Below are 72,089 nucleotides of genomic sequence, written 5' to 3' on the forward strand. Positions count from 1 at the left end.
ATCACCATCCCATTTACCTTGGCATGCACATGCATTGTTGCATGTGGTCCATCCCAATCCTTCCAAAATTGAATTCTTATAAAAGCTACTAATCATCAAATATACCTTGGGAACTATCTTCATCATAGGCTTGGTCTCAACCAAAGTGGTGGAGATTATTCTCATGGCACATGTCACCTTCATACTCCTTTCTATCTATATGTATCTACTCCTATTTTTATCATCATCAAAGTCAGTCTTTGACATTTTCTCCTCAATATCATGCACATATCTATTCACATGGATGTTGTGCCTCTCCCTCACATTGTTCACTTGTATTTGGCAAGAATGGAGCCGGCCAATTGTGTTGGCATGGCAATTTCGGCCAGCCACTTTCCTCCTCACTTTCTTCTCTTGCAAGACTTGCCTCTCAACTACCCCAACAATTAATTGGGCAGCCACCCATCCTAGCCAATCAAAAAGGAGGCAGCCAACCCCCTCTCCCTCTATAAATGGCCCTTGGCCGGCCACCTCCACTCTTCTTGCTCTCATTTTTCTTCTCTCCACTCCCTCCTCCACCTTATCTACTCCCTCACACTCTTCTCCTACTCTCCCCCATGAAAATGCAGCTCCACCTAGCTCCCATGTCCGGCCATGGCCATGGAAAGAACTCCAAGATGAAGCTCCCTCCTCCCTCAAGCTCCTCCTCACCATGAGAGCCTCCCTCTCCTTCTTCTCCCCAACCCTAGATGGTTTTCTCTCCTCTTCCTCTTCCTCCATTGCTAAGATTGGATCTTGATGCAGGTGCATGTTGGTCCAAGCATGGAGAAGCTTGAGCTATCCTCAGATCTGAAGTTCTTGAGCAAAGTTCGTCCAAATCCCTCCAGTAATTTCTGCTATCTTGCTGTTTCAGATTCTGGTACGAACTTGTAAAATCCACCAAATCTCGTGTGCAGATCCAAATCGAGTGATTCAAAGTTCCGCGGATAGATATTCAAAATATCTACAACTTGGCGTTGGTCTCATCCTCAAATTTGTTACAGATTCTCCCTGGTAAATAAAGTTCTGGAAACATGCAGATTCACCGTTTGTTAGATTTGTTCCGTTTTACAAAACCTTTTTGAGCAAACTCAACTGCGGGTGAAAGCCCTCTTCAATACCTTGATTTTGGCGGTGGTTTCACTTCGATTGACCTCCTGAAACTGAAATGGTTCACAGATCAAGATCTGGACAGATCTAGCTTTGTCGAATTAAACCAGGAGCTTGGGAAAGAATTTTTGAATGAAACAAATTGGGTAAGAACCATATTTTCAATACCTTTCCGATGCAGCTGACCTCATATTTTTATGAGTCGTGTACGATTTGTGGTGAATTAAACTTATTCTGTGTGTTCTGCAGACATGGCTGTTAGCTTTTAAATCACCAAAAATCGATTTTTGAACCTAATTGAGTGATTCCAGTTCTGTAGGACTACGGAATGTTTTCTTAATCTTCTCAAACAAGTTTCAAACCTTTATCTCGTTCTCGTAACTCAAGAGGTAAAGCAAATGGTATAGACATGCAAGTAATCTTGTCAATCCATTTGTGAGAGTTTCGAAACAATTTTAACCCAAATCCAATTGTGTATGCCTCTCTGTTTAAATACCTTTCAAATGCCAGTGGTCCCATATTTATAGAATTTTTCTACGATTTATGGCTTACGGATCTTGTTTTCTCGTACAGTCGATTCAAACAAATTCCTAAATTTGTAGGTTTAATATTTTTGAGTGAATCCAATTGAGTTAGTCTTGTATTAGTACTGGCCATCTAGAAAAAATAGTGTTAGTCTCTGTTCATGCATTTTTGTTACTGTTAGTAATGTGTATGTGTGACATGGGTTGTTGTAGCAAAACTTTTTGGTTTATTTGGAAACCTTAACCACCTCTTTGCATTAAAAATTGGTTTATGCCATGGTGATAACCGAGAGAGGCAATTGCTAAGCATGGTACTCTCATACCTTTATTAGGTAAATAAAATGGCGTTTCTTCTAGATGCTTTGTAGTATCTATATGTCCTTAATATGTTAGCCTTAGTAGAGTGGTTAGTTTTTGATTGATGCTTGTTGCTTATTGTTTTGTTGGTGCAATGTGTTTGATTGTGTTCCTTTTATATTTTCCGACGATAGATGCGAACGATTCCGGAGAAGAAGAAGTGGATCGGACAAGGATTTTATTTATATTGTTGGTATTCTTATATTGATGAAGTTGAAGAAGTCCAGGGACAAATAAGCCAAGGCAAGCCATTTACTTTGACTCCTTGATTATCCATGTTTTTGGTTGAGATCCTTCTATCCTTGGTCTCTTGATTTCTTGTGTTTCCTTGGGTTTGCTTAATTTGATTCTTTACATACTTGCTACCAAGTGTGTAATGTCCCCTCTCGATATTTTGCGTACTTACTCTAAGTATGTGAATCACATTTCACCGCCTTTTGACATCCTAATTCTAGTAAACACTTGGGATAATATCATTAAAACTGCCCTACTTTTTTGATTATCTCCATTCATGCTCAACTAGAGTATGGATGCCTTTGACACCCTTCATGTTGATGGCAATCATTATGCTATTACATTTTAGTTCACGCATAAACTTTAGGTTGGGAAAACCCTCAAGGTTTTACCTTGTTGTAAAAGTTTTTGTTAAAACCTTGGGTGTAATGTTATGCCCGAGTGAGAATTGAGAAAGGAAAGGATTTGGTAAAAATGATGGGGATGAGAAAGTGGTTGGGATATTACGAAAACTTTGGCGCCTAAGTACTCACCCATGACAACAAACTAGCGCAACCACATTACTCCAACATGGGCACGGGGCTTAGCTCGACGTTCGTTCTCTTTAGCATGAGGCACCGCACAACTATACAAGGGTACGGTTACCCCCGAGTCCGGGTTGTCGAAGTTGGGACAATAGTATAACGGGAGGCCTTCGGGGCTGACCCGTCCGGAAGACACTATGGGTCTCCTGGCTTGGCGGTGGAGCCACGCTCAAAAGGAGGTGAGCTGCCACGGTGCCGGGGAGGTACATACTCCGTAGGGTAGGACCTCTTGCTAATTAGAATGGGCGAAAGGCTTCGACTGGTTATCCGATACCCACATACTTTCGTATGATGGCCCGGGGATGATCCCGGCGGATTTATCGGATCTTGTGGGGAAAGTGTGCAAACTCTGCAGAGTGAAATCTATTCGAATAGCCGTGTCCGCGGTCATGGACGGTTGGATTGGCTGTTGCTTAGCCTGATGTGTTTTGTTTATGAAAATGTTTGACAAAGGAAAGAAACGGGATTTGTGTTGGAGTACGTGGAGTACTGGAAAAATGGTTGTTGACCACAATGAGGTGGTCGGAAAAGGATTGATAAAAATTGGGTCTACCCTTCCTAAGTGTTTATGTCGTGAAAGATCCTTCTAAATGAAGTCAAGTAGTGATGTCTTAGATATATTCTCTCATCTCCTTCACCCATGAAGTTGAGATGCTAACTCCACTAAACCACTTCTTCTCTTCTACATAACATATTCTTGTTATATAAGTGGTCATTCCCTCTTGATCTCCTAGTTAGTCCTCGGTACCTTGTTCTCCTTGTTATGTTACTTTGTAAATGGTTTGCGAGTACAATTCAAATGTACTCACGGCTTTGTCCCTGGCTATTTACTTGGCCAGACCTGGAGGACTTCGACGGATGAAGAAGGTGTTGGCGACGTCTATGCGAGCTAGGAACGTCTTCCCGGCCGGTTGCTCGTAGGGTTATGGCAGATGACTTGGGTACTGCGCTCGTTGAAGTGATGATGCTACTCCGATGTTTAGTTAGGCCCTTCGAGGCTATTATGTAAGTATTGGTCATGTGACAATGTTGTAATTTTCTTATTCCGCTTTGTAATGGATGGTGTAATTTGATATCAGTTCGGTTATGTGTTCACGGCACACTGATCATGGGAACGTGAACGGTATACATAACAGGGTATTTCGGACAGCTAGTCCGGGGTCCCCACAGAGCTGGTATCAGAGCTATCCTGACTATAGGAGACCTTAGTTAGCATGGACGTTAGTTAGGAAACAAGTACTTGGGAAAAACTATTTGCGAAACAAATTCTTTCTTTAGTCGGAAGCATAGCTTCTACTCCTCTTAATTCTTCAAGACTTCTAAATTCTTGTTTCTCCGCTTGATTAAAATGTTTGAAGATTTTTTTTACTCTATTGTCTCATCCACTTCAAACCTACATATTGGACGATGTCCCCAACTCAGACCGGAGACTCTAAGTCGAAGATGGATCAACCTTTTATGAAGTCTCACGTATCTCCAATGACAGCTAGAAGATTGGAGGCCGACTTAGTGTGCCCACAAAAGGATAATTAGATCATGTCTTTGGTTGTCACCAAAGTCTGTCAGAGAGCTGACCTTGTTCCTCCGTGGACTTGCACTTCTTGCAGTCGTCATGGATCAAGTCCTCAGTTTCTTGACTAGTAATTTTTAGGCTAGCCACGAGAAGATATCGACTTCGGGAGCACCTCAACAGCTACCTCTTCGAAGACCTCATGTTTCCGGGATGTCGAGACAAGAAGTTCTACACAGTTTTCTCCTCCGCCTCAATATCAATGACTCAACACCCGGCCCCTTCACTACCAACTGCTACAAGGATCCAAGTTGAAGCTGATGCTGACGATATGAAGACGTCGACATATGTGACCAGCCCCCAAACCTATAGGATGGATAGGACAAACTCAATCGCTTTGATTGAGCTACCACCCGCGCATTAGGAATTTCTGGGTACTTAGAGTACCATGTCTGGTTTGATGATTGCTTGTAGTTCCCTAATGTGCTGACGTGAGTGTTTGTATCTGTTTGCTATGTGCATGTATATCTTGCTATTTAGACGTTCCCGCCCTTTTTAATTGTTTGAAATATTTAAAACAGAAATTAAAAACGGAAATCTGCCAGTATACTGTTTTGCTAATAAAAATAGTTTGGTAGCTCCGATGGATGTGATTCCAATTGCACTAGAACCAGTATGAAATTATCTTTCAGATGCCACTGACCTTGTATTTTTAGGATTTTTGTACGATTTTTAATAAATAAAACTTGATCACTGTTTCTGGTTAGTATTTTGAGTCTCAAAAATTGAAAAATAAATATTTTTGAATGATTCCAATTGTGTTGATCTTGTTTTGTTACTGTGCATATAGGAAAAATACCAGTAGCCTCTGTTAGTGGTATTTTGTTTCTGGTTATGGTTGTATGGGTGTCACATGCTATGACAGGATTAAAGTTTGCCTCGCCGATGTATTGCTAACTGCTAGTTAGTTGGATAGATTAACGAATTACTCTAACTCTAAACCCGTTAGCAGTTGTTTTTCAACCGTCAGTGAAACTAACTCAGACCCCTATCTACGCCGACTAGTTTCAAGGTCATCTGAAGCATCTCCACTTCATCAAGAAAGCAGAAGCCCCTACCTTCAAGAGTGACTGCACCTCTACCAGAAGACTTACTAACTTGGTCTAATCTTGGTATATAATCACGCTAACCTCAAGGATATCTTCTTGAAAACTACCCTCGAACACACCGTCTAACAAGTTGAGAGAACAGTAGCGTCAAAGCCGAGCTACATCACATGGTTCATCTGGTCCTCATCAAAAGAAGCTTCTGAAGGTACTCCAAGACTCAAGACTTTAGGCGTAGTTTACCCGCTAACTTCTTAGTTGTTACTGAAATCAGCACTGACCCTCAAGCTGAAGATTGTCTTCGACGACCCCTGTTGCTGCTTCATATGGGTACCAACCAGGCGTTTCTTCAACTTTCTAACTCGCCGCGCGTCCCATACGGTTCAGTTAACACCGTGAGTGCCTCTTGAAGTGGTGGTCTGCACGTCGCCCCCGAAGATTCTTCAGCTGAACAAGGAAGACCGATGACTTCTTCCGAAGCCCCAGACAGAACTACAAGGCGAAGCTCCGAGTTTTTCCGAGAACCCGATGAAAAATCTTAAGGGTGGAAGACTTCGTCTTCCACTAAAATCAAGCTAACTCTAAAAAGGTTTTCAGCCCTGCTCAAGCACCGTTGGGTGCACTAACCCTCCCACGAGTCTTGAACCTCCGCCAGGATCGTGAAGAAGCTACGGATCCAACACCCGCATGGAGTAGTCAACCTCTTCATGAAGCTCGCCATCGGCCGAAATCCAACATGTCTCCCGTAAGATGAAGCAAACGACTTTCTCTACAACGGCACGTCTACGGAAGAATGGAGTCCGACTTTGGTTAAACTTTATAACCCCTCTAGTTCTACACTCAGTAATCTCGGGACGAGATTATTTTAAGGGTGGAAGATCCGTAACACCCCAACTTTTTCAACCTTGATTAGTTGTCCTTATTTCAAAAATCGGGGGAACAAAAACTTTTTCTATAGACTAATTAAGGTGAATTTCCTTGATCTGTTTGCTATGATGAATTGCCTTGATCTGTTGGTAGATGAATTGTCTTGATTTGCTTGTTGAATTTTGTCTTGAGCTACCTCATAGAACGACACCCTTAGTGGTTAAACAAGCAACTCACCAAATAAAACACATGTGTGGCTTAGGAAGAATTGTTTTCCTTCTTACTACATCAAACCTCTCTCCTGATGACAACATGGGTGTGCCATCTTGATTTTTCTCTTTGTGGTACAAGATAGCTCAATCATCCTTAATTCACAACTTGGTGATCTCAATGCATGGATCTCATATGTGCATCTCCCTCTACAATTTCCACATCCTGCATGTCTCATTCTACCCTTGCATCACATATATTCAACTTGATCTTATACCCTATCCAATGATTCAACTCTAGATCACTTCCTTCACTTTTGCCTCTTGTTTTTATTCAAGTTTAATCTTCACAAAACCAAGAGTGGGAATGATGGATACATTTTGTAGCCACCATCTACCCTTGAGAACACTCCTCCCTAAATTAGTTTCCCTCCTCAAAAATCCTACACTTCTCCTTCTCTAGTTTTGATCACAAAACTACTTCTAGTTTTATTAAAACTTTCCAAGATTTCTCTTCAAAGAAAACAAGGAACTAAATGGGTTTTGTTTTTCATCCCATTTCTACCAAGTATTGATTTATAAAACATTATTTCTATTTTGCTTTGTTTTAACAAAAAGCTTGTTTATGGTACCTATACCATTTCTTGTTTCCCTCTTGATTATTTTACATTTGAGAAAAACTCTACCTAACTTGAGAAAGCAAGTAGAATATTTTGAAATCCTATGTTCCAACTAGTTTTCTCTCAACCTTTTCAAATTCCATTTCCACTTGGGTTCTTTCCCAATTGTCTCTAGACAATTGAGGTGTGTCCCATACCTTTCAATTAAACTGTTTTTCAAATAGCAACTCTTGCACATCTTATGCACATCTCTGATCCACCACATTGTATCCCCTCCATCCTCCAATTTTTGATCAAATGGATGATCATTTGATATTTTCAAATCACTCACAATTTACCTCTTATTTGAAGAACAAGTTATATCTCATCATACCCATCTCAATCCTCTATTCTTTTCCATCATCACCTCGACCTCATGAATTGGTGATTTCTGCCACCATATTCATCCTTGTGAGTACATGGTTACTTCACTCACCATGTCTCTTAGTCTTGCTCTATAATTGTCTAAACCACCATCACTATCCCATTTACCTTGGCATGCACATGCATTGTTGCATGTGGTCCATCCCAATCCTTCCAAAACTGAATTCTTATAAAAGCTACTAATCATCAAATATACCTTGGGAACTATCTTCATCATAAGTTGGTCTCAACCAAAGTGGTGGAGATTATTCTCATGGCACATGTCACCTTCATACTCCTTTTTATCTATATGTATCTACTCCTATTTTTATCATCATCAAAGTCAGTCTTTGACATTTTCTCCTCAATATCATGCACATATCTATTCACATGGATGTTGTGCCTCTCCCTCACATTGTTCACTTGTATTTGGCAAGAATGGAGCCGGCCAATTGTGTTGGCATGGCAATTTCGGCAACCACTTTCCTCCTCACTTTCTTCTCTTGCAAGACTTGCCTCTCAACTACCCCAACAATTAAATGGGCAGCCACCCATCCTAGCCAATCAAAAAGGAGGCAGCCAACCCCCTCTCCCTCTATAAATGGCCCTTGGCCGGCCACCTCCACTCCTCTTGCTCTCATTTTTCTTCTCTCCACTCCCTCCTCCACCTTATCTACTCCCTCACACTCTTCTCCTACTCTCCCCCACGAAAATGCAGCTCCACCTAGCTCCCATGGCCGGCCATGGCCATGGAAAGAACTCCAAGATGAAGCTCCCTCCTCCCTCAAGCTCCTCCTCACCATGAGAGCCTCCCTCTCCTTCTTCTCCCCAACCCTAGATGGTTTTCTCTCCTCTTCCTCTTCCTCCATTGCTAAGATTGGATCTGGATACAGGTGCATGTTGGTCCAAGCATGGAGAAGCTTGAGCTATCCTCAGATCTGAAGTTCTTGAGCAAAGTTCGTCCAAATCCCTGCAGTAATTTCTGCTATCTTGCTGTTTTAGATTCTGGTACGAACTTGTAAAATCCACCAAATCTCGTGTGCAGATCCAAATCGAGTGATTCAAAGTTCCGCGGATAGATATTCAAAATATCTACAACTTTGCGTTGGTCTCATCCTCAAATTCGTTACAGATTCTCCCTGGTAAATAAAGTTCTGGAAACATGCAGATTCACTGTTTGTTAGATTTGTTCCGTTTACAAAACCTTTTTGAGCAAACTCAACTGCGGGTGAAAGCCCTCTTCAATACCTTGATTTTGGCGGTGGTTTCACTTCGATTGACCTCCTGAAACTGAAATGGCTCACAGATCAAGATCTGGACAGATCTAGCTTTGTCGAATTAAACCAGGAGCTTGGGAACGAGTTTTTGAATGAAACAAATTGGGTAAGAACCAGCTTTTCAATACCTTTCCGATGCAGCTGACCTCATTTTTTATGAGTCGTGTACGATTTGTGGTGAATTAAACTTGTTCTGTGTGTTCTGCAGACATGGCTGTTAGCTTTTAAATCACCAAAAATCCATTTTTGAACCTAATTGAGTGATTCCAGTTCTGTAGGACTAAGGAATGTTTTCTTAATCTTCTCAAACAAGTTTCAAACCTTTATCTGTTCTGTAACTCTAGAGGTAAAGCAAATGGTATAGACATGCAGTAATCTTGTCAATCCATTTGTGAGAGTTTCAGAATTTTTTTTAACCCAAATCCAATTGTGTATGCCTCTCTGTTTAAATATCTTTCAAATGCCAGTGGTCCCATATTTTTAGGATTTTTCTACGATTTATGGCTTACAGATCTTGTTTTCTGTACAGTCAGATTCAAACAAAGTCCTAAATTTGTAGGTTCAATATTTTTGAGTGAATCCAATTGGGTTAGTCTTGTATTAGTACTTGCCATCTAGGAAAAATAGTGTTAGTCTCTGTTCATGCATTTTTGTTATTGTTAGTAATGTGTATGTGTGACATGGGTTGTTGTAGCAAAACTTTTTGGTTTATTTGGAAACCTTAACCATCTCTTTGCATTAAAAATTGGTCAACCAATGTTTTATTCTTGCAAAACAAAACCTCTGCAACTTAACCTTAGTTCTATTGTTGGCTTAAGTTTTCCAATGATGTGGAATATTGTTTACTTCCTATTCTTGTGTAGTGTTATGTAAGCTTTATAAAATAGAGAGAATGATTTCCCGCTTTTCCAAAAATGTTTCAAATTATAATATGAACGTTTGTGATGCCAAACTAATGCACTTGTACTATTTATGATGTTATCTACCAGGGAATATTTGGTTTATGCCATGGTGATAACCGAGAGAGGCAATTGCTAAGCATGGTACTCTCATACCTTTATTAGGTAAATAAAATGGCGTTTCTTCTAGATGCTTTGTAGTATCTATATGTCCTTAATATGTTAGCCTTAGTAGAGTGGTTAGTTTTTGATTGATGCTTGTTGCTTATTGTTTTGTTGGTGCAATGTGTTTGATTGTGTTCCTTTTATATTTTCCGACGATAGATGCGAACGATTCCGGAGAAGAAGAAGTGGATCGGACAAGGATTTTATTTATATTGTTGGTATTCTTATATTGATGAAGTTGAAGAAGTCCAGGGACAAATAAGCCAAGGCAAGCCATTTACTTTGACTCCTTGATTATCCATGTTTTTGGTTGAGATCCTTCTATCCTTGGTCTCTTGATTTCTTGTGTTTCCTTGGGTTTGCTTAATTTGATTCTTTTACATACTTGCTACCAAGTGTGTAATGTCCCCTCTCGATATTTTGCGTACTTACTCTAAGTATGTGAATCACATTTGACCGCCTTTTGACATCCTAGATCTAGTAAACACTTGGGATAATATCATTAAAACTGCCCTACTTTTTGATTATCTCCATTCATGCTCAACTGGAGTATGGATGCCTTTGACACCCTTCATGTTGATGGCAATCATTATGCTATTACATTTTAGTTCATGCATAAACTTTAGGTTGGGAAAACCCTCAAGGTTTTACCTTGTTGTAAAAGTTTTTGTTAAAACCTTGGGTGTAATGTTATGCCCGAGTGAGAATTGAGAAAGGAAAGGATTTGGTAAAAATGATGGGGATGAGAAAGTGGTTGGGATATTACGAAAACTTTGGCGCCTAAGTACTCACCCATGACAACAAACTAGCGCAACCACATTACTCCAACATGGGCACGGGGCTTAGCTCGACGTTCGTTCTCTTTAGCATGAGGCACCGCACAACTATACAAGGGTACGGTTACCCCGAGTCCGGGTTGTCGAAGTTGGGACAATAGTATAACGGGAGGCCTTCGGGGCTGACCCGTCCGGAAGACACTATGGGTCTCCTGGCTTGGCGGTGGAGCCACGCTCAAAAGGAGGTGAGCTGCCACGGTGTCGGGGAGGTACATACTCCATAGGGTAGGACCTCTTGCTAATTAGAATGGGCGAAAGGCTTCGACTGGTTATTCGATACCCACATACTTTCGTATGATGGCCCGGGGATGATCCCGGCGGATTTATCAGATCTTGTGGGGAAAGTGTGCAAACTCTGCAGAGTGAAATCTATTCGAATAGCCGTATCCGCGGTCATGGACGGTTGGATTGGCTGTTGCTTAGCCTGATGTGTTTTGTTTATGAAAATGTTTGACAAAGGAAAGAAACGGGATTTGTGTTGGAGTACGTGGAGTACTCGGAAAAATGGTTGTTGACCACAATGAGGTGGTCGGAAAAGGATTGATAAAAATTGGGTCTACCCTTCCTAAGTGTTTATGTCGTGAAAGATCCTTCTAAATGAAGTCAAGTAGTGATGTCTTAGATATATTCTCTCATCTCCTTCACCCATGAAGTTGATATGCTAACTCCACTAAACCACTTCTTCTCTTCTACATAACATATTCTTGTTATATAAGTGGTCATTCCCTCTTGATCTCCTAGTTAGTCCTCGGTACCTTGTTCTCCTTGTTATGTTACTTTGTAAATGGTTTGCGAGTACAATTCAAATGTACTCACGGCTTTGTCCCCGGCTATTTACTTGGCCGGACACTGGAGGACTTCGATAGATGAAGAAGGAGTTGACGACGTCTATGCGAGCTAGGAACGTCTTCCCGGTCGGTTACTCGTAGGGTTATGGCAGATGACTTGGGTACTCGTGCTGTTGAAGTGATGATGCTACTCGATGTTTAGTTAGGCCCTTCGAGGCTATTATGTAAGTATTGGTCATGTGACCATGTTGTAATTTTCTTATTCCGCTTTGTAATGGATGGTGTAATTTGATATCAGTTCGGTTATGTGTTCACGGCACACTGATCATGGGAACGTGAACGGTATACATAACAGGGTATTTCGGACAGCTAGTCCGGGGTCCCCACACGATGCTTCCATCCGGATGTGACGTGTTACGAACGTATCCTTTAATGACCCCGTTCATTCTTTCAAACGACATCATGTTGTGTAAGAATGCCGGCCCTAGACTGACGATATCATCCATGATATGGACCAACAGATGGACCATCACGTCAAAGAATGCAGGCGGGAAGTACATCTCAAGCTCACATAGGATCACCACGATCTCTTCCTGGAGCCTTGCGAGTTTCTTCACGCTTATCGACTTCCGAGTTATGACGTCGAAGAAGTTACGAGCCCGATCAGCGTTGCACGGACATGGTCATCCATTATACCTCCGATTGCAACCGGAAGAATCTCGCGTCATCATCACGTGACAGTCATGAGACTTCATGCCGCTGAAGTTTCGTTTCTTGGGGTCCATGTATCTGCTTATTAGCCCGGAGTAACCGAAGGGCACTCTGACTCCTAGAAGGCAATTGAAAAATTGATCGACCTCGGCCGGACTAAAAGTGAAGCAGGAGGGGGACAGTAATAGTCTGGCTGCTTAATCCTTTTGCGCTTCTGACCGCCGTCCGCCTCCTCCTCCGAATGTCCCTCTTGGGCCGCCGGGATCCGAAGCTCTTCCCTGATGCCCAAAACTTTCAGGTCATGTCTTGCTTTCGGCCCATCTTTGGTCCGGTCCGGCATGTTGAGAAGAGTGCCAAGCAAGCTCTCGCACACGTTCTTTGTAATATGCATGACATCAAGGCAGTGAGGTGTATCGAGAATTTTCCAATGACGGCAAGTCCCAAAACACGGACCTCCTTTTCCATACACCAATGAGCGGCGTCGTTTCCTTTTTCTTCTTCTCTCCGGGCTTTTGACGAATCTTTCCCTACGCAGGGCACTCCTTCCAACCTTTCAGTAATGTATCGATCTCTTCGCCGCTCTTCTTACGTGGAGGTCCTCGGGGTTCATTTGTACCATCGAACGGATCTCCACGCTTTCTCCACGGTTCGGTCTTCGTAGCCACCTTCGATGCCCCATGTAAACTGTTTTCGAAGAGCCGGGATCCTTACCAAGCTGCAAAAACATCGTCTCTTCCATGCACCTGACACATGCCTTGTGTCCATGGCACACCTGGCACGAAATGTAACCGTATCCGAGGTAGTCCTGCACCATCGTGATCAACGCGGCTCTCAAAGGGAAATATTCTTCCGCGACGGCGTCCCATGTATCTACCCCTTCCTCCGCCCACAACGTTTCAAGCTCCTCCTTTAATAGTTCGAGATACATGTTGATATCGTTTCCTCGGCTGTGTCGGCCCTTGAATTAGCATACTCATCCGTATGTACTTCCTCTTCATGCACAGCCAGGGCGGGAGGTTGTAGATCCATACAAACACGGGCCATGTGCTATGTGTGCTGCTCTCGGTTTCCGAACGGATTGAATCCGTCTGTGCTCGCACCCAACCTGATGTTTCTGGGATCCGCCCCAAAACTTCCGAATTCATTGTCTAATGCTTTCCACTGGCTTGCATCCGAAGGGTGCGTCAACACTGGGTGCTCAATCCGCTCTTCATCATTCAACACTGCCTCCTTTCTTTCTGCGTGCCAGCGCATGAGCTTTGCTTCCTTGCGGTCCGCGTAGAACCGTTGAAGCCGGGGGGCGAGCGGGACGTACCACACAACTTTCCGAGGAGCTTTCTTCTTCCCTTTCTTGTACCGTTCAGCTTCACACACAGGACATTTGGTCTTGTCCATGTGCTCCTTGTGATACATGATACGATCGTTGATGCGGGCGTGATACTTTTCGTGGGGTAAGTCGAGAGGGCACGTGATTCTCTTGGCCTCGGCTAGACTACCGGGACACGTGTTCTCGGCGAGGAAGGAGATCTTTCACGTATTCCGGGATGTCGTCGACGCTTGTGTCCGTCCATCCGTGTTTCGCCTTCATCTGCAGCACATCGAGAGCTACTCTCAAGCGAGACTCCCCCAACCCACGACCTGAGTCATACAACGGAGTATTCGAGTCTATCTCGAGTTGCTCAATCTTTGATTTCCGCTTGGCGCCTTTCGTCTTTTCGAGAAGCAGATCTTGAACATGAGGGTCCCGCACGACTGAAGCTAGCGGCACCTCTTCGTCGTCGTCAAGGTTATTGTCGTCGTCAAGGTTATCGTCCTGTGCGACAAACTCTTCATCGTCATCAATATCATGATGCCCTCCTTCTTGCCGGCCATTTTTACCACCTGCCGCCGTTGCCCCATTGACCTCCGCGCCATCATCACTCATCCATTGAGTGTGTCCATGCATGAAACCATTAGTGAGCAGGTGCCCTTGCAATTTGCCTGAATACGGGTCAAACCATTTCCCTCGTTTGCATCTCCGGCACGGACACAATACCTCCGTGCGGTTATTTTCATACATGTCGATGATCGCGTGTTTCAGATATCTCATCACGATGCTTTCACTCATCTCGATAACCATTATCGCATGCATGGTAAGATTACATAATTGATTAGAACCATGCATCCGTCGGTAGTTTTCACGGAAAATTTCGGCATGACCTTCCTACACGGTAGGACATAGGAGCGCCAGAAATGTGCCGAAACGGAAACTTAAAGAATCAACATTTCGGCGCAACGTTGGCAACTCATTTTCAACGCCAACACACACAAGCACAAGCACAACATATATATATGCCACACACGAGAGCTTTGCTTCAAATGTCCAACATACGTCGATTTCATTCCTCAATTTGTTCATTAATCACCTATTTGTTTGATATATTCGTCAACGAGATCGAGACGTCGCGCCGCTACCACGGCGTATGGAAGCCGACTTTCTAGATCTAGATCTAGATTGAGCGGTCAATGCGGGATAGTAGATCTAGATCTACATATGGAGATGTGGGAGATGCATGTAGGAAGGGAAGATTTGCTCAAAAAATATGATTTTGTTTGGTCAAATTGGTGAAATTGGGGAAAGAAATGGGCAAAAATGAGCTGGGTTGGGAGAAGGCTCGGGTTTGTGTGGAGGAGTGGAGTGGTAGTAGTGGGGGGAGTGGTTGTTGAGCAGAAATAACTACCCAGGTTACTGCCGGCGCACCAGGGCATGGGTGCGCCGGCAGCACATAGCCCTTTCGGCTATATCACCCCCGGGCCAGGCCCAAGAATCATTGCCGACGCACCACCCCAGGGGTGCGCCGGCAATAGCGCATTTTCCGCCGGCGCACCCCTGGGCTGGTGCGCCGGCAATGATTCTTGCGCCTGGCCCGAATCGGCCGCGGCCATGCCAGGATTTTTCCCCGGCGCGTCTTTTCGGGAGGTGCGCCGGCAGTAGTCCTGCATCGCCGGCGCGGCTGCAAAGTGGTGCGCCGGCAACTGTTTCCACCGGCGCACGTCCAAGGTGGTGCGCCGGCACCACTTGCCTCCACCTATAGGCTTTTCCCTAGTAGTGTTAATATCAAGAGCACTCATATCCACCAAAGAAGTTTTTCTCAATAACTCTTCACACTCCAAAAATAATGTAAGTTCATCATGCTGATTAGGAGTGATTTCATCATCACAATACAAATTTGCAGCACTCATGAGGTTCGAATTATCATTGGAGGAGCATTGAAAATTAAAATGACCCACTCTATGGCAAAGTTCACAAATAAAAGGATAGAGGGCACAAACTTTTTCACAAAGATCATCTAGAGCCCTAGACCACTTTCTAGTTTTTTCATTCTTGTGATGGATACAATATTCTTCTTCAATTTTATTCTTTTCACAAGGTCTATGAACTCCACAAAAATTAACATGCTTATAGGAAATAGCATTCTCAGAAGTTTGAGCATGTTCATTGCAATCATTAACAACAATTTCATTTTCCATGCAAGTGTCTTTAAAAGGTTCATGATACATGTACCAATTTGCTTTAGGAACATTAATATGAGAAGCAAAGGCTCTATAATAATCGACCATAATTTGAGGATCAAGACCATATTTAGCACTAAGCTCTTGAAAATCAGCAGTTTCAGTGAAAGACTTAATGCATTCATATTCATAATCCATACCTGATTCTTTACCTTTGTTGTTCTCCCAATCTTCGGTATTCTCCTGAATCCGATCAAGAAGGTCCCATTTAAACTCTTCTTTGTTGCGCGTGAATGATCCGGAACAAGTAGCATCCAGCAAGGTTTTATCTTGAAAAGAAAGTCTTGCATAGAAATTATCAATGATGATATTACGAGGAAGCTCATGAATGGGGCATTTGAGCATTAAAGACTTCAATCTCCCCCATGCTTGGGCAATACTTTCTCCATCATGAGGCCAGAAATTATATATGATGTTTCGGTCTTTGTGAATTTCACTTGGAGGATAGAATTTAGAATAAAATAGAGGCATAAGATCCTTCCAATCAAGAGAATGCCCATTCTTCAGCAATTTATACCAATGCGCCGCTTTACCAGACAGCAACATAGAGAATAGTTTCTTCCTAACTTCATCCATTGAAATACCTGCACACTTGAATAACCCGCATAATTCATATAAAAACAATAAATGATCTCCAGGATGGACAGTTCCATCCCCTTCATAGCGGTTATCCACAACACGTTCAATAATTTTCATAGGTATTTTATATGGAATACTTTCAACAGGTGGATTTAAAATATCGCATATGGAAGATAAAGTATTATCACAGCAAATTTTCTCCCCTAAAGATGGGAAGCTAAAAAGATCATAAGAACTAGCTTCCCCAAGCTTAGACTTTTCCATAGCATTAGCAGTAATTGCATTCATACTAATAACATTGCTACTATCATGCAGATAAGGTTCCATAGGTTTTTAAATTTTCGCATCAAACAATTCATGTCTTAACTCAGGAAATAGATTAAAAAGGTCATTGTTGTTTTCCATTATGCCTAACTAGTGAAAAATAAAAACAAGAAACAAAAAGATGCAATTGCAGGATCTAAAGGAAATAGCTTCGAGCACTCACACACCGGCAACAGTGCTAGAAAATAGCTTAGTAGTCGGAGGATGTGAATACCTTTTACCTTACCTCCTCGGCAACGGTGCCAGAAAATAGCTTGATGTCTACGCACGCTTCTATTCCTGTAGACAGTGTTGGGCCTCCAAGAGTAGAGGTTTGTAGAACAGCAGCGAGTTTCCCTTAAGTGAATCACCCAAGGTTTATCGAACTCATGGAGGTAGAGGTCAAAGATATCCCTCTCAAGCAACCCTACAATTACGATACAAGAAGTCTCTTGTGTCCCCAACACACCTAATACACTTGTCAGATGTATAGGTGCACTAGTTCGACGAAGAGATAGTAAGATGCAAGTGATATGGATGAATATGAGTGGTAATAACAATCTGAAATAAATATGGCAGCAAGTAAACATGCGGTAGAACGAGTAAATAAACGGTGATTCGATATTTGGAAACAAGGCCTAGGGATCATACTTTCACTAGTGGACACTCTCAACAATGATCACATAAATAAATAACTTCTCTTCACTTGTTCTACTTTCTCACACTCTCTTGTTGGATAACAAACACCATTCATTGTGTAGGGCTACAAGAGCTCCCTCAAGCCGGAGTAAACAAGCTCCACAACTTCATAAAGGAATCACACACGATGCGCACACTGTCACCATCACACCATGGAGTGAATCCGGAGTTCATATTAAAGTAACCTCTAGAGTGCATAGTAATAGTTAACTTCATAATCTACAAGAGATCACAATCATAACCTACGCCAAGTACTACATGATGCACACACTTGTCAACATTACATCATGAAGGAGGAATAGACTACTTTAATAACATCACTAGAGTAGCACATAGATTAATAGTGATACAAAGCTCATGATCACAAAAAGATCACATGGGAGAGAGAGATGAATCACATAGCTACCGGTAGTGCCCTCAGCCTCGGGGGAGAACTACTCCCTCCTCATCATGGGAGACAGCAACGGCGATGAAGATGGCAGTGGTGTCGATGGAGATGACTCCGGGGGCAATTCCCCGTCCCGGCGGCGTGCCGGAACAGAGACTTTTGTCCCCCGAAACGGAGTTTCGCGATGGCGGCGGCGTCCCTGGAGTCTTTCTGGAGTTTCGTCAATTGGTCTCGGGTTTTTAGGTCGCGAGGTGATCAGGGGTGGCCCGATCTTTTCAGTAAGCAACGGTGGTGATGATGATCACGGGGTGATGCCAGCGGAGAAACACGACGATGAAGTGAAGGATAACTTGTATGACGCAACGAGATCTCTCGATTGGTCCCTGTCGCCAACGCAACAGCTCTCAACCCTGCAAGACATTCGCAACTCCACACACTTGCGCACGTAGCCGCTGACCACGAAGCGGTAAGTTGCAACCGTCTAATTCCCAATGGAACAACAGATCACACAAGACTTTTTCAGGATCTACACAATATCAAGCAATATGGTGTAGGGATTCAATAGTTTTGCTAGAGCAAACAACTAAGAACTAGGGTTTATCTTAAACGTGGTCTAAAACAGCTAGGGAGGCGTCCTGGGCACTTATATAGGAGTCCGGGACGACTTCTGGTCGAAAAGATACAAGAATAACCAACCCAGAATAGATCTGGTCGAGACAGACTCGGACGAATCCGGTCTGGAATCCGGTCAACTGGGCCAGGGACCGGATCGGCCGGTCTGGCGTCCGGTCAACCGGGTGGCAACCGGAAACTTCGCAACTTTCCGGTTTTGCCCGGTACGATGCATCCCATCCGGTTGGCGGCCGGTCAACCGGGCCAGGGACCGGGCTGGCCGGTCTGGAGGCCGGTCTAACCGGGTGCTGGACCGGCCTGGACGTCGTCTTCTCCTCTCGCGCATGCCTCTGATACGTCACCGACGTATCGATAATTTCTTATGTTCCATGCCACATTATTGATGATATCTACATGTTTTATACATACTTTATGTCATATTTATGCGTTTTCCGGAACTAACCTATTGACGAGATGCCGAAGGGCCGGTTCTCGTTTTCTGCTGTTTTTGGTTCCGAAATCCTAGTAAGGAAATATTCTCGGAATCGGACGAAATCAAGGCCCGAGCATCCTATTTTTCCACGAAGCTTCCAGAACACCCGAGAGTCGCCAGAGGGGGGCCACTGGGACCCCAGATGATAGGGCGGCGCGGCCTGGGCCCTGGCCGCGCCCCCCTAGCGTGTCACCGCCTCGTTGACCTTCTGACGCCGCCTCTTCGCCTATATAAAGGTCCCTGACCTAAAACCTCGAGAAGAAAAAGCTACGGTACGAGAAACCTTCCAGAGCCGCCGCCATCGCGAAGCCAAGATCTGGGGGACAGGAGTCTCTGTTCCGGCACGCCGCCGGGACGCGGAAGTGCCCCCGGAAGGCTCCTCCATCGACACCACCGCCATCTTCATCAACGTTGCTCGTCTCCCATGAGGAGGGAGTAGTTCTCCATCGAGGCTCGGGGCTGTACCGGTAGCTATGTGGTTCATCTCTCTCCTATGTACTTCAATACAATAATCTCATGAGCTGCCTTACATGATTGAGATTCATATGATGATGCTTGTAATCTAGATGTCATTATGCTAGTCAAGTGGGTTTTACTTATGTGATCTCCGGAGACTCCTTGTCCCACGTGTGTAAAGGTGACACTGTGTGCACCGTGTGGGTCTCTTAGGCTATATTTCACAGAATACTTATTCACTGTTATGAATGGCATAGTGAAGTGTTTATTTATATCTCTCTATGATTGCAATGTGTTTTGTATCACAATTTATCTATGTGCTACTCTAGTGATGTTATTAAAGTAGTTTTATTCCTCCTGCACGGTGTAATAGTGACAGTGTGTGCATCCGTGTTAGTACTTGGCGTAGGCTATGATTATGATCTCTTGTAGATTATGAAGTTAACTATTGCTATGATGGTATTGATGTGATCTATTCCTCCTACATAGTGTGAAGGTGACAAGTGTGCATGCTATGTTAGTACTTGGTTTAGTTGTGTTGATCTGTCATGCACTCTAAGGTTATTTAAATATGAACATTGAATATTGTGGAGCTTGTTAACTCCGACATTGAGGGTTCGTGTAATCCTACGCAATTAGTGGTGTTCATCATCCAACAAGAGAGTGTAGAGTATGCATTTATCTATTCTGTTATGTGATCAAAGTTGAGAGTGTCCACTAGTGAAAGTCTAATCCCTAGGCCTTGTTCCTAAATACTGCTATCGCTGCTTGTTTACTGTTTTACTGCATCTGTACTTCCTGCAATATTACCACCATCAACCACACGCCAGCAAGCACTTTTCTGGCGCCGTTACTACTGCTCATATTCATTCATACCACTTGTATTTCACTATCTCTTCGCCGAACTAGTGCACCTATTAGGTGTGTTGGGGACACAAGAGACTTCTTGCTTTGTGGTTGCGGGGTTGCATGAGAGGGATATCTTTGACCTCTTCCTCCCTGAGTTCGATAAACCTTGGGTGATCCACTTAAGGGAAACTTGCTGCTGTTCTACAAACCTCTGCTCTTGGAGGCCCAACACTGTCTACAAGAATAGAAGCTTCCGTAGACATCAGCCTCCCGCTCCTCCCTCGCGCGACCAAGAGATATCTTCATGTCCAGCTCCATGTCCAGCTTCACGCCCATATTGACGTCCGTCTTCATGTCGAGATGCTCCTCTACTCCTCGTGCGACGCTCGTCTCCTCTTGATACCTGATGATACATAAGTAATAGGACTTAGGCAGTATAAAGTTCTCATCAATCAAAGTACCGTTTAGAAACGAGTTCACCTGTTGTTTAAGTAGCTTCGCACGAGCCCTTGTAATTGGTCCAATCCGAACTTCATTGGACTTGAGCTTCACAGCGGGTTCATCTTCATTTATCAATGACGGAGGTAGTGGTGTAGTAGGGATGTCCTCATCATCTCCCCCCCTTCAAAAGGCGTCGACCTCGACGCTCCAAGGTCTTCTCCGTCATATGGTGTCAAATCAGCAACATTGAAAGAATTACTGACACCAAACTCATCAACTGGAAGATCTATCGAGTATGCATTATCATTGATCTTGGCAAGCACTTTGTAAGGACTAGCACCACGAGGCTTCAACTTAGACTTTCGCAGCTTCGGGAACCTATCCTTGCGAAAATGTACCCAAACCATATCACCAGGCTTGAACAACATCTCTTTGCGCTTCTTGTTCATCCTTGCAGCATTGCTCTTGCCTTTATTCTCTATCAACTCTTTAGTCTTCACATGGATCTTACGCACAAAATCTGCCCTCTTGGATGCCTCCATATTAACTCTCTCATGTATGGGCAAAGGCAACAAGTCAAGTGGAGTAATGGGTTTGAAACCATACACCACCTCAAAAGGACACGGCTCCGTGGTAGAGTGTACCGCCCTGTTGTAAGCAAACTCCACATGCGGCAAACACTCTTCCCACTCCTTCGGGTTCTTCTTGATCATGGATCTCAACGGTTGTGACAAGGTTCTATTCACCACTTCAGTTTGACCATCGGTTTGGGGATGACAAGTTGTACTCGAAAAGTAGCTTCGTCCCCAGCTTTCCCCAAAGTGTCTTCCGAAGTAGCTCATGAACTTCGCATCACGATCGAAACAATAGTCTTCGGGACTCCATGTAGTCGAACAATCTCCCCGAAAAACAGGTTAGCAATATGCGACGCATCGTCGCTTTTGTGGCGAGCAATAAAGTGTGATATTTTAGAAAATCTGTCCACTACCACAAATATAGAATCATGGCCTCTTTTAGTATGCGGCAAACCCAACACAAAATCCATACTAATATCTTCCCAAGGTGTAGTAGGTGTCGGTAACGGAGTATACAAACCGTGAGGCTTCAGCTTGGACTTGGACTTGTTGCAAGTAATGCACCTCTTCACATATCTGTCCACATCCCGCCTCATCTTTGGCCAATAAAAATGATTAGCGAGCATGAGTAGCGTCTTCTCACGCCCAAAGTGACCCATCAAACCTCCAGCATGTGATTCCTGCAATAAGAGCACACGCACAGACGATTCTGGAACACATAGTTTGTTAGCTCTAAACAAGAACCCATCTTGTATGTGATACTTTTCCCATGCTTTACCCATAACACACATGCGGTACGGTTCAGCAAAATCATGATCAGTCGCATATAAATCACATAACACCTCTAATCTAGGAATTTTAACATCAAGATGGGTTAATAGCATAGTCTTCCTAGATAGAGCATCAGCAACAATATTATCTTTTCCCTTCTTATGCTTAATAATGTATGGAAAAGACATGATGAACTAAACCCACTTAGCAAGACGCCTATGCAAAGTAGATTGGGCTTTCAGATATTTCAAAGCTTCATGATCAGAATGTATGATAAATTATTTTGGCCACAAATAATGTTGCCAAACCTCAAGAACTCTAATTAAAGCATACAATTCTTTATCATATATTGGATAGTTCAACTTAGCACCAGAAAGTTTCTCAGAAAAATATGCAATTGGGCGACCCTCTTGCATCAACACACCACCAATTCCAATACCACTAGCATCACATTCAACCTCAAACTGCTTATTGAAATCAGGAAGTGCAAGCAACGGTGCAGAAGTTAACAATCGTTTTAGTTCATCAAAAGCATGATCTTGGGCAACGCCCCACTCAAATGCAACACCCTTTTTAGTCAATTCATTCAAAGGTGTAGCAATAGTAGAAAAATTGGGCACAAAACGGCGATAAAACCCGGCTAGACCATGAAAACTTCTAACTTGACTCACATTCATGGGAGTAGGCCAATTTTGAATAGCTTCAATTTTAGACACATCTACTTCTACTCAATGCTTAGAGACAACATAACCCAGAAATATGACCTTATCTTTGCAAAATGTGCACTTCTCAAGATTACCATAGAGTTTACTATCACGCAACACTTGCAAAACATGTCGAATATGTATAATATGATCAGATTCATTGCGGTTGTAAATTAATATGTCATCAAAATACACAACCACAAACACTCCAATAAAATCACGCAAAACATGGTTCATCAGTCTCATGAAAGTGCTAGGTGCATTAGTCAAACCAAAAGGCATTACTAACCACTCATATAAACCAAATTTTGTTTTAAAGGCGGTTTTCCACTCATCCCCTTCTTTCATCCTAATTTGATGATAACCACTACGGAAATCAATTTTAGTGAAAACAACAGCACCACTCAATTCATCTAGCATACGATATCGAATAGTAATGTTGTTTATCGCTCTACAATCTACGCACATACGCCATGTACCATCTTTCTTAGGAACAAGAATAACAGGAACAACACAAGGACTAAGGCTTATGCGGATATAACCTTTGTCGAGTAGCGCTTGTACTTGCTTCTGTATCTCTTTCGTTTCTTCGGGATTCGTTCTATATGGTGCCCGATTGGGTAGCGAAGCTCCGGGAATCAAGTCGATTTGATGCTCAATACCTCGCAATGGTGGAAGTCCTGCGGATACCTCGTCCGGAAACACGTCGCCAAATTCCTGCAAAACATTAGAAACACCAAGAGGAAGAGGGGTCATGTCGTTAGAAACCAAAACCGTACCCTCGTACAAGAGCACAAGAGGCATGGTCTGTAGGATCCTCACTAAATTCTCTCATGTCTTCTTTGGTGGCTAATGAGACTAAGGAATTCACTCTCTCACTTTTCGTTATATCACTCACAACATTACAATTCTCTCGCCTATCTAATGAAGCATCCTCCAAGTTGACTTCAACTTTCTGACGAGACTCATTGACAATTTGTTGTGGTGTCATAGGCTGTAAATTAATTTTCTTGCCCTTGAACTCCAAGTTATATGTATTAGCACGACCATTGTGTTGCACAGAACGGTCATAGAGCCAAGGCCGTCCCAATAGTAGGTGACACACCGTCATAGGAACGACATCAAAATCAATGCAATCCTTATACGGTCCAATAGCAAACTCAACACGCACCATGTGGTTTACCTTCATCTCACCATTGTCGCTCAACCACCGAATATAGTATGGATGCGGGTGCGGTAGATACTTCAACTTCAGCTTGGTACACAACTCCTTGCTTGCTAAATTGCGGCAACTCCCGCCTTCAATAATGACCTTGCAAGCCTTGTCAGGACCAACTAAAGCCTTTGTTTGGAACAAATTGCAGCGCTGAGTAGATGCACTAGGCAACACATTAAGAGCACGCTGCGACACAACAATGGTGTGAGCATCAGACGGATATGCATCTTCACCATCAGTGTCATAGTCATCATCTTCTGGAGCATTAGGATCCACATCATCTCCAGTCTCGTATTCATTGTCCTCATTGATAATCATGACTTTGCGGTTAGGACAATCTCTCTTGAAGTGACCCTTGCCACCACATGTATGACAAACCATATCACGGTTACGCGCAGTAGACACATTAGAGCCACTCGTACTTGCAGCAGATTCGGACTTCTTTGTGTTAGACACATTGGAGACCGGCTTACTAGGCGGAGTAGAGTAAGGTGCGGAGCGCGTCGAAGGCGCCGGCGCCGATGGTAGCGCGCGGGGTGTGAAACGCCCAGCTCCTGTAGCTCGACCTTTGATCTTTGCTTCGTCAGCCAACTGTGATTCAGCTTCTCTTGCATGATGTAACAATTGATTCATATTGGTGTAGCTGTAGTGACGAACAATGCCTTTGATATCATACTTCAAACCGTTAAGGAAACGCTGCATTGTCATCTCAAGAGACTCACGGACACGGCCACGCTGCATAAGCATCTCCATCTCCATGTAGTATTCATCCACAGTCTTCACACCTTGTCTCAATAGAGTCAGCTTATCATATATATTCCACAAGTAATTTGTAGGCACAAAGCGAGAAGTCATCGCCTCCTTCAAGGCACACCATGTGCGTATAGGTTGCTCACCATCCTCGTCTCGGTTACGAACAAAAGCATCCCACCAACGCAAAGCGTAACCATCAAATTCGGAAGAAGCAAATTTAATCTTCCGATCTTCAGTATAATGTGGATGTAGGCTCCACAACTTCTCAATCTTGATCTCCCAAGTGAGGTATTCTTCAACATCAGCTCCTCCTTCAAACTTGGGTATAGAAAACTTGGGCTTACCCAAACCATCTTCCTCATCTTGTCCACGACCATTGCGGCCAAGTGGAACCCAACCGCGAGGACGATTACCACGTGGCGCATCACGAGCATTGTGTGCGTCATCTTGAAGCTCAGGATCTTCGTCATCTTCTTGTTGTTGTTGCGCAGTCAAATTCTCAACGACTAAACGCAAATCAGCAAGACTGCGTTGTACATCCGTCATTTGATCTTGCATTGTAGTGACGGTCACATGAGTAGCATCCAGCTTTTGGGAGATCTCTTCAACCTTCCCATTAAGCACATCGTCCTGAGCGCGGAATTCACGTCACATCTCATGACGAAGAGCCTCATACTCCCTCCATGTGATGATATCGGCAGCACTCTTGTTTTCCTGGTTAACAAGTTTATGATCACTAGCAGACATCGTTAGTAGATTAGTGCACTAAATAAAAAATATGTGGTGGTACTCTCACAACTCACTCAAAACTGATAAGAAAAGGAGATCTTACCGTTCCAAAGTAAGTTAGTGTTGCTTACCACTTGCATTCACAACTAGTGCACGGATGTAGCGAAGCGAATATCAAGGGTATAAGAACAAATCACACGACAAAGCAGGGTATATGTGGGGCTGTAGGTAGGCTACCTATTGGCACCAATAACAAGCTCTAGCGCTGACCGTAGACAACCAATGATATTCACACAAGGCGATATAATGGGGCAATGCAACTATATGTGGGGAGGGTTGCAATGCACAAGAGAGACGCTAGCAAAGCTCAACAAGACAGGCACAAGATTGCTCAACTACAGGTGCAGTAAAGTAAACTTAGGCCTTCACTTGATTCAACTAGCACTACACTTTTCTTTTTGTATTTTTCTTTTTGTATAACACACGCAGCTATGTAGCTCTTTGTGCTTCTTTTCAAATTTTTTTTTGATTTTCTGACACAACTCCTTGATAACACGGCCAACAGAAAAATGCAAAGCACCGATAACCTAACGAGCAGCCTGTGACGGCGCCAATTGACAAGGGATTAACTTATCAATGCCTATGGATTGTAGGCTAGGGTTTAGTTAGAAGTAGAGGGCAAGTAGATCTCGAAGGTTTCAGTCGAAAAGTACTCGACGAATATGAAAACTAGGGTTTGCAGACAATGATTCGATGATCTCTTCGTCCCTCGACTCCCCCTTTATATAAGAGGTGGAGCCGAGGGTTTCGTTTTGTACAAGTTACGAGTCCGGGACGGTTTCTAACTCATCCCGCCGGATTACAAATAACACTTCCTATTACAACTCTATCTTTTCCTTTAACACATCTTGGGCTTCCGAATCTTCTTATTCTTCGGGTAGTGGGCCTTCAATAAACCCCGGGTACTATATTCGGCGGGCCCATTTGGGATGCCTATGTCAGTAGCCCCCGAGATTTTGCTTGAATCATAGAGTCAGGGAAAATCTCCATTGTTTATTTTTACTCGAAAGCTCTAACTTTTATACTTCTTCTCATAAAATTCTATATTGTACGGGGATATTGGTAGTTGGGGCTAGTTCATCGACGGATCGGGTACTAGTTAACCGCTCTAGTGGCAATCCGCAAAAACCTACTTCAAAATCACGTCCCTGGACATGATCTCGGGATACTGGTGTAAACTTCGACGGGTGCCGCTTAAGGTCTTACCATTCCGTCGAGTCCCGGTCAAATTTATCGAGTACCTAACGCGTCCGTTAGGATTTTTCTTCGTATCTCGTTGATACGGATAAAAGTAGCAGAGCGCGAGTCTTTGGCGATGCCACGCCCAGCGAGAATGGATGCGGGGTCTTACCTTCGCAAATTTGCGGCATTCAGAAATTGATCGCAACTTTGGCGTTCGAGAATATATTGTCGAGTGCTTTTCCGGCTGTTGGAATGGCACATTTTATCGAGTCAAATATGACTTATATTGCTCTCCCGATGGGAGTATATGTAGAGTTAATTATAACTCGAAATATACTCTCTTGTTCGTTCTATTTTTCCTTTGTTAATTTCATCGGGCACGCGAACGGCGTTCCCGATGGGAGTAGCTCCGAGGCTACAGCCAAGAACTTGTGCTTGGTTGTAGGCTCAACATTTTAGTCCATCTTGTCACTATATTGTCATTACTTCTCAATATGAACTCTTTTCTCTTCTTCTTCTTCTCTCTCTCTTTTTTTTATCTCTCGGGTGCGCGAACAGCGCTCCCGATGGGAGTAGCCCCCGAGGCTACAGCCAAGAACTTGTGCTTGATCGTAGGCTCAACATTTTCTATATTGTCATACTCGAAATTTTACTTTTTGTCAAAGTAGCCCCCGAGCATTTGGGCAAAAACTTGTTTCTGTCCAAAGGCTCTCGAAATATTCAAATAACTTATCCTGTCGCCATTCTTCTTTTATTTTTCTTGTCGACATATTTTCCCTTGTCAAATTTTCTTCAACTCTATCAATGGTCGAGATTTTTCTGCTTTGTGGGTCCATCGTTCCCACCACGTTGACACGTCGTGCAAGTGGGGGACACACGTCCTCCGCTTTTTACGGCGCACGTACGGTAACGCCTATCCCGGTAAAAATACTTTTTTGCCCTTGTATCTAGAAGATCTATTCTCACCACACGATTTCCTCATCCAACGGCACACCGCTTCACCCAATTCTTATATAAACCTGTCTTCAACCTCCGTTCATCCCCTCGCTTGCGCCGCTCACCTGTTCCTCTTCGCAAATCTTCCCCTGCGCCCAACTCTCGCTGATTTCCCGCACTCGCATACATTGCTCTACCCATTGCCATTGATGCCACCGCGTGCGCGTTTGACTCGCCACGAGCACTCCGGAGTCCAAGATGGCCGCCGAAGATCTTGAGTGGGAGAGATCCAAAATCTCCAACCAAGATGTCAACATGCTTGAAGAGGCTCGACTCGATGAAGAAGGAAGATGCCATCCGCTTTCCCGGCGAAGAAAGCTACCCCAAGCCTCCAATGGAGTATCGGGTTAGTTTCGTTGATCATCTCATCCGCGGCCTCTCTACCCCAATCCATGATTTCCTCCGCGGTCTTCTCTTTGTCTATGGGATTCAGCTGCACCAGCTGACCCCCAATTCCATCCTTCACATTTCTATTTTTATCACGCTTTGCGAATGCTTTCTTGGAGTCGCTCCCAATTGGGCTCTTTGGAAGCGTATTTTCTGCCTTCGCCGCAATGGCGCTCACAACGCCACCTACAACATAGGTGGCGTAGTTATCTGTGTCCGAACCGATGTCGATTATTTCGACGTCAAATTTCCCGACTCTGTCCAAGGATGGCGCAAAAGGTGGCTCTATATACACGAAGAAAGCGCCAATTCCGTGGAACACAACATAGTTCCTTTCGACGGAAACACAAAGATTCAACGCCGCTACTCCTGGGACGCCGAAGCTTCCGAAGAAGAGAAAAAGGCGACAGAAGCTCTTATGTCTCGTATTCATCAACTTCAAAATACTCGAGGCAAAGAATTATCCGGTGTCCAAATCATCGCCTATTTTCTTAGGATTAGAGTGCAGCCTCTTCGAGCTCGCAAAAATCCCCTTTGGACGTACTCCGGTGCCAATGACGCCAATAGGCTCTCCAATGATCTTTACGTGAAGGACTTGGAGAAGCTTATTCGAAGAATTACCTCGCTGAGTAAGAAGGATCCTATTCCTTCCTCTTGTCGCGTGGCACCCTACAACTCCACCAATCCTCTCCCCGAGGTATTTTGTCTTCTCGAATTTTATCTTGTTGTGAATTTTCCCTGCATCTCATTGCATTGATATCTCTCTATTTTTCCCTTTGTCACTATTTTCTTGTAGAATCACCCTACTATGACTTCCCTTCCTCCTCTTCCTGAGGATGGAGAAGTCGAAGAAATGGGCATTGTTACTGACGACAATCAAGAAGCTCCGTCCTTTGTGAATGATCCCGTGGATTCTCGAAAGTCCGCGGGATCTTCCGAGGACACCACGTCGATCCAATCTCCTCCTCCCGCTGTTTCCCCACAAAGGAAAAGGAAGAGGAACGATGTCGAAGATTCCGGCACTTCCAAAGCCGAAGAAGTTGTTCCTTCTCCTCCGAAGGCAACTTATGATCCTTATGTTGCATCCCTCGTCAGCTCGTAAGTTCCTCGGCTTCCTCTTTATTTCTGTAATCGAAGTTTTTCCTTGTCTTGCTTTTTATGCTATTGCTCCTTATTCACAGTGATGACGAGGAAGAAGTACCAACTCGTGACGTAGCTCCTCGGACGAGCACGTCACACACTTTAGTTATTTCAGAAAAGCCTGTTGAAGGAGAAGAATCGTCGCCTCCTCAACAGAATGTTGATACATCTACTCTTCCTTCAAGCCCCCTTGTCCCTTCGCCAAAAAGGGCAAGGGTTGGAATGATCGTTGAGCCTCCTCCTCAATTGAGCAGCTCTTCGTCGCAGCTCTTGGATGATGTAAGTTTATCGATGTCTATATTTCTTCTATTTTGCTTTTGTGGACCCTTACTTTTTGTAATGCTGAAGTTTTCCCCTTCTTTTCTTCTTCTTTGACGACCTATGATCAAGGATCTTATCCGCATCGGGTCCCAATTTATTGGGTACCGTGAGTATGCCAAGCGAGCCGAAGGTAACGACTTTTATACTTGCTGTTTTTCCTTGGTTTTTTACTCCTGCTGCTTGTCGCTATTTTTGATCTTTCTTCTCTCTCTTTTCCACATCTCAACGGAAAAACTAGCGAGAGGCTAACGAACGTGCCGAGACACTTGCTCGAAAACTTGAGCAAAGTGAGGCGGCTCGCAAGAAAGCTGAGCTTGCCGCTAGCGAAGCTAGAGCTGAAGCTGATGATGCCAAAGCAAAGGCCGCTAGTGTCGAGGAATTGCAGCAAAGGCTCAAAGATGCTTGAATCCGCCTTACACGAGCAAAAATCTGCACAAGCTGCACGTGAGCAAGGGATCATCAAGCGTTTGAAGTCGCAAAGTCGACGTACGCCGAGTAATATCCTCAATTTCTTCTATTTTATTGTACTTCTCGTATCTTTGTTTTCAACTAATGTTTTGTCTCATGTGGCAGCCCAAACCAGACCAAGATTTTGATCTGGAGAATCCCGTCAATGACCCTCTCCTTGACGCACTTTCTCTTTTGGAGCTCCATGGACGCGAAATTCGTGAAGGCGTGGCCAATGCTAATGCGGGTTTGTCGGCGTTGTTCCCCTACTTCTTCCCGAAGAAAGAGGAACCTTCGACTTTCCTTGACCTTGCCAAGCTTTTCAATTCATCGGAAGATCTTGGATCGAAGATGCGCCATGAAAATATGAAGGTGGCTGTTGAAAATACTTGTTGCTACGGTTGCTGACAGCCAACGGACTCTCGACCTGGATGAAGGTTGGCGACACCGATCGGATAGAACAGTCGAGATGGAAGTCAACGATTAAGGCGGCCAAGCCCAATACGAAGAAAATCTTGGCGTATCTCGGGATCAAGCCAACTTCGACTCCTAGCTCCTCGAGGCCGGAGGTCTAGTTGCATGCCTCCTTGTTTCTTTTTCTATTTCTTTTGCTCTTGTCGCCATTTTAGCTTTGGCGACAATTACTCACTTAGTCCTCCTGGAGAACTTTCTTTTGTAATACCCATGTAAATTTTCTAGCAAGTAATGAAATTTCCCTTCGTGCTTTTCATTGATCCTGGGCCTTTCTTTTCCAGTTAATATTTGATAACTACTCGACTCCTCCTTGTTCCGCCGCTGCTTCACCTGCATCTTCCTTCTCGAAGAAAATACTAGTCGACCATAATCTCCTCGAGAGTTCATCAAGCGGACATTTGTCGGAAGATTTGCAAGAACTTCGACAACAACTTCAGTCTATGAAGAAACAAACTTTGGCCATGATGGAACAATCTCGAAAAGCCTCTGAAGGAGAAAAACTTGCTCTTCATCAAGCCGAAGAAGCTGTGGCTGCTAGGGATGCTGCTGTACTGGAAGCAAAGGGAGCCACAACCCGAGAAAATAGTATGCTTGAGCTAATGCTGGAAGCTAGCACAGATATGCTAGGTATGTTTTTGCTTTCTTTTGATGTCTCTTCTTTATCTTGCTGTGCCTTTCTTCCAATTTCTTGCCCTGTCGCTTTTAACAGGCTCAGTTCTTGATTCTGCTGCCGAAGATCAGAGAGTGAATGAGAGAACAAATCTTCTTGTTAATCTCTCCCTTAATCATGGGTGTTTGTTCTGGGCACTCTCGAACGAACCCAACAAATTGTTAGGTTCCAAGATCGTGCTTGCCAGGTGCGCGATTTTCTCAGCTTTTGCACGTCGACATTAACCCTTGTCTATAGGAATCTGTTTCCGCGAAACGAGGTTCCAAAAACTCTTCCCGAATTATTGGAGGTATTCAGAGATGCTCCTCGCATCCATAAGTCTCTTCTGGGGAAGTTCCTAGTCACTTTATATCGAAAGGCTGTGTCTATGGTTGGGAACAAGCACACTGTACGCTATGTGGACTCGGAGTAACAAAAACTGACACTAGACGATAAAGTAACACAAGATGATAGAATAAACTCAAACCCTAAAATACTAGATGGAAAGAAAAGATACGCAAAAACAACTACGAAAAGCAACTAAAACTTGAAATTAGTGCAATCTAAGGCTATGGCAAACCCTAACCCTAACTTTTTATGGCTTTTTCGGATAGGAAACACTCACAACTCAACTATGGGGTGGATTGTGGATGGCTTACCGAGGAAAACTAGAAATCTGATACCAAGATGATAAGGGGTGACCCGATCTTCTCAGTAAGCAACGGTGGTGATGATGATCACGGGGTGATGGCAGCGGAGAAACACGACGATGAAGTGAAGGATAACTTGTATGACGCAACGAGATCTCTCGATTGGTCCCTCGCCAACGCAAGAGCTCTCAACCCTGCAAGATATTCGCAACTCCACACACTTGCGCACGTAGCCGCCGACCACGAAGCGGTAAGTTGCAACCGTCTAATTCCCAATGGAATAGCAGATCACACAAGACTTTTTCAAGATCTACACAATATCAAGCAATATGGTGTAGGGATTCAATAGTTTTGCTAGAGCAAACAACTAAGAACTAGGGTTTATCTTAAACGTGGTCTAAAACAGCTAGGGAGGCGTCCTGGGCACTTATATAGGCGTCGGGACGACTTCGGTCGAAAAGATACAAAAATAACCGACCCGGAATAGATCCGGTCGAGACAGGACTCGGACGAATCCGGTCCGGAATCCGGTCAACCGGGTCGGGGACCGGATCGGCCGGTCTAGCGTCCGGTCAACCGGCGGCAACGGGAAACTTCGCAACTTTCCGGTTTTGCCCGTACGATGCATCCCATCCGGCTGGCGGCCGGTCAACCGGGCCGGGGACCGGCCGGCCGGTCCGGAGGCCGGTCTAACCGGGTGCTTGGACCGGCCTGGACATCGTCTTCTCCTCTCGCGCATGCCTCCCGCTCCTCCCTCGCGCGACCATGAGATATCTTCATGTCCGGCTCCATGTCCGGCTTCACGTCCATCTTGACGTCCGTCTTCATGTCCAGCTGCTCCTCTACTCCTCGTGCGACGCTCGTCTCCTCTTGATACCCGATGATACATAAGTAATAGGACTTAGGCAGGTATAAAGTTCTCATCAATCAAAGTACCGTTTAGAAACAAGTTCACTTGTTGTTTAAGTAGCTTCACACGAGCCCTTGTAATTGGTCCAATCCGAACTTCATTGGACTTGAGCTTCACAGCAGGTTCATCTTCATTTATCAATGACGGAGGTAGTGGTGTAGTAGGGATGTCCTCATCACGAGGGATTTTATAGGCGAAGAGGCGGCGCAAGGGGGTGCCTCGGGGACCCACACCATAGGCTGGCGCGCCCCCCTCTAGGCTGCGCCGCCCTGTAGTCTGGGGGCCCTGGGCCTCCTCTCCGTCTCCCCTTCGGTGTTCTGGTCCGTCTCGGTGAAATAAGATGGTTGGCTTTTGTTTCGTCGAATTCCGAGAATATTTCCCGAACAGCCTTTTTGGAACCAAAAACAGCAGAAAACAGGAACTGGCACTTCGGCATCTTGTTAATAGGTTAGTTCCGAAAAATGCATAAAATTATTATAAAGTGTGTGCAAAACATATAGGTATTGTCATAAAACTAGCATGGAACATCAGAAATTATAGATACGTTGGAAACGTATGAATGATCACGTGGAGACTCGAAGGAAAAGGCAGCTCGGCCTCCAGGGCATGATCTTTGGCAGGAGCAATGGCGATGGCTGGCCATGCGGCTCGGCGCTGCATTGACAGTGGCTTATAGAGGGATAATGTTGTCGGAATGAGTATGTAGCACAGGGGCAACCTGCCTCTCCATGATGATTTAATGAGCTTGTCGGCCTCGCTTCCCATCTCCCATCAAACAAATCAACCAAAATACGAGCTTGTACCTGAACTGCACCTTGAAGTGGTATAGATGAACATGGTCACCTAGAGCTCGCTCCCTCGCTGATTGTTTAAAGGCAGATCCAAAGAACCTGGTGCAGGAACCACAAGATCACAGGCTACCAGATCCATCAAGACAATACTGAAGTATGAAGTGTCATACGATCTGATACCTTTCCCAAGTCGCACGCCTAATTGAGAACAAGCAAGTGCGTGTGGGTAGGGAGGCTTCTCAGGCTATCCACGATACACACTTGTGGAGGGAGGGCTAGGCGCTGGCCAGAAGCACGGCTTGCGAATTGCGATTGGGCGAGGAGAAAACCATCCCGCACCGTCGGATCCGGGAAAGAGCTCCTCGTCGATCTCGTCCCTTGGTTTGTTACACTGTGAGACAAAACAGACCGACGAAAACCCTAGCCGTCATACTCTCATCTCAGTTTGCCTCGCTCCGTCACCTCCGCCCGCCGCCTCCGCCTCCTCTCACGCTTCCCTTCCCCTCGTAGGACCTCCGCTCGCGCTCTCCGCCAGTTCGACCACCGCTGCCCCGCTCTGCAAGGAGGATGACGCTAGAAGGAGGTGCGGCGACCCTATTCGAATCGGGGTGAAGCCAGGGCCGGGAAGGGACAGAGCGACCTACTCATCATGCAGTGGGGAGCCATTGGCCTGCAAGATGGAGCCGATGAAGTTGCAGTGGGCTTCAGGAAGGAGGTAAAGATGGCGGCATCATGGTCGACCTGTGACGTGCCTAGGTGCGGATCGAATGCATCCTCCCGCGCGGCTACCCGCGCCTGCCTCCTCCTCCGTCCTGCCCCATCGTGCCAAGGTCGCTGCGGCTCGGAGCAATTCCTCCCCAGCTCGCGCCTGGCGGACGTCACTGGTGTAAAAGGTTAATTAGCCTTTCGTTTTATTTTCGTAGATGGCATATGCTAACTGATTGAGATGCATTTTCTCTGCATATTTTGTTATTGATGTTGGATAAATTGAGAAACTAGACGAAGTTAGGAAAACAATGGTTCATCTTCCGAAATGGAATTTAACTCTTCACTTGTGCACTGCTTAGGTTGAAACTATTCCAAGGATTTAGTGATTTGTATGGAGATGTATGCAAAGAAGACAATGGTTCATGTGTGTATACTTGGATCACCCCTCCGGTTGCTACATGTCCCCAGCAAGGTACTTTCGTTCCCAATCCCTGCGTACTCTCCTTCTCATGTGCTTCTTGCTGGCTGCTGCGCTAGGCTCTTGTTTGTTGCGTGCTGCTTGTTGGGTCCATGCTTGTTTTCTGCCGGTGCCCACGCTGGACATTAACCTTTCAGGGATATGCCTCTACTTGCCACGAAGCCTCAGACTAGATCTAAGCATCATGAATTTGTCTGATAGATTACGACTGAATTTGTTTCTTTTGAGACTGCTTCGTTGTGACCATGAGTGGATGACGTCAAATACCTGCCATTTTTTTAATACTTTGGGAATCTATAAAAGTCTCTACAATACCATTTGGTGACCTGAATGCTTTTAGTAGATGATGCATGTTCCTTTTAATTCTTTCTTGTCAAACCAATTGTTCTGACCTTTTTTCTTTAAATGAATATCGTTATTTCAGTTGCTTATATGCATTCTGATCTTCAACTTTCAGCAAGTAATGATTTGTATCCTCAAACAGGTCGCTAGCATCGTGAATGGTTTAAGGTATACATGCTATCCAAATATGTTCGGATCTTAATAATTATGACCTACTCATCATCTATTGATATCTTTGCATATATGATATATGCAGGACAAACATGACTGATCTGAAGTGAATGGGAGATTAGCAGGCGTGTGTAATAACGAAATATCTTCTCACTGTCCGCTACCTAAAGAAGGTCACATCTGGATATTACATTTTTCAGTAGACGGGGATTCAGTTGCATTAGTTATACATGGTGCTGAGAAGGTTATGGAAATTTGCCTGAATGAAGATCTTGATTTATTTTGTGGAATTTAAGCACTTGTGGGGCTTGCCAAACATTTAACCATCCAATCCAAGTTGCATCTTGTAAGTGCCTTTCAGTTTTATATTTTTGCTTATGCGATTTACCATTGCTGATATGCACGCTTTGGGCATTCAAACTTTACCAAGTAGACTTGTTTGTAATTAACCAAATGTAGTTGGAGAGAACAACTGAACTATGCTTTACACCAGCAAGAAGTGTTCATAGTGCATATTTTACTTTGTTCTGTTCAGCTGTTCTGATTAATTCTATTCCAGGCAATACCATTTCCAGCTTTGATGTCCCTTTTATCAACCTCATACTCAGGACATGAAAATACCTCATCTTGTTCTGCAAGTATGAGTCTTTACCTCCTGAATCACTTCCTAATCGGTGGAGAGCGAATATGTTTTCATGAAAAGATCGTCCGCTAGACTTAAGCAAAGCGTCTGGTTCTGAAAATGAGAGAGATGAAGGGAATATAAAGTTCTAATAAGTAATAACTAATAAGAACCAGATCCTCGAGTCACGTAGGTCTGTGGATAACCATAATGGAAGTGAGGAAACATCTACGTCAGATTGTTCAGGCTCTCTTTATTATTTAACTGAAAATTGTTAATAGCTTCTCAAATTTAAGATTGAGATTTTGGAATCTAAACCCAGGTAAGTATGTCATGATTAGAGATTCAGTTGTAGTATATGTTTCAGTGTCGTGATAGCTAAGTGGTTGTAGCATTTTTCGAGCCATTAGTTTCCATTTTACCTTTTTAGAGATTGAATATTCAGAAACATTTTCACGTATTTTCGTTAAGATGGAAAATTCACAAATAGATACATGATTATAGGCCAAAGCACGTAGGTTCACTCATCTCAAGCTGCTTGATAACCTTATTTTATTGTTCATAGGATGTATACATGATTGTTGGAGAAATGAGCACACTAATGGTACAATCGCTGACGTCAGTGGAAAAAAATATGAACTTGCATATGCTCTGTTCTTGTAAGTTTTGGACGATTGATGGCCACTCAACTATTATACTATGCTTATGAGAAGAAACATATGGACACATGGTCTGACCTGTGTCCTGTCACCAAATCAAATTTTCCCTTTTGTTTCTGGCATAAATGTGTGGTGCTTGAAATTTGGACACACTACCTCCCTCTTGATATACTATGCTTCTGTCTACTGACTTGAATTTTTTTTCTTGCTATGACGTGCAAAGGACATCAGTATTTGACTTTATCTCTGTTGATGTATTACAGCTTCGACCAGGCTATATCAACATTGGGGCAGGGAAATAGGCTCTTAAGAACTTGAACGGGCTTGGTTTATCCTCCAACATATAGGTGAATCTGTCCCATGATGAAACCAAAGAAGGGGGTGTATTGGTGGAAGTCAGGCTGAATGAACTAAGATCCCAAATCAGTGGACGTGACCACACAATGGAACATTGTTCCATAACCTGGGGACGACCAACTCTTGTAATGTGCCTACATATTCGCAACCTTTTTAATCTTTCTAACATCTGTTTCAAAAAATGCTGGACAAGTTCATGATTAAGCTGTGAAGCTATCCATCATTGTTATCAAAGCCCTGTTGCTGAACCTGATGTATTTATATCTGATGCATGCTTCTGTGTTTTAAACTCATATCTGAACTGATATATGAACTCTAAACTTTTACTGATGAATGAACTAAGTTCATGATTAAGCTGTGAAGCTATCCATCATTGTAATCAAAGCCCTGTTGCTGAACCTGATGTATTTATATCTGATGCATGCTTCTGTGTTTTAAACTCATATCTGAACTGTTATTGATGCATGAACTCTGAATTGCAACTTTGCAAGGTTGGTCAGATAAGAGTGTTGAGACCGCTCACAAGTCTTTACGCGTCCAAAGATTTATTAGCAAAACAATAGCACCCTCTGGCTCACTATAATAACCGCTTTTGTTTGAACTCACGAGCTTCAGAAGATTTATTAGCAAAACAGTAGTACCCTGTGGCTCACTATAATAACTGCTTTTGTTTGATATTTGAACTGTTTCAGAAATGGATCCAACCTTCTAAGAAGCTGACGAGTAACCCAATCACAATTCTTGTGGATGGCTTCATAGGGAGAATAAATGAAAAATTATAGTTTCCCCTCTTTTATTTGTATCTTACAGTTCAGTACAATGACAGCATTTTGTATTTCCATTGTACCAAACCATGGAGTAAACTTGACCTGGAGATGATGGATGACTCTTGTCTAAATTTTGTAGTATTGGATTTTAGCAGCTCTAGCAGGTCTGTTTAGCTTTATTCTTTGAGGGTTAATTTCACTGCTTTTTTTCTTGCCTTATGGTTTTTGTTCATTCAAAATTCATGTTGTGTTTCTGCTTGGATGGAGTGATGTTGATTTTGTTACATTATTATGTCACATCCATTATTTGAATCACATCGGATTGCAAGCATACATGTAAAGAAACATGGAGTTATATGATTTGGATGCCCAGCTCCGGCGAGGAGGCGCCCCAAGGGGCGCCCCAGTTACTAGTAGATCTTCAATCCAATGCTTAAGTAGCATGTTATCAGGTGCACACAACAATGTTTAATTATTCTGGATTGGTCGCTTATATGCCATTGAATATTTGCGCCATCCAGTTGTTCCATTCAGCTATATTTTCTGTTTGGATCATATTTGAAATCTGCAGGAAAACAAGATTACTCACTAGAGTACTATATTGGCATATGCATCGTTCTTGGCTATCTTTATTCCCTTAAAAACTTGCCCATCACCTATTAGATATTATGTGTGCAATCTTCAGTTATATTTTATTTACCTGACACTGAACACACAATCATCATTCACTAACATTTTCTTTTTCTCTGGCTTTGTTCAGAATAGCCCGCTATGGGTTTTAGTATTATATTACAAAATCATGACCTTTGAGCAGAAACAAATATAAAACCAGAGGAGAGTCAGGAACCAAATATGGAGGTATCATGAAGGTGTGTTCACAATAAATACATCATTGGTCGGTTCCGTCTTTCTACCTATAATTTTCATTTGTCGATGTTATTCTTAGAGTAAAATGCATGGTACATCATGGAACTTGTCTGTATAAAGCAGTTCAGTCACTGTATTCAGTAAAGTTTAATTTACGGTCATGGAAGACGTTTTGTCGGCTCACGTACATCAAAGTAAGGATAATAAAAGAATAAGAGAATTTAAATCCAAGATTTATCTAAGAAACTATAAAAAAAACATCAAAGTTCTCAATCATTTCGCCAAATGTCCCAAATAATAATAAAGAGAGAACAATAAGAAAAAATAGATAATCCATAAAAATCCGTGTGTTGCATTTTTCTTATAGTTAGTTCACTTAGGAACCAATAGTAAACATCGAATTCTATAAACATAAAACTATGTAACTTTCATATTGTAGTGATGAAGAATATTAATAGGATGCTTTGGTAGTTTGAATAACCCAAACGATAATGATGTCCTCATCGGCAGAATGGTGTTGCCGTAAAAATGTTGGCACAACAATCCAGTTTTGCTTGGTTCCAAAACATAATTCCTTTTTCTATCATTTTTATTAAAAAAAGTTTCTTCATTTGCAGCTCATCCACGCCACCACATATTTTACATGCAAAATTAATTTGAAGAACCGTGGCAACGCACGGGCATTCAACTAGTTTACATAATACTGTTGTTACCCTTACCGGTTCACTAACTCGCAGGCAAACGTTTTCTCGTTCCGATCCGTCGCAAAGTTGGGCCGCGGACGCGACGAAATAAAAAGTTGGCCCGGTCTTTATTCTGGTTCTCTCGCACGTTCTAGGCTGGGATTCACGTTTTAGGCTAGCTGATTATGTAAACAAATAACGTACTGGGCGTAGCTTCCTTGGGAGGCTATCGAGCTTCTCAACAACTCCAGGCTGACTGGGCTCGATTGTAGACTCAGGTTTAGTCCCACCCTGCTTGGTTACATCTACTTTCACATGTTTATATACGTTGAAAAATTGCAGAGTATCATGAAGCCGACCAAAGAAATCATCAAGCGTCCCGAAAAAGGGGAAATCATCAAGAAAATGGGTGGGATTATTCTCGGCTATGAGCTAATCAAATGGGCCAGATTGTCGGTATTACAATGCATATGTAATTAATTTAAATGGGATAGAGTAATATGAATTTTCCTTGTTGTTTCATCGTAAACAATCTTCTTTTCTTACAAATTTTAGCAGGGTCAAGAAATATATTTTTTACGAAAACTATATGGTTGTTTTATGGATCATCTTTATGCATTATGTTTGATATCAAGGGAAGGCCTTTTTTGCATTATGTTCGATGAATAAATTAATCGTTGTTTTATCTCTCATAATATGCTTTTTTACAACTAATTTTCAATCTATCATTTATTGATGATCTCACATTCCACATATATAGTACTCTAGACATAAATAAAGTTCATAATAATAGTCTGGACATACATAGGAATCCCATATATAATAGTCTGGACATACATAGGAATCACAATCATAAACTAATGTATACCAACACACAGAATATGCTTTGTTGCACCTCATAGATTAATGTGTATAACCTCACAGAATGATTACATATAGCCAAAATCATCAATCAAGGAAGATCACTTTTATCGTCAGCATTTTTTTTTGCTTTCTTCTTGTTTGTGTTATTTTCTGATTGCCTTTTCAGTCTTTCACCTTTGTCTACTGATTTGTTGCTTCTTATTGGCAGATCTTTCAGTGGTTCCTGATGAGGCGGAGCTCCTTGTGCAGGTTGTGTTTTATGCTTCAATGTGTATTTCTCTTGAAGTTTTTGAATCTCCTCCAAGAACTCTTTGCTGTTGTCGGCATCTTTGCATACTTCTGCGCACAAGTCTGACACCTTGTTCATTACAATTGCATACCTCATTGATAGATGTGAGCTTTCACTACCAGCCCCTTCATCAATCATTCTTTTCTTGTGTTTGAGTAATTCAGTTTCTCTATATTCTTTGGTCCATCGCTTGTTGATGTAATGATCTGGGATTTGATTTATGTCAAACTGTGTGAAGAGTCGTAAAACATGACATGCCATCTCGTTCAAACTTCCCGCAGATGCAATCAAACCACTCTTTTGTTCTGTCAACTTCTACACGGAAAGACTGCTGATAGAATTCTTGCTCTTTGTAGCTGAAATTCTTCTTCAGGTTATAAATTTTGTTTTCTTCTATTACTTCAACCCCGAAGGCAGTTGAATTGTGCATTTCGTCTTGGAACTTGAAGAAAATTCCCCTAGTGTAGATCTTTCCAGTATGTTTTTCGACAAGGTTGTGGCCCCAATATATTGGCTCAAGACCAATCGATACAAATCTGTCATCATTTTCCGCTTCAATGATTGTTTCTTGAAACAACTCGTACTGGACAAGGAATGTTTCTAGTGTGTCCTTGTGCTTCACGTAATCCTTGAAGATGGAATTCATCCCTTCGCTGCGACCTGTTGTACGGATGAAAGGGCATAAAACATTTCGGAAGTACACAGGTACCCACTGTGATCTGCATTTCCACATTAAGGGCAAATGTTTGCTACTGGCTGCATCGTACTTCTCAATCATGGCATTCCACTTGCTTTCAAATTCTTTTTTTGTAAGGGAGTCCATGATTATCTTCCTCATCTCATCTTCCATCCCTTCCCTAGCAGCCATGAAACCTCCCATTTTGTCTGAACAATTGTTCATGATATGCCATAAAAAAATTGTGCCATATTGAAAACAGAACATCATCTATCGTAGATTTAATTGCCTTGTCCTGATCAGTCATAATAATCGATGGTTTCTTTCCGTCCATGACGTCCAAAAATGTTTCCAGAGCCCATTTGAAGGTTTCTGTTGTTTGATCTTTTAGTAGAGCCCATGCGAAAACAATTGTTCGCCCTTGGCCGTTGATGCCAATGAATGGGGCAAATGGCATGTTATATTTGTTTGTGGAGAAGGTGGTATCAAATGAAAGGAAATCGCCATACAGAGAATAATCCATTTTGGAGCGAGCATCGGTCCACAGAATGCTTTGGACTGTGTTGTCTTCATCAGTATCCATCTTCATCACAATTCCTTGGTTTTTTGCCTGTAGCTTCTCAACAAACTTGAGTGCATTAGCAATATCAGTGTTCTTATCTCTCTTCTCCTTCCGTTTTAGGTTCTGTATTTTCTTCTTGTTGAAGGAAAGAACTTTCCTGCTTCCTTTCAAGCGACGGAATATGCTCATAATCCTTCGCGGAGGAACCCTGCTGTCTTGAAATATCATGGACAAGTTCTTATCTTCCTCTGACATGTTTTGGTGGTTTGAAAAGAACTTATGCAAAGATGGTGTGTTCAGACAGTCATGGTTGTGTTCAAGATTGACTGATATGAATCTCCACTGTCCATTCTTCAATTGTATTGTAACATTCATGGGGCACTGTGTTCTTTGAACTACTGACCTTTTTCTTTTCCGCTGTGTAAGATTGGGAGCACGAGTTTTCCTTGCTAAGTAGCACTGGAAAGTGATCTTCTTGTTCTTGTAGTTCCGACCGTTGACCACACCGTATCCATGCAAGTAGCCATAAATATTGAGAAACCGCTTGGTCGCTTCCAATGTATAAAAGAGCATTCCAATTTCTGGTGGCCTCTCTTCACTAAGTTCTTCTCCAGTGGGAATGAATGTGTTTGAAGAGTCTTCAAATTTTGATATGTCTTCGTCGCTTTCACCATCCGGGAGTATTTTGGCCAATTGGTTAGAAGCATCATCATCATCACTTTCGTCTTGTGGAAAAAATAAGTAGTTAATTCTGGAATTTGTTTGAGGGAGTGAACTTTCATCCTGCAAGAAGATTTCTTATCTATTTTTTTCAAGTTACCTCTTCGATGCTTTTATCTTCTTCGTCACGAGATAGGAATTTCAGTACTACTTCTGGTGCTTTCATTATAGTTGTGTCATTAATAGCAAATTTTCCAGTCTGAGACATTTAGTAGTCATATTAGTAACTCTTTTATTTTTTCCTTGTAATAATTTTATTCTAATACTTTTGTAAGCAAGTTAATACCTCTGCATTTTGCTCCTTCTCTGGATCTTTTGTCGCTAAAGGAACAACTTCATGCAGAAATTTATCTCCTTCAAGAACAATACTCTGTACAACAAATAAGCATCCGTTTCAATTTTTTTCATAAAATGCATTTTATCTATGTATTTTGTAACCAATGAATGAACTAATTCATCCAGCATACCTGGTCAATATTTGGCCCCAATAATTTTCCATCTTCGAAAGGCACAATCTGATTGCATGTATCCTTAAGAACATGTGGAGACTGCAATTCTAAGGCAACCTACAGCAGGTAAAACATTTATTAATAAGTTTTTTGTACATGTTTCTCATGGAATTACAATTCCAGAAAAATAGAACTTCGTTAATTTTACCTTCGTCCTTTTTTCCATCTCGGCATGGACAACAAACTGATCAAACTGATCTAGAAGGTCATCATTTTTGGATTGAACTTTTTCCTGCGTCTCTTTCTGTACATCCTACATATTGTGTTAAATTTGTCAGATAAACCAATTATGAAGCCCAATTCATCTGTTTGTCACCTTTTTTCTGTTCCACCTCATTACCTTGTTATCCTTGGAAGAAAGTATGTTATCTCTCAGTTGTATTCCTTCATTTACAACCTGGATATGAAGAAAATAAGTAGCTGTATCTCTTTTTTTTAACGATTTGTACATGCATGGTTTCTTCATCTTTTACCTTCTTCAAGTTTGAGAGAATGATTTGTTTCTCCTGTGCGCCACTAGAGGATTTTCTTGGTTTAGTTTGAGGTTTCTTCGGAACCTGATCCAGATTTTTGCAATTTGCATATCAGGGGTAATAACTTTACAGAATAACTTCACATAATAACAAAGAAGAAACCATTAAATTTTCAGGGAATTTCACAAAATGACAAACAAGCAAGACGTTAATTTCCAAGAGAATCAGTGGCGATGGTTATCTCTTCCAAGGGGGATGTACTTTGATTTTTTGAATTTACCTTTGCTGAGCGAGATCCAATTTTCGGAGGTTGTTGCAGCACTTGAATATCATGTTGGATGTTCTTATCACGAGCTGCACCTCCGACTACTGGTATATTCTTTGATTTTGGGGGAGGTTTTGATCAGAGGGGAGGATCGGGCGGCGCTTCCGCCGACTTTGCCGCCGCATGATCCATTGTCGAACCCTCCCCCAATATCCTCTATATTTTTTTTCTGTGCGTATTTCTTTTTTCCTTTTAGTTCGGACAAGTCATTTATGTTAATTTAATGCCAGATATGCCCATGGTGGGGCACACATGCAAGACACATAAAGAAACTACTCGACCATGTCCAAATGTGGCACTAGTCATATTCCCTTATCTCTTCTTCTCCACCGATCTTCTCTGCCGCGCAATTCCTGCAGATCCCTCTCCTTTCCCAATCTCTTTTTCTTCAAGTTTTTCCAAAGTATTCGATGATTTCATCCGTGGCGACAACATTCTTCGTTAGTCCCAGGTTCCCCCCCCCCCCCCCCCCCCCCCGCCACCCCCTTTGCTTTTGATCAGAACCTCGTACTTCTAATCCATTCCATACTAAGGAACTGTAACTTTTTCTTTTTACCCAGATCTGCAACCTAGTGTTTTTCTTCGACTCTGTTCTGCAGCATAATTCATCTCGAATCTCTGCTTCAAGGTTAGTTTTTCGATTGAACAGTAGGTTCTGCAAGTGTAGGTGTTTACCACATGTTTTCTTCACATGCTAAACTGTCCATCTTTTTATATTTTTGCAATTTGCAGTTCTAGGTAATTAAATTTCTACTCTGTGCTATTATTGTTTTTTTTAGATGGATGAATCAGTAAGTAGAAAAAGAAAAAGGCAGACAAAGGGGAAATATGAGGTAAGTGAACAGGATTTTATGTTTGCACTTGACAAATAAATGATTATATCATTCATGTCCTTTTTAAGTTATTTTCTGAATTCTACAGAATGTCCTTGTTCTTTCATTCAACAAATTCTTCTTATTTTCTTCATTTCCTGATTTTTTTTTCTTCAAACCACTGAGCATATGTGTTTATGTGCATGTCAGTAAACCATTGTTGTGCAGTTTTTGTTCTTCATAAACCATTGTTTTGTATGAGGACTTTGGTCTAACATTGGTATGTTTTGGTTTTTTAATGTCTGTATAGGTGTCAAACCATCTTAAGTTGCTCTTTGTGTTGGATAACGTAGCATAGAAAACAAAAATTTTCCTACCGCGAACACGCAATCCAAGCCAAGATGCAATCTAGAAGACGGTAGCAACGAGGGGGTATCGAGTCTCACCCTTGAAGAGATTCCAAAGCCTACAAGATGAGGCTCTTGTTGCTGCGGTAGACGTTCACTTGCCGCTTGCAAAAGCGCGTAGAAGATCTTGATCACGATCGGTTCCGGCGCCACGAACGGGCAGCACCTCCGTACTCGGTCACACGTTCGGTTGTTGATGAAGACGACGTCCACCTCCCCGTTCCGGCGGGCAGCGGAAGTAGTAGCTCCTATTGAATCCGACGGCACGACGGCGTGGTGTCGGTGGTGGTGGAGAAGTCCGGCGGAGCTTCGCTAAGCGTGCGGGAAGTGGAGGAGCGAGGCGGCTAGGGTTTGGGGAGAGGGGGCACCGGCCACTATAGGGGTGCGGCCACCTTGGTGGTGTTTGAGGTGGCCGGCCCCCTCCCCTTGTCCCTCATTATATAGGTGGAACCCCAAGAGGTGGTGTCCAAGTCTTCGAATAAGACCCGAACCAAATCCTTCCATAGGAGGGGGCAATCCTAGCCCAACTAGGACTCCCACCCAAAGGTGGGATTCCCACCTCCCATGTGGGGGTGGCCGGCCCCTAAGGGGGAGTCCACTTGGGACTCCTCCCCCACTAGGGTTGGCCGGCCATGGGGGGTGGAGTCCCTTGTGGACTCCACCTTCCTTGGTGGTTTCTTCCGGACTTTTCTAGAACCTTCTAGAACCTTCCATAGAACCTTCCGCGACATTTTATTCACATAAAATGACATCTTATATATGAATCTTATTCTCCGGACCATTCCGGGACTCCTCGTGATGTCCGGGATCACATCCGGGACTCCGAACAAATATTCCAACTTCATTCCATATTCAAGAACTACCATTTCAACATCCAACTTTAAGTGTGTCACCCTACGGTTCGAGAACTATGCGGACATGGTTGAGTACTCACTCCGACCAATAACCAATAGCGGGATCCGGAGATCCATAATGGCTCCCACATATTCAACGATGACTTTAGTGATCGAATGAACCATTCACATACATTACCAATTCCCTTTGTCTCGCGATATTTTACTTGTCCGAGGTTTGATCTTCGGTATCACTCTATACCTTGTTCAACCTCGTCTCTGACAAGTACTCTTTTACTCGATACCGTGGTATGTGGTCTCTTATGAACTCATTCATATGCTTGCAAGACATTAGACGACATTCCACCGAGAGGGCCCGAGTATATCTATCACGTCATCGGGATGGACAAATCCCACTATTGATCCATATGCCTCAACTCATACTTTCCGGATACTTAATCCCACCTTTATAGCCACCCATTTACGCGAGTGGTGTTTGGTGTAATCAAAGTACCTTTCCAGGTATAAGTGATTTACATGATCTCATGGTCATAAGGACTAGGTAACTATGTATCGAAAGCTTATAGCAAATAACTTAATGACGAGATCTTATGCTACGCTTAATTGGGTGTGTCCATTACATCATTCATATAATGATATAACCTTGTTATTAATAACATCCAATGTTCATGATTATGAAACTAATCATCCATTAATTAACAAGCTAGTTTAAGAGGCATACTAGGGACTTCTTGTTGTCTACATATCACACATGTACTAATGTTTCGGTTAATACAATTCTAGCATGATATATAAACATTTATCATAAACATAAAGATATAAATAATAACCACTTTATTATTGCCTCTAGGGCATATCTCCTTCGATCTCCCACTTGCACTAGAGTCAATAATCTAGATTACATAGTAATATACCTAACACCCATGGCATTACGGTGTTGGTCATGCTTTGCCCTAGGGAGAGCTTTAGTCAACGGATCCGCTACATTCGGATCGGTGTGTACTTTGCAAATCTTTACTTCTCCATCTTCGATGTACTCGCGAATCGAGTGGTAACGCAGCTTGATATGCTTCAGCCTCTTGTGTGACCTTGGTTCTTGTGCATTGGCGATGGCACCCATGTTATCACGATAAATGATTAATGGGTCCAATGCACTAGGAACCACACCGAGCTCTACAATGAACCTCTTCATCCATACCGCTTCGATGAAGCCTCCGAAGCCGCTATGTACTGCTGATTCCGTTGAAGACTTCGCCACCGTGCACTCGCTCGAGCTTGCCCGACTTACTGCAGCACCATTCAATATAAACACGTACCCGGATTGTGACTTAGAGTCATCGGGATCAGTGTTCCAACTTGCATCGGTGTAACCGTTTACAACGAGCTCTTGGTCACCTCCATAACAAAGAAACATATCCTTAGTTCTTTTCAAGTACTTCGGGATATTCTTGACCGCTGTCCAGTGTTCCATTCCTGGATCACTTTGATATACTGCTAGTCAAACTAACCGCATGTGCTATATCCGGTCTAGTACATAGCATGGCATACATGATAGATCCTACTGCCGAGGCATAGGGGATATTATTCATCCTTTCTCTTTCTTCTGCCGTAGCCGGTCCTTGAGTCTTACTCAATACCTTGCACAGTAACATAGGTAAGAACCCTTTCTTACTTTCGTCCATTCTAAATTTCTTTAGAATCTTGTCCGGATATGTACTCTGTGATAGCCCTATTAGGCGTCTTGATCTATCTCTATAAATCTTGATGCCTAATATATATGATGCTTCACCAAGGTCTTTCATTGAAAAACTATTATTCAAATAACCCTTAACCATTGCTTAATAGTTCTATATCATTCCCGATCAATAATATGTCATCTACATATAATATCGGGAATGCTACTGAGCTCCCACTCACTTTCTTGTAAATACGAGGCCTCTCCATGACCATTGTATAAACCCGAAGTCTTTGATCACCTTATCAAAGCGTCGGTTCCAACTTCTTGATGCTTGCTTCGGTCCATAGATTGAACGCTGAAGTTTGCATACTTTGTCGGCATTTTTAGGATCGACAAAACCTTTGGGTTGTACCATATACAACTCTTCCTCAATGTCTCCATTAAGGAACGCCGTTTTGACATCCATCCGCCAAATCTCATAATCGAAAAATGCAGCTATTGCTAACAAAATCCTCACAGATTTTAGCTTCGCTACCGGTGAGAAAGTCTCATCGTAGTCAACTCCTTGAATTTGTCGGAAACCCTTTGCGACAAGTCGAGCTTTATAGACGAGTAATATTACCATCGGCATCTGTTTTTCTCTTGAAGATCCATTTATTCTCGACAGCCTTTCGGCTCTCGGGTAAGTCTACCAAAGTCCATACTTTGTTATCATACATGGATCCCATTTCGGATTTCATGGCTTCTTGCCATTTGTTGGAATACGGGCTCATCATCGCTTCTTCATACGTCGCGAGGTCCTCATCATTGTTATCCACAATCATGACATTTAGACAAGGATCAAACCAATCGGGAGTGGTACGTTCCTTGTCGATCCGCGAGGTTCGATAGTTTCCTCGTTCGAAGTTTCATGATCATTATCATTTGCTTCCTCTGTTGCCGGTGTAGGCGATACAGTACAACTTCCGGTATTGCGCTACTCTGATCAACGAGTATAGATTCATCAATCTCATCGAGTTCTACTTTTCTTCCAGTCACTTCTTTAGTGAGAAATTCTTTCTCAAGAAAGGTTCCGTTCTTAGCAACAAAGATTTTGCCTTCGGATCCGTGATAGAAAGTGTACCCTATAGTTTCCTTAGGGTATCCTATGAAGACGCATTTCTCCGCTTTGGGTTCTAGCTTGTCCGGTTGTAACCTTTTTACATAGGCTTCGCAAACCCCAAACTTTCAGGAACGACAGCTTAGGTTTCTTATTAAACCATAATTCATACGGTGTCGTTTCTACGGATTTTGATGGTGCTCTATTTAAAGTGAATGCGGTTGTCTCTAATGCATAACTCCAAAAAGATAACGGCAAATCGATAGAGACATCATAGAACGAACCATATCTAAGAGAGTTCGATTACGACGTTCGGACACACCGTTTCGTTGTGGTGTTCCCGGCGGTGTCAATTGTGAAAGTATTCCGCATTTCTTTAAATGCATGCCAAACTCATAACTCAGATATTCACCTCCACGATCGGATCGTAGAAATTTAATCTTCTTGTTACGTTGATTTTCTACTTCACTTTGGAATTCCTTAAACTTCTCGAAAGTTTCGGATTTATGTTTCATGAAATAGATATACCCATATCTACTCGGATCATCTGTGAAGGTTAGAACATAACGATAACCACCGCGCGATGCTACGCTCATTGGTCCGCACACATCGGTATGTATGATTTCCAATAAGTCGGTAGCTCGCTCCATCATACCAGAAAATGGAGTCTTAGTCATTTTTCCCATCGGACATGCTTCGCATCTATCAAGTGACTCAAAATCAAGTGATTCTAGTAATCCATCGATATGGAGTTTCTTCATGCGTTTCACTCCAATATGACCAAGACGACAGTGCCACATATAAGTAGAATTATCATTCAATTTAATTCGCTTAACATCAATGTTATGTATATGCGTATCACTACTATCGAGATCTAACGGAAATAAGCCATTCTTTTGTGGTGCTCGACCATAAAAGATATTATTCATAAAAATAGAACAACCATTATTCTCAGATTTGAATGAATAACCGTCTTGCATTAAACAAGATCCGGATATAATGTTCATGCTCAACGCAGTACATAATAACAATTATTTAGGCTTAAAACTAATCCCGAAGGTAGATGTAGAGGAAGTGTGCCGATTGCGATCACATTGACCTTGGATCCGTTTCCAACGCGCATCGTCACTTCATCCTTCGAGCAGTTGTCGTTTATTCTTTAGTTCCTGTTTCGAGTTACAAATATGAGCAACCGAACCAGTATCAAATACCCAGGTACTAGAACGAGAACCGATGAAATGAACATCTATAACATGTATATCATATATACCTTCTTTCTTCTTCTTGACAAGGCCGCTCTTCGGATCAGCCGGATACTTGGAGCAATTACGCTTCCGGTGTCCCTTCTCCTTGCGATAGTAGCACTCGAGCATCGGGCTTAGGGCCGTTCTTAGGTTTCACGGGAGGCGTGGCAGCTTTCTTGCCACCCTTCTTGAATTTTCCCTTAGACTTGCCCTGTTTCTTGAAGCTGGTGGTCTTGTTGACCATCAACACTTGGTGCTCTTTCTTGATCTCAATCTCGGCAGCTTTTAGCATGCCAAAGAGTTCGAGTAACTCCTTGTTCATGTTCCGCATATTGTAGTTCATCACAAAGTTCTTGTAACTTGGTGGCGGTGATTGAAGGACACGATTAATCCCAGTCTGTTAGGAATCACTATTCCCAAGTCACTCGAGTTTCTTCGCATGCCCGGTCATGGCGAGCATGTGCTCACTAACGGAGCTGCCTTCTTCCATCATACAAGTTGAAAAATTGTTTCGATGCTTCATAGCATTCCACGGCCGCATGAGTCTCAAAAATAGTCTTCAACTCTTTCATCAACTCATGAGGATCGTGGTGCTCAAAACGTTTTTGAAGATCGGATTCCAGGTCGCATAAGATGGCACACCGAACTTGAGAGTACCGAGTTTTCCGAGTCGCGTAAACAGCTTTTACTTCATCGGTTTCGGTTTACGCGGGAGGGTCACCTAGCGGTGCATCAAGCACATATTGCGGATTTCCGCCGGAGAGGAAGATCCTCACATGACGGAACCAGTCGGTGAAGTTGCTACCGTTGCTCTTAAGCTTTTCTTTCTCTAGGAAGCTGGTTAAAATTGATTGGGGACGCCATCTCTACAACATATATTTGCAATAGTTTAGACTAAGTTTATGACAAATTGAGTTCAAATTTTAATTCTACATAATTAAAAATCTAGATGAACTCCCACTCAAAACAATATCCCTCGCATTGTCTTAGTGATCACACGAACCAAATCCACCGCACCAAAACCCGATCATCACGAGAAAAGGTGTGATTTCTTTGGCGAACACTCAAAGTGTTCATCATATCAACCATATGATTCATGCTCTACCTTTCGGTATCATGTGTTCCGAGACCATGTACGTACATGCTAGGCTCGTCAAGGCCACCTTAGTATCCGCATGTGCAAAACTGTCTTGCACCCGTTTGTATGTACTTATTGAATCTATCACACCCGATCATCACGAGATGCTTCGAAACGACAAGACTTGATAACGGTGCTACTAAGGATGAACACTTTATTATCTTGAGATTTTAGTGAGGGATCATCTTATAATGCTACCGTCGCGATCTAAGCAAAATAAGATGCATAAAAGGATTAACATCACATGCGGTTCATATGTGATATGATATGGCCCTTTTGTCTTTGCGCCTTTGATCTTCATCTCCAAAGCACGGACATGATCTCCATCATCTTCGGGCATGATCTCCATCATCGTCGGCGAAGCACCAAGGTCAATGGCGCCGTCTTCATGATTGTCCTCCATGTAGCAACTATTACAACTACTTTGAAATACTACTCAACATGAAATTTAAAGACAACCATAAGGCTCCTGCCGGTTGCCACAATACAATAATGATCATCTCATACATATTCATCATCACATTATGGCCATATCACATCACCAAACCACTGCAAAAACAAGTTAGACGCTCTCTAATTTGGTTTGCATATTTTACGTGGTTTAGGGTTTTTCGATATAGATCTAATCTACCTACGAACATGAACCACAACGTTGATACTAATGTTGTCAATAGAAGAGTAAATTGAATCTTTACTATAGTAGGAGAGACAGACACCCGCAAAGCCTCTTATGCAATACAAGTTGCATGTCGAACGAGGAACAAGTCTCATGAACGCGGTCATGTAAAGTTAGTCCGAGCCGCTTCATCCCACTATGCCATAAAGATGCAAAGTACTCAACTAAAGATAACAAGAGCATCAACGCCCACAAACCATTGTGTTCTACTCGTGCAACCATCTATGCATAGACACGGCTCTGATACCACTGTTGGATAACGTAGCATAGAAAACAAAAATTTTCCTACCGCGAACACGCAATCCAAGCCAAGATGCAATCTAGAAGACGGTAGCAACGAGGGGTATCGAGTCTCACCCTTGAAGAGATTCCAAAGCCTACAAGATGAGGCTCTTGTTGCTGCGGTAGACGTTCACTTGCCGCTTGCAAAAGCGCGTAGAAGATCTTGATCACGATCGGTTCCGGCGCCACGAACGGGCAGCACCTCCGTACTCGGTCACACGTTCGGTTGTTGATGAAGACGACGTCCACCTCCCCGTTCCGGCGGGCAGCGGAAGTAGTAGCTCCTATTGAATCCGACGGCACGACGGCGTGGTGTCGGTGGTGGTGGAGAAGTCCGGCGGAGCTTCGCTAGCGTGCGGGAAGTGGAGGAGCGAGGCGGCTAGGGTTTGGGGAGAGGGGGCACCGGCCACTATAGGGGTGCGGCCACCTTGGTGGTGTTTGAGGTGGCCGGCCCCCTCCCCTTGTCCCTCATTATATAGGTGGAACCCCAAGAGGTGGTGTCCAAGTCTTCGAATAAGACCCGAACCAAATCCTTCCATAGGAGGGGGCAATCCTAGCCCAACTAGGACTCCCACCCAAAGGTGGGATTCCCACCTCCCATGTGGGGGGTGGCCGGCCCCTAAGGGGAGTCCACTTGGGACTCCTCCCCCACTAGGGTTGGCCGGCCATGGGGGTGGAGTCCCTTGTGGACTCCACCTTCCTTGGTGGTTTCTTCCGGACTTTTCTAGAACCTTCTAGAACCTTCCATAGAACCTTCCGCGACATTTTATTCACATAAAATGACATCTTATATATGAATCTTATTCTCCGGACCATTCCGGGACTCCTCGTGATGTCCGGGATCACATCCGGGACTCCGAACAAATATTCCAACTTCATTCCATATTCAAGAACTACCATTTCAACATCCAACTTTAAGTGTGTCACCCTACGGTTCGAGAACTATGCGGACATGGTTGAGTACTCACTCAGACCAATAACCAATAGCGGGATCTGGAGATCCATAATGGCTCCCACATATTCAACGATGACTTTAGTGATCGAATGAACCATTCACATACATTACCAATTCCCTTTGTCTCGCGATATTTTACTTGTCCGAGGTTTGATCTTCGGTATCACTCTATACCTTGTTCAACCTCGTCTCTCGACAAGTACTCTTTTACTCAATACCGTGGTATGTGGTCTCTTATGAACTCATTCATATGCTTGCAAGACATTAGACGACATTCCACCGAGAGGGCCCGGAGTATATCTATCCGTCATCGGGATGGACAAATCCCACTATTGATCCATATGCCTCAACTCATACTTTCCGGATACTTAATCCCACCTTTATAGCCACCCATTTACGCAAGTGGTGTTTGGTGTAATCAAAGTACCTTTCCGGTATAAGTGATTTACATGATCTCATGGTCATAAGGACTAGGTAACTATGTATCGAAAGCTTATAGCAAATAACTTAATGACGAGATCTTATGCTACGCTTAATTGGGTGTGTCCATTACATCATTCATATAATGATATAACCTTGTTATTAATAACATCCAATGTTCATGATTATGAAACTAATCATCCATTAATTAACAAGCTAGTTTAAGAGGCATACTAGGGACTTCTTGTTGTCTACATATCACACATGTACTAATGTTTCGGTTAATACAATTCTAGCATGATATATAAACATTTATCATAAACATAAAGATATAAATAATAACCACTTTATTATTGCCTCTAGGGCATATCTCCTTCACTTTGATGTTATCAAAAAGTTGACATCTGAGCAAAAAGCGATTATTAAAAATATTGAGTTCGGTACATTACTTCAATTAGCATGCTCTGTTTTTCCAAGTGATGTTTACAACTGGTTAGCAATGTACATAAACACAACCACTGGCTGCATCGAGTTACCTAATGGGCTCTCATTCAAATTAACAAGAGAAAGTGTTCAAGTAATTATCGGTCTTCCAATTGGTTCTAGACCGATATCTTTCACCTCGTCACCTGAAATTGTGAGGCAAGTTAACTTGGAAATTCATGGGAAGGAGTGCAGCCCTTCTATATTTGAGTTGGCAGAATTAATAGGAAATGGAATTACAGGATCTGCCTTCATAAAGACATTTGCACTACTTGCAAATTGTCTTCTTCTTTGTCCCACAAAACAGACTTTGCCTAGTTCTCTTCATTACACTGCTATTGTGCATGAAGATAAGATCAGAGAATATGATTGGTGCTCATACATTTTGCAATGGATTCTGCTATCTGTCAACAAGTTCCAGCTCAACTGTTATAGTGGAAGTTGCGTTGGTTGTGGGTTAATTCCAGTGGTATGTAAATGCTTTCTTCTTCTTTCTGTTTTTCAGAATTTTATCTTGGTTCTTAATCATTTTTTCTATTTTAGTGGAACAAGAAATTCCTTTTTTGATTTTATTACATAACCATTATTAAAATTTCTAACTAACAAATTCCTTTTTCTGTAGATCACTTATTTCGAGTTCCTCATGGTTCTTGAAATTGATTTTTAAAATACAATACCCCGCCTTCCTTTGTGGACAGATAATGCCATCAAACTATATTCTATTCTAGATTGTAAGGATAATTCAATCTTTGGGAAACTTCCAGTAAGATAAACAAGTTCCCTCATTACTGAACTGTATTTTTTTTTATTTTCTGTTGCTTTAATATAATGTATGTATGACAAATATCTCGTGTTTTTTTTCTAGATGAAACATCAGTGTTCAACACCCTTTGCTAATATTTACCAGAAATGCAAGCTGTCATATATTATGCCTAAGGATGTTGTCAACTTCATAGAGAACACATATAATGATGATGAGCAAACAAAAGTAAGTTCTTAAATTCAGGTATCATTTTTTTTCTTTCTTACTTGACAAATGTTTGAACGATTATTCAACCTTCCTTTTTTGCTTTGTTTCTATCTATTGAAGGTAAAGAAAAAACTTAACATGCTTTCAAGCAATTTGCATGCAACCATATTAAGCAACACTACGACAGCAATTTCAAACTGTGTTGATGGAGTATTGCGAGCTATCTGCAATGATGTAACAGTAGATGCTCCACAGAATTTCAATCCAGGCAGCATTCAATTCAAGGATTTGCTAGATGCTTCTTTCCTTAGTCCAGCAGAAAAGAAAGATCAAGGTGTCTGCAAAGAAATTGTTGTTGCTCAGGATCCAGTAACATCAACCCAAGAAATGATTAAGGAAATGATTTACCATTACATGGAAACTTCATTCCCTCCTCTTCCTGAAGTTATAATTCCTGAGTTGTCAAAGCAAGAGCTAATATCCACACCAGAAATTTTCCATGAACTACTTCAAAACTTGAAAGAAAGAGAAATCCAGCAAGAAAGTGGCTTTCTGACCATGGCAAATGTTGATGAATATCTTGCAAAGTTACTAGTTACAAAGCTCGACATCTCAAACTATGATGATGGATACCAACCAATGTCTATTCTAGGTCTGTGCTATTTTTTCTTCGTTGTTCTCTTTTTACTTTCTGCTCTCTTTTTTTGAATACTTCTTGTTGATGGTGTTAATAAAGGTTATATACTTTTTTTTTTCACAGATGCTTGCAATTTTATCATGCCTGGATCAATCAGCGAAGAAGCCCCCATAAAGGAGGAGAGAATTGATTTCTCTGGTTGGTTTGATCATCACCTACATAAAACCAGTACATGTTAGTTCATTCAGTTTCCTTATTTTTTCTAATTTACAAAGAGTTGGGAATTCTGTTCTTTTTTCAACATATGTATTTTCATTTTTACTCTGCTATAATTACTTTTGAATATGTAATGACTTTTGCAGATATTGTTTCTCATAATTTTGAGCATGAAGGATTGGAAGGAAATACTGTGAAGAGATTCAACGCTCGTATGAGAGGCTTGCTGGATGCTCATTACCACAACACACTGCAAACAATGGAGTGAATTCCCAAGTTGGAGTTTCGGCGAAGAGTTCGAGATTGAACAGTCACCAGCCACTCCAGTTGCTTCAATGATGGTCAGGGATGATTCCAATATGTACACCGGGAAAACAACTGCTCCAAACCAATATCTCAGTTTCAACAAGTCAACATACGAGCCATCAGTAGTTTTTCCTGAACCTTCTGCAACCACAGTTCAGAAGAACACGCATGTTAATGCTTTCCCTCAATTGAAGAACCTGGAAGGTCAGTACATTCTGCCAAATTGATAAAGACTATATTTTCTTACTTAGTTTCAACAATGTAGTTGACTTAATAGGTCGCCAATATGTTTATGCAGATTATCAAAATACAAGCAAATCTATACAGTGGTTAAATGAAAACATGGGGCAAAGAAATATGTGTTCTCTAAGAACTGCATCTCCTTTATCTTGTCAGAGGGAAAACACTGATGATATGCTTTCTGGAAGCACAAGTGTCAACTTCAGTAGGAACACTCATGGCTTATGTTTTAAGGAACGCGAATTCAGGCCTCAATCTTTGAAACATGTTGAAACTGACAATACATACACATCTCAAGATGTTTATTTTAATGAGACCGAAATGGATTTAGCGGCTCCGTCATCAGAGAATATGAAAGCAACATCTTATGGGCATCATTCAAATTTTTGGAATATGTCGAACAATGTTTCTTTTCAGCCTGCTTCTACAGTATTGAATTCAGACAAACAGATTGTCTTCTCTACGGCTCTTGAAGATGAACTTTTTAACTTATTAACTTCGAACATCAAGAACATTGTTTTCAGGTATTTCTTCCATGTACCAATACACTAATATATAATTCATGGCTTACATTCATTTTTTCCTAATTGTTCTCATTACTCAACCATTATTTCTTCTATCTTTCAGCTCTAGAATTTTCCAAATTGGAGAAAGATGGGCTGCTGAAAGAACTTTAGCATTGTGTATGTCCAATGGAGGATACGTAAACAATTATGTTATGAATCCATTCATCAAATGATTCTCAATGATCAAAAGATGAAAGATAAATGCAGTGAAAAAATTGCTTGCTTGAAGCATATCACATCTACTGAAACTACAATAAGTTTGCAGTTTCTTTCATCTTTTGCTTCACCCAAATCATATCCTATTCTAGCATTTTCATGGCAGAATACTTCAAGCATTCCACATTTAATTCATTTAATTCTTTTCTGCATGTCCTCATAGGAACTACTAATGGATCCAGAACTTGATTGCGAGCTTTATAAAAAATTACTAACAGAAGCAATGGTCGGTTTCAGACTTGAGCATGCTGCTTTGGTGAGTACAAATAAGAAAAACAATTTTTTGAAGTGCCTTCATTCTCAAATGTTTTTATATGTTTCCATTTGTTCTTATATGTTTTAGCCTACCCAACTTGTTTTGGGACTGAAACGCTTGGTTTTTGTTGTAATCATGCACTGAAGTGGTGTTTTTATATGTTTTCCTTTTGTTTTTCTAGGTACACATACCTTGTCCTATAAACAAGCAGTGGTTCCTTGTTACTGCTAATTTTATGGACAAGTACTTTGATATCCTCATTCCAGCTCAAAATGCATATAACTTAATACCAGCAAAGGATGCAGTTGTGCATAACTTCAAAGAACTGTTCATGTTTTCTTACCCACATTGTCCCAATTTTAACATTTCCCACTTTAAAGTGAGATTTGTGCCTGTACCCAAACAAAACTTCAAGTAAGAATTCCAATGTTTCTTAATTTTCTAATCTTTTCTTCTTTAATTACATTTTTATGTTGTTTCTCAAGCTAATTCATAGATATGATACATAGATATGATTCTGCTTTTTTCATCCTGATCTTCATGCTGACATATAATCGTTTCGAAGTGCCTTCGTTCTCAAGTGTTAGTAAAGATTTCCCAGAATACTATTAATACATTTTTAAACTGCATTCTTTTCTAGTACTAATTCACACATTTTAAACTGCATTTTTTTATAATACCTTTTGTCTCTGATTTAAAGGAAGACTTACCTGCTATCAAAGGGAAACTGCTATTCCAACTTGTTACTAATCAGTACAACTTAGCAAAAAAAAGCAAGAGGATCAAGGATTTCATCTCAATGAATGTATGATTTCTTTATGTCCCTCTTTCTTTTTTGTTCATACCCGTAACGCTATGCTTATGTATACTATGTTAAAATACTAATGTACTATGTGACGGACTTTTATTTTTATCATGATTCCAATTTATTTTCCTTTTTTTCCAAACTATATATAGCTGAAGGTGTACAAGTAATCAGTGAATTTTCTTCTAATTCCAGATTTCTTCAAATGATTATTTATTAGCAAATTTATCCCATTTTTTAACTGCTCCATTTAACTTCAAATTATTTTTCTTAATTCACAGGTTTCGCCAAAATGTTGAGAGATCCTAGACATAGCAGTAAGGATGAAGAACAGGAAGATCCTGGACATTTATTTACCATATTTTTATTTATTTTTCGCATTTTCCTGCAATTATACTTTTCAGTAATCCATGGAATTATTTCTGAAATTATTGCTGCACATCTTCTATGTAAAGTTTTGCTCCTGTGATCTGTGCGGGATGGTCTTCATGTGAAAAGTCCATGTCACCCTTTTTTCCAATGTGGGAACAATTACTAGTTCTAGTTCTTACGGCTTACTTGTTCCTGGACATTGGAACAATGTTACCTCTTGTTTTGTTCCATTTCTTTCGTTCAATTCTTCCCGCCACACGCGTACAGTCCAGTCAACGCAGAAGCCATCCGTCCAACCAGCGCGCGTACGATCTGGTCCCACCGATCAGGTCAACGGTCAGAGAGAAACATCCCGCAAACCATCGAACGAACCGGTACGAGCGAAGGAAAATAATCCCACCTCGGAAGTTTAGAGGAAATCCCACCAGTTTATATACCGAGCCGCCACTATTGTTAGCACCAGCAGCCCGAACGCGCGGAAACGCGGCCCGGGAACGAAGGAACCAGGGCTGGAACTAAATGAAACAAATGAAACATCCCGCGAGGAACAAGCGGCTGGCAAATAATTGAGCCACGAACAAGGCCCAGTTAAGGAATTGCTTCAGCGAAGCGGGGGATAGGGGGCGCGCGGGCGCGAGGGAGGAGGACCCCATTCTAGCCTAAAATCACCACCAAGCCCAACTTCCTCCACCTAAGTAGCCCACCAACACCAGCATTGCAGTCTGCTCCTCCTTCTGCTCCTCCTTCGTCGTACGGCAGCGCATCTGTGCTCCTGCCAGTCGCTGTCCAAGCGATGGGCCGGACAGCTCCCATGCAGCGCCTCTCCTCCTTATAAACAACACCTAAACCTGCACCAACCCTAGCTCTGCTTCCTTCCCCTACCGTCGCCGCTTCCGTCCTTTTCCTTTCATCCGCTCTCAACGTCGACGTCTACCTAGTTCCAGTCGCCGGTCTCGTCTTGTTTCAGAGCACGCAATCGCCAGCGCTGCTCTTCATCGTTCTCGCTGTTCTCCGAAACCGCGCCTCCTCGAGATCGTCCCGGACGCCATTGAGCCGTCTCTCCTCAGCTTCCTCGCGCACGACGCGCACCTTTGCATCCTCCAGGCCATTCAGTTAGTCGACCTCGCCTTGTTCCAGCACACTCCGGCACTGCTCTTTGTCGACCTCATGTGCTCGCCAAGCTCACGTCGCCTTCCCTGACCGTGGATGCGCCGCGCCGTAACCACAAGTTCCTCCCTGCCATCGACGCGGACGTCCACCACCGCAAGCGCCTCGCCTCAGAGCAGTACACCGTCGATAAGTGTGTCAAGTAGGATCCCACTTTTGTTCCACTTGTAGTATAATTTAACTTTTTTAGTATAAATTTTGACATCAAAATTTGAACTACATAGTACAAAATGACATCTCACCGGGATCCCACCTTAACACCCTAACCGTCGACCACGTCTCCGACCGATCGCCTGCCGTCACGTCTCCAACGCCTCTCGGCAGCAACGCGTTCTCTCCTTCATCGCTGGCACGCGCCCCAGCACGTTCCGGTCTCGACCGTGCACGCCCGCGGTCTGCGCGCGCACCTGCTCACCTTCGTCGACCTCGCCCGTCCACGGCCTCCATCTCCGTCGACCAAGAGCTCCTCGTCCGGCTCGTCTTCCCGCGCGACTGCGACGCCCACGCTCTGGCCCGAGCGTGCTCGCCGCCCGTCGGCCTCATCTGCCTCGACCCTCTCCGTCCTCGTCACGGTTTCCCTCAAGGTCGGGTCTACCTCACCACCGCCGGCAGGCCGCGCTCCCTGATGTACGTGAACACGCAGCGCCGCCTGTTTTGTCCGTCCGCCTCCGGCAGCACCTGTTCCCCGTCTACGCCATCAGATCGAGGCACGGCCCGCTTCTACTTCAACTTGTTGCGCGCCTTTTCTCATCCAGCATCCAGCGCCCAGCTCATCTGGTTCGATCTATGTTTGCACCGTGAGGTCCTCTGTTCAAATCGCGTTGCACGCAAAAGCCCTTTCTCTGTTTTCCAGGAATTCCAGAAAATGCCCTTATCTTGCAATATTCATATCTTCTTCAGTATTCTGTAACTCAAACGAAAATGTTTTATATACGAATTTTGATCAGAAAATTGCAAGGACCATTAATATGCCATCTATATAATTGTTTGCATCTCGCATCATATCGTGTCGTGTTAGTTTGCATCACACCTAATAACTAATATGCGGAGTAATTGGAAATGCCGGATACGGTTTCCCGCTCCATTTAAATTGTAGCTCACCCATGCCATGTCTTTGTCATGCTAATCAATAATTAATTTACGTGGTAGATAAATAACTTGAACTTAATATTTAATTGTCGGGATTCCGATTCCGCTTAATATGGATAAGTTGCATCGCATCATGTTTGTCATATCATGCATATCATATCATGATCATGCCGATTCTTTTACCGTAGTAGTAAGATGTGCATCCGTTGGTTGTTGTAGCGCTTTGCTTCTTCCCAGATAGGATCACGAAGTGGTGCGGTGAGATACGACGAGTTATCCGGATGTTCCTCGGCAACCTTTAACAGGCAAGCATTTCCTAAACCCCTGTCTCTACAGGAGTCACTCACCTATTTTATTTTGCCTTCTCTCTTATGCTAACTATCCACCGGTTACCTCAAGCAGCCCATATTGCCTCCACCACCCTCCTACAGCTGCTGTTTGGTTATCGGGTCTGTCTTGCAAGTCGTAGTGCATGCTACTACTGTTTATATCTCGTTACCGTTACCGCTATCTTTTCGGGTTATCTGTTGGGGAACATGGCACATGATTTATAGATATATCTATTGAGGGTATCATGGTTACTTGTTAATAGTTGTTAGCGGAGGCATCGGTGGATCAGCTGATCGTTTTATGACGGGTCACTTGTGTTTCTTAAAAATCTAAGACCTCGAGTTCTTGTTATCTGTTCCGAGACTGAACGCTCTAACCACATGTGGGTATGTTTATTGGATCTCCCCTCGACCACTGCCGGAATCTTCAGCTTTATCCAGTGGCCACAACTAGTTTCGTAATATTTTACTATTTGTTGTTGCGTGCATACCAACATGTTACTTACTTACTTTGGGAAGCCCTTGGGTGCCTTGTATCTCTTGTTTCTGGTATGCATCTATAGGTTCGCGGCCTGCGCGTTTATCTGAAGCGGGTCATTCGTCCTAGTGTGTGTTTTGACCCTAGGAAGCCATTTTCGCAAATAGCTAGGTCCGTCTCGGAGATTCGGCCGGACTTCGATTCGGGTTCAACTTGGTTAGGTGGCATCCTGGATATTCTTGTCGTGAAGGAGAGTGCGAGTCGTGATGCCCCACCTTATTTTCCATTGCCTTTGGAGTTGATCGTGCGTGTGGGCACATTTGGGCACCCCTGCAGGGTTACATCTTGTCGATAAGCTGTGTCCGCGGTTATGGATGACTTGGAGCTGTATGACTCGACCATAGACAACTTACACCTGTTGCTGCAATAATAATAACTTGAATAGTAAGTCATTGCAACTCTAATAATAAATGGTTAAAACTTGTCAACCGTGTGAGTGACCTTGCAAGTACTTCTTTTGCGAAGGGGGGAACGCAATCTTCAGGACTCTTAGTCCAATTTGTATCTAATCCTTACTCGGACATATTTGATCTTCTGTATAATTTGGATCTTATGTTGTATATTTGTATCTTGACTCGTTGGAGTCGTTGTTGTAATATATCTGTTTCTTGTGGGCTCTATTGTAATCCTGTTGTAATGTTACCGCTCGTGTTAATTCCTCCGGCATCACTTGTGTGATTCATCGCGCACGTCGTGTCGGAGGGCGTCTCAGAATCGATATCGTGCGGATTTCGATGTATTCGCTAGGATCCTCATGGTACCGGTTTTGGGGCGTCACACTTGAGCTGCCCGGACAACCTCTGCATCTCCGGGGCACCTCCTCGTCAACTTCGTCGCAGCCACCTCCTCGCTAACCTCGGTGAGCCCCTCCTTTCTCCTTGTCACCGGCGTCGGACGCCACCAGATTATGGTCGACATTGTCGAGTCCTATTAATGGATCGGATGGATTCGTTCCCGACCGTCGAATCAGAGATCCACGACCGCAAGCGGCCTGGCCGCCTACATGGCCGGGGGACCGACAGGCCCCGCCTAGGCCGTTTAAACGTCGACATCTCCCGCGCGCGCCCGCTGTGGTCGTGGGCCGACCTGGTGCTGCATGGCCCAGATCTGGCCGATGTGGCCTGACTTCCTCTCCTTTTCCTTTTTGACAAAAATTCCTCCTGCCAGCCTAGCTCAGGTTTAAATCGTTTAAAAATTCTTTTTTGACCCAAATTACATAATCAAATTTTTTGCAGGTTCCTAAACAAATTCTTAACCACATGGAGTTTCACGCATGGCTTTTCCTGCAATATAGATTTAGTATTATTTGTGCTTATGAAATGTTATTGTTTTGGTATAAATTTTTTTGTGAGAGTTCTGTAGATCATTCTTGTATAAAAACAATTTTGTTGGCTTGTGTTACTGTATAGCTTCATTTTGGCATAGGTTGTGCATGCAGGAGCTTCCTTCTTTTTAGATGGTTTATAAATCTATATGCACTTTCTTGATTTTTAGTTTGAAAAATAAAAATGGTTTTGCACCAAAACCAAGTTACTTTGTTAGATATCTTGTTATCCTATAACTAGGTAAGAGGGTTTATTTTGGTGAGCTATATTTTATTTATGGGTATTTTATAACCAAAACATGGTACCTTTTTAGTATAAAAATTGTGATAATTATTTTATAGCTCATAAAAATGCCAAACAAATTTTGGTGGATCACGTTTTTCAATACCTATCGGCTGGTATGATTTTTACTGGTTTTATATGCCCTGATATATGTGTGCCTTAAAAGTGGATTACTATAGTTTTTGGGTTATTAAAATGTTTAAAATTATTTCAAATGTTATCTTGAGTTTTTCCGGTGGCAGTTGATTCTATATATTGTTAGCTTCTAGTAGATATCTTGTTTGTGTTTTTGTGAGTTACAGAGACTTTTAGCCATTTTTAATTAGCTCCTAAGCCATTACTAGGTTTAGAAAACTCTTATCTACTATTTTAAAAACCCAAATTGAGCAAATCCAATTCCTGTAGTTTTATAAAACTAAGCTTTACTCTCTACAATTTTACCAAATTTTTGTTTGCATTGTTTTGAAGTAGCTTGTTAAATTGGCGTTGTTGCTTATTTTACCCCTAGGGAATTGAATTGTTTTTGTTTATAAAGTTTTATAATAAACTTTGGTGCCAGACTGTAGCGACCCAGAAAATACCCCTATTAGATTTTGATTGTTCTTTTTCTTTTGTGCATCATCATAACATCATGCATCATATCATCCACAAAATTTTATCAAATAAAAATTATTTTGAATAAAAACTATTTTGAGTTTCCCTCTCATATGGTTTATAAAATAAACCTGCTCTATGTCAGTTCATTTAGCAAAACCCCAAAACCAAATATTTTAATCCTTGCAAATTGTTTTGGTTATTAATAAATCTTTTTCAAAATGTGTTTTGGATCCTATCTTCTCATTTTCTTTTCCTCTTATTGGTCTCTCTAATTTTTCCGAAGTTTCTCTCTTGCCTTTCTGCAAAACCATTTGCAGCTTTCCAGAAAATTGTAAAAGGCCGAGCACATCTTTAGTCTCATTCTTTTCCTGGAGGTAGCTCCAATGTTGTCTTCTCCCAGGCAGAAAACGTGAGCCGAGCGCTCACCTAAGGGCATAGTGGTGGCATACAAAACTAGCTCTAAGGGCAGCAGCTCTAGGGCAGTGCATTGAGCATGCCCTAATCCATCCCTAGCTGGACCAAGCCAACCACCCCGTCCCCTCCTGACTTCAGCAAACCCTAGCCCGCTTCCTCTCCATCCTCGGCCGCCGTCCCTTCTTTTCCCTTACCACGCAGACGAGAGAAGACAAAAGTTTCAGAGCAAAACACCCAGCATCGTCGTCGCCCCATCGTCTCCGACCACCTTTCGCCGAACCAAGGCCACCAAGAGCTTCCCCTCGTCAGGGTGTTCATCCTCGACCCAAGAACTCCTCGAAATCGAGCACGCAATCAACGCCAACGACCCCGTCCTCTTCCCCGAATCCGGCGGGAAATCGTTGTTTCTGGCCACCTCTGAAGTGTTCATCAGCTTCCTGGTGAGACGGCGCACCTTTTCCGCCCTTTCCCCATTGCATCTGACCTTTTTCCGTTGTTGCCTAAATCTGACGAAACTGTCGTCTGTGTCTGTACGAGCTCATCTCCACCATGGCCGGCGGCAAGCCTGCGTGCTGCTCGTGTTCGTCGTTCCTGATGGATTCCTTCCCGGCACACTCGTCCTCCGGCAACAGCCTCTCGGTGAGCTCCTCATTCCATTCCCCTCTTCCAGATCTCAAGTTGTGCATGGAAGGCCGTCGTTGTTTCTGAACATCGTCCCCAAGTGCTCAAAATATGTGGGGTTCAGTTAGCACTTTGTTTCTAGTCTCTCGCACCTGCGCATGCAACAGCTACCCTGTTGGTCCTCATCACTAGAACCATATTCCCCGTTATCTCGTCTGTATCCTTGTGCACCTCCAGGTCTGGCTCATATTGCCCCAGCAGAGATGGTTCCTAAATTGTTCGCACCTGTGCATGTTCAGGCTGTGCTGCTTTGCTCGTTGTTGTCGTTCCGCTTGCACGCAAGTGTCCAGGGTTGTTTTTGTTTCCAGGCAGTACATGCTTTGATCCATCCACAAGTGCAGACTCCAATTTTCAGCTAGCTTCCTGGTTTCTTAGATTCACACGTATGCATCTCCATCCTTCCACCTGCTAGCCTGCTTGTTTTAGCTAGCTAAACACGGCATCAATTGATCCAGCTGCCTGCCTGTGTGCTTAGCTGCTTGCTATCCATCCTACGCCGGCCTGTCTCTGTTTCTTGTTTCAGTTTCATCAGTAAAGGGGATGTTCTCCATCTCTATTTCAGAAAAATAGTCACGGCTCTGGTTGCCTTAATTTGTTTTCAGCAAGCAGCTATCTAATCAACAGCAGCACTCTAGTCTTGTGGCTTGCCCATTGCTTCTCCAAACAGTATATCCCAGGATCAAATCCACAATCGTCTGACTAACATCTCTGTGTTAGCTTCTTGTTCCCAGATATTTGTCAGGTCCGGCCCTTTTGCATCTCTATCTTCTACAGCCTACTTAATTCCTATATGCAATCTGTTCTATTCTATAACTTGTAATCCATAGATCTATTTGAAAAGTGCTTTATGTAAAATTTAATTAGAAAAATGTGTGGAATAATAATATGTCATATATGCTTGTTGTCGCATTATGCATCATATAGTTTCGTGATAGTTTGCATTATCACCTAATAGATAACATATGGAATATGTGGGATATTATATAAATGTTGTCCCGGTTCCATTTGAATTTAAAGTAGCGCACCCCTGCCATGTTACTGCCATGCTAATCCACCCTTAAATTTGCCGATAGAAAATGCAACTCCAACTCTAATTTGATTGTCCAGGGTTCCGACTCCGATTAATTTGGATAAGTTGCACTGCACCATCGTTGCCATGTCATGCATATCATCTTGATCATGCTGGATCTTCTTTATCCATAGTAGTAAGACTTGCATACGTTGTGTGTTCCAGCAATTGCTTCTTCCCGGATAGGATCACAAAGTGGTGCGGTGAGGTACGACAAGTTCTCCGGATGTTCCTCGGCAAGCTTTAACATGCAAGCATTTCCCTATACTCCTATCCCTGTAGGAGTCGCTCACCTATTTTATTTTTCCTTCTCCATCATGCTATCCTATAGTTGCGTTCTTGTCACGTGTCCTATCCACCTGTTACCTCAAGCAGCCATATTGCCACCACCATCTCCTATAGTTGTTGTTTGGTTATCGGGTCTGCCTTGCGAGTCGTAGTGCATGCTAGTGCTATTTATATCGTGTTACCGTTACCGCTATCTTATCGGGTTATCTGTTGGGAGTTCATGACACATGCTACATGGTTATATCTGTTGGGAGTATCATGATTACTTGTTAATAGTTGTTAGCGGAGGCATCGGTGGGTCAGCTGATCGTTTTGTGACGGCTCGCTTCTGTTTCTTTAAAGCTTAGGACCCGAGTTCTTGTTATCTGTTCCGAGACTGAGCGCTCTAACCACACGTGGGTATGCCTATGGGTCTCTCCTCGACCACTGCCGGAATCTATAGCTTTGTCCAATGGCCACAACTAGATTGTAACGATTCCTTTTTGATGCGTGCGTGCAAGCTTGTTTCCTTCTGTTACTTTTGGGGAAGCCTTATGCCTTGTATCCCATTGTTCTTGTACGCACGTATAGGTGTGATACGATGTTAAGCGGTATCCGAAAGAGTGAGGTCATTGGTCATCTCCCCAGAGTGAGCTCTGATCCAATGTGCATCTCCTAGGAACTGACTTAGCCGTAGACTTAAACAGCTAAGTCCGCTTCGGAGATACGGCCAGACTTCGATTCGGATTCAACTTGGTTAGTTGGCTTCCTGGATATTGTTGTCGTGAAGGAGAGTGCGAGTCGTGATATCCACCTGTCATAAGTGGGTCGATCGTGCGTGTGGGTACATTTGGGCAACCCCTGAAGGGTGTACATCTTATCAATAAGCCGTGTCCGCGGTTATGGACGACTTGGAGCTGTATAACTCGACCATAGACAACTTACACGTGTTGTTTATTAATAATAACTTGCGTAGTAAGTTAGTACAACTTCAATAATAAATGGTTAAAACTTGTCAACCGTGTGAGTGCCCTTGTAAGTACTTCCTTGCGAGGGGGGAACACATCGGCTGTGTTATGTTTGCAGAGTATAGAACTGTTAGTTGTGAGTTGTCTCATCTTCTCTGATTAAACGACTGTTGTAGAGTGTCTCTATAGGTTTTTAGTGCTTGCGCGCTGCCGCTTAACCCCACCATATTGCCTATGACGTTCCTCTTGCGTCCTCTAAATCCCTTGCGTGCCTCAAGTACAAAGGACGACTGGTTGACGAATGCTTATACGTCTTGAAGTCTTGTTAAGTACGAACCCGTACTTATTGCTACTTCTACGGGACATAACCGAGCAGGTATGAAGATATGTTCGATGAAGACGATGTTAGCAAGGTTACCCTTCCGGCTTGGCCTGGGCAGGGTTATGGACGTCACTGGTTATCTTCAGGACTCTTAGTCCAAATTTATATCTTGTTCCTACTCGGATGTATTTGATCTTCTGTATGATTTGGATCTTTGTATTGTATAGTTGTATCTTGACTCGTTGGAGTCATTGTTGTAATATATCTGTTTCTTGTGGGCTCTATTGTAATCCTGTTGTAATGTTACCGCTCGTGTTAATTCCTCCGGCATCACGTGTGTGATCCATCGCGCACGTCGTGTCGGAGGTGTAGGATAACGTTGCATAGAAAACAAAAAATTTCCTACCGCGAACACGCAATCCAAGCCAAGAAGCAATCTAGAAGACAGTAGCAACGAGGGGATATCGAGTCTCACCCTTGAAGAGATTCCAAAGCCTACAAGATGAGGCTCTTGTTGCTGCGGTAGACGTTCACTTGCCGCTTGCAAAAGCGCGTAGAAGATCTTGATCACGATCGCTTCCGGCGCCACGAACGGGCAGCACCTCCGTACTCGGTCACACGTTCGGTTGTTGATGAAGACGACGTCCACCTCCCCGTTCCGGCGGGCAGCGGAAGTAGTAGCTCCTCTTGAAACCGACGAGCACGACGGCGTGGTGTCGGTGGTGGTGGAGAAATCCGGCGGAGCTTCGCTTAAGCGTGCGGGATGTGGTGGAGGAGAGATACCGCTAGGGTTTGGGGAGAGAGGGGGAGGCTAGGGCGCCGGCCAAGGGCAGCCCTAGGTGGTGCGGCCAAGAGTGGGCAGCCCCTCCCTCTCCTCCTCATTATATAGGTGGAAATCCCCAAGTGTTGGTATCCAAGTCTTCGAATAAGACCCCAACAATGAAACCTCCCATATGTAGGGAAACCTACCCAAGGTGGGAATCCCACTTGGGGTGGGATTCCCCCTTTCCATGAGGGGGTTGGCCGGCCACCCTAGGGAGTCCACCTTGGACTCCTCCCCTTTAGGGTTGGCTGGCCATGCAAGGTGGAGTCCCTCCGGGACTCTACTTTCCATGGTGATTTCTTCCGGACTTTTCTAGAACCTTCTAGAACCTGCCATAAATGCACCGGATCATTTCCAAACTTGGAATATGACTTCCTATATATGAATCTTATTCTCCGGACCATTCGGAACTCCTCGTGATGTCCGGGATCTCATCCGGGACTCCGAACAAATATTCGAACTCCATTCCATATTCAAGTTCTACCATTTCAACATCCAACTTTAAGTGTGTCACCCTACGGTTCGTGAACTATGCGGACATGGTTGAGTACTCACTCCGACCAATAACCAATAGCGGGATCCGGAGATCCATAATGGCTCCCACATATTCAACGACGACTTCGGTGATCGAATGAACCATTCACATACGATACCAATTCCCTTTGTCACGCGATATTTTTACTTGTCCGAGGTTTGATCATCGGTATCACTCTATACCTCGTTCAACCTCGTCTCCGACAAGTACTCTTTACTCGTACCGTGGTATGTGGTCTCTTATGAACTTATTCATATGCTTGCAAGACATTAGACGACATTCCACCGAGAGGGCCCGGAGTATATCTATCCGTCATCGGGATGGACAAATCGCACTTGTTGATCCATATGCCTCAACTCATACTTTCCGGATACTTAATCCCACCTTTATAACCACCCATTTACGCAGTGGTGTTTGGTGTAATCAAAGTACCTTTCCAGTATAAGTGATTTACATGATCTCATGGTCATAAGGACTAGGTAACTATGTATCGAAAGCTTATAGCAAATAACTTAATGACGAGATCTTATGCTACGCTTAATTTGGGTGTGTCCATTACATCATTCATATAATGATATAACCTTGTTATTAATAACATCCAATGTTCATGATTATGAAACTAATCATCCATTAATCAACAAGCTAGTTTAAGAGGCATACTAGGGACTTCTTTGTTGTCTACATATCACACATGTACTAATGTTTCGGTTAATACAATTATAGCATGATATATAAACATTTATCATAAACATAAAGATATAAATAATAACTACTTTATTATTGCCTCTAGGGCATATCTCCTTCGATCTCCCACTTGCACTAGAGTCAATAATCTAGTTTACATTTGTAAAGATATAACACCTTGGCCTTCCGGTGCTTTATCATGTATTGCTCACGGGAAAGGTTTTTAGTCATCGGATCCGACACGCTCGAAACGTATGTATTTTGTAATTCATTTGCGTCTCAACGCATCACTCATTTCCAAATGAGTTGGCATTAAATATGTTTGATCTTACGGTGGAACCTTAATTCCACTGTCCGAAATATGTCACTAATATTGTCACACACAATATAGCTTCAAAGTTCGACTCTGTCGGAACTACACCAAGTTCTCAAAGAACCTCTTGACTTATCATCCTTTGTCATTGTCAAAATAATGACATACTCTGCCTTCTTTTGTAGAATCCGTCACAATATTTAGAACTCTTCTAAATCTAGCATAGACAACTTCTAGCTCATTGTGCTACCTTTTAAACAACACTTAGTCTAATTTGAGATTGAAATTATATTTTATATGTGACAAAACCAATATCGGTGTAACACCTTACAGTGATTTGTTTGTCATTTCTTCATACAAATATATATATATATATATATATATATATATATATATCCTTAGTTCTTCTAAAGTACTCAAGGATATTCTTACTGTCGTCCAATGATCATCATATGAATCATTACGGTATATGCTCATAACACTTTATAGCACATGATATCTGATTGTGTACATATTATTCGTGATCTATAATCACTCATGTGTTTTTTACTCATTGAGTGTCAGATACACTCAAGTCTTGTTAAACCTTCACATGACAAGAACATTTTCTTAATATTTCTATATTGAACTACTTCAATATCCATCATATGTACTTTGACTTAAACTTATTTATGTGTTTCAATCTATCTTCATTGATCTTGTCACTAAATTTGTTTCAGTCCATATCCTTTCATTGAAGTTAATTCTCAATGAAACCTTTTTAATCAAGTATATAATTACATCATTTATAATCAACTATATGTCACCTACATAAAGTATTATAAATGTGTCTTAGCACTCCCACTTAATTTCTTGCAAATGCAAGCCTCTTCATCGTCTCTGATGAAATCTAAAACTCTTTGACTATTTCATCTGGTGAAGATTCCAACTCCGTGATACTTACTTCATCCAATTGAAGCTTGTATACCTATCTAGTATTCCACGGACCAACAAAACTCTTGGTTGTATCTTGTATACATACTTCGTTAAGTAGTGTATTTTGCCATCCTACTAGCATATCTCATAAAAGAAATATGTAGTGATTACTAGAATAATCCACATAGACTATAAGCATTGCTACGGAAGATCTAATCTTATCGTATTCAACTCTTTGAACTTTGTCGTAAACAATTTTTCGATAAGTCAAGCTTTCTTCAAGGATATTTCATCCAAGTCTATCAATTTCATAGATCCATTTACTTTCATAAATTATTCATCTATCTTGGATTTCATGGCGCATGGCCATTTTAACGGAGTCAGGGCCCATCATAACTTCTTTGTTTTGTAGTTGGTTTATCATTGTTCAAAATCAATCCTTTGTCCACAAATCATTTATTTGATCACAAAGTAAACCATACCTACAAGGTTCAATATGTACTTCGATCTCCATGGCTAAAACACTTTGTAGTCATGAGAGCCATGATCGTCGTGGCCGCTTCGAAACCAATTCCGATGCTTGTGCTACTCCGATCATTATGCTCGGGTTCATAAACCTTATCAAATTATATTGTCCTCCCACTCAAATACTTCACTCGAAACAATTTCTCGGAAATAAGAAACATTGACAAACACTTTTGTCTTTGTCTCGTGGGAAGAATTCCCAATTAAATCTCTGGGATAACCAACAAAGACATTCATCCGAGTTTGGTTGACTATTAGGGTTTATACCCATGCCATAACTTGTATGGTGTCATTTCAACGGATCATGATGATGCTCTATTCGGTGTAAAAGCGGTAGTCACTAAAGCATAATCCACAAAAATATAATGGCATCAATATTTTATCTCATCATTGATCCAACAAAGTTTGGATATATCTCTTGGATACTTCATCATCACTATGATACTCCAAGAAACGTAAGTTGTAGAACAATTTCATAACTCTCTTAGATGTTCGCTAAAACTCGTAATTCAAATATTTCCACCATGATCCAATCATAGATATTCGATTTCTATTACGATGATTTCCACTTCATACTGAAATTTATTTGAATCCATTCAAATGTTTCAAACTTCTTCCTTATTGAATATATCCATATATATATACTCAATTCATTGTTGGAAGTTTTTATGAAGTAGAAGAATCTCCCGCACACAACTATGCCCAGTGAACCACATACATCAGCATGTATGTTTCCACTAAGTTAGTTGCCCGTTCAACTCTTGGCCTATGGACGGTATTTTAGTCATTCTTTTTAGAAAAGATTTGCAAGGGCCAAATGATTCAAAAATCAAATGACTCCAAAAATCCATTTGCATGGAGTTCCTTCATGCATTCCTTTCTAACATGACCTAAATGGCGGTTCCACAAATAAGTGGAATTCAAATCATTTGCCTTATGGCATTTTAGCGTCGATGTTATGTATGTGTGTTTCACCATTAAGATTTATAATAACTTATCCATCGTACATGGAGTAATGTCATAATTTGAACAACTCATTGTTTTCATTTGACCAGGGCAAAATAACAATTATTAAGTTCTTTATTATAAATTCTAAGGGCTAGAGAGAATGCCAACGACGAACATAATAACACTTTATTTTGTTCCGGACGTGCATTCCTATCATATTCCTTGTCGAGTCACTTAGGCCATTGTATTC

General features: G+C 42.6%; 1 long non-coding RNA gene across 6 annotated transcripts; it reads left to right on the forward strand.

The window, feature by feature from the left end:
- Positions 1-33,811: 33,811 nt before the first annotated feature.
- Positions 33,812-37,660, forward strand: LOC124668406. Of its 6 annotated transcripts, none has more exons than XR_006991679.1 (5): positions 33,812-34,237; positions 34,412-34,524; positions 34,988-35,040; positions 35,129-35,389; positions 36,588-37,602. It is a non-coding gene; the product is annotated as an uncharacterized LOC124668406 (long non-coding RNA). The 6 variants fall into 6 exon arrangements; XR_006991681.1 differs by lacking the exon at positions 33,812-34,237 and adding an exon at positions 36,231-36,395 and having other exon boundaries at positions 34,256-34,524; positions 36,588-37,660; XR_006991683.1 differs by lacking the exon at positions 33,812-34,237 and adding an exon at positions 36,231-36,324 and having other exon boundaries at positions 34,256-34,524; positions 36,588-37,660.
- The last annotated feature ends 34,429 nt before the right edge of the window (positions 37,661-72,089 follow it).

The sequence above is a fragment of the Lolium rigidum genome, chromosome 6 (assembly GCF_022539505.1).
Source record: "Lolium rigidum isolate FL_2022 chromosome 6, APGP_CSIRO_Lrig_0.1, whole genome shotgun sequence".
In the NCBI taxonomy this organism is placed as follows: domain Eukaryota; kingdom Viridiplantae; phylum Streptophyta; class Magnoliopsida; order Poales; family Poaceae; genus Lolium; species Lolium rigidum.